The sequence below is a fragment of the Danio rerio genome, chromosome 19 (assembly GCF_049306965.1).
Source record: "Danio rerio strain Tuebingen ecotype United States chromosome 19, GRCz12tu, whole genome shotgun sequence".
NCBI classification, from domain to species: domain Eukaryota; kingdom Metazoa; phylum Chordata; class Actinopteri; order Cypriniformes; family Danionidae; genus Danio; species Danio rerio.
The window spans coordinates 21437213-21509301 of NC_133194.1; the positions used below are offsets into that span (position 1 = coordinate 21437213).

The following is a 72089-nucleotide window of genomic DNA, read 5'->3' on the forward strand; positions in this document are numbered from 1 at the left end:
GTCTATTAGACATCGTTTAAATACAAAAAGACATCTAAATGCAGACAGCTTGGCTGAAACAAGGATAAACTTGGGCTGTAAGTGAAAATTTAATAGACATCTAAGAATAGCTCAAGACTAGTGGTCAGATAGACAGATAAGACATACTTTATATGTGTAATGATTCATTTCTGTTTATTTGATGACTAGTAGTTTTGGCCTATTAGACATCTATTCGATTTTCACTGACAACCCAAATTTAGCCTTGTTTTAGCAAAGAAGACTATGTTTAAACGTCTATTAGACATCTATTAAATACAAAAATACATCTAAACATAGAGAGCTTGATTAAAACAAGGCTAAACTTGGGGTGTCCGAAAAAATCTAATAGACATCTAAGAATAGCCTCAAACTAGATTAGTGGTCAAATAGACAGATTAGACAGACTTTAAATGTGTAGTGATTCTTTTCTGTTTATTTGATGACTTGTCTAGTTTTGGCCTATTCTTAGACGTATATTAGATTTTCACTTACAGCCCAATTTTAGCCTTGTTTTAGCAAATATGACTATGTTTAGACGTCTATTAGACATCTATTAGACATCTTTTAAATACAAAAATGTTTGCTGGGTTTCTGCTCCCATGATTTTATGTGAATGGTTAAGTCAGTTTATCTTGGCCCCATGCACACTTTAAGCCTTCAACACTCTCACTCTGGAGGATAAACACCAATTTTGGTGTGAAAAGGCTTTTATAGTGACTGACTGTTGCTTAGGTTGATGTAGGAATTATGTACAGTATTTGCAATCAGCCAAGATCATTTGTAACATAAAAAAGGGTTTGATTTAGGGGAGTTACTGGTATTGTGATCTCAGCATGAGTAAATTACTTTAACATGACAATTGATACATCCATTTTTTCACACCTTTTAATCTGCCATCCCCTGCCATATGCTGTGTAAATTAAATGAAAGCTGATCACTGAAATATGGAGCTGTAAACAATCTTCCATTAGATTCAGATTAGATTCGATTACAACATTTCACTTTGTAGTGCTGTTTTTTTCTATTATTAATTATTTTTGATGGACCTGCTATATAAGGGCTATAAAAGGTCCAATATAGCATACTATTCCAATATGTAATCGTTTAGGAGACAAGTGATTATCAGTTATTGGCCAGTGCATGACCAATGCTCAGTTAGTAAACACTGTTAGTCCTCTATAATCCAAAGTGCAACAATTTTATTGATTTAATTCACCAGCAAAAAGTTTTGGGTCTGCAAGATAAGTCCCTGCATTATTGTAATTAAAATTATAGGGAGAAATGCAATATTGTCTAACAGAATTACAATTTAAAAGAACTTTGATAACAAAATGTAATCATTTTCAATTTGAATGTATTTAAATATTTCATTTCTTTGATGAGAAAGTTGAATTTTCAGCTTGTCTTGAGTGTCACATAATCTCCAATGAGTTTGTTGAACTAAACATCACCCCAACCTCATCTACGGCCCTTCAGAAAATACTTTACAAAAATCTTACTGACCTTAAACTTTTAAATGGTATTCTCTTTATTTACAAATGTGAGGCCTTGACTATTTAAAAATATTACATACAATTAAATGTTAACTGTATATAACTCTATTAACAAATTCATATTTATTTGAAAGCATGTGGAATGGACTTAATTCTGTCAATAAAGTATACTTACAGTATTTAGCCATTACATTTTGTTCTTTTCTACAGGTTTCTTGACTTGTGTTTTGTTGAATTTCCTAACATAATTAACATAAAGACTTTTGAGATGTTTGAAAATACTAGTTGTGTGTTTATGGTATTGCATTAGACACATTTCTCTTCCTTTTCTATTTTTTCTTCATACTATTCAGAGCGTATGTACTTATGCTTGCTTACTACAGAAACCAGGACTGTATTTTGCATGTTGCCAATAAAAAATGTTTTTCCCACGTTTTGTGTGTTCAGTTTTTTGTTTGTGTGGTAATTCCTGTGTTCACTTAGAGGGCCCTTTCATACACCCGCTACAGTAAGGCTGTTTCCACTACCTGTTGCTATTTTCAGACCAACGCAACATTAATTTTCCCGTCTTTCCCATGTTGTTTAAAAAGCAAATCCATTTTCGCTATTTTGTGGACTCATGGGTGTTTTGGTCTAGAAAAGATGTGTGTTAAGGCGCATTGTTGGCACGTTGCTTTTTTGAGGAACTAAAATAGACTGCTCAATATACCAGCTGAGAGCAGGTTTAAAGTCCAGCGCAGAGCACGTCAGTTGTGCGCCTCACTTAAACATTGCTTAAAACACGCAGGATGTATAGCAATACGCAAATATCTTTACAAATGAAAAAGAATTAAAGGAATAAAATATTCCAAAAATGATTATTTTCTACATAAATATAAAAACCACTACCTCCATGCCTTCTTCATTTCAGGGGGCTTTTTTCAGTTTATTCGCAACAACTAGCTTTTGTACAATGTTACTATTATTATTATTTATTATGTGCATATTTATATTAGTTTTATTTAAAAAAAAAAAAAAAAAGCTTAGATTTTCCCACCTGTCAGGTTTTGGACCATATGGAGCATAGGACGGGTCTTTGGATATATATTTTTGACCAAACTTCGTTATTATTGTTTATTTATTCGTTTGCTGGGAATTAAAACTTTTTTTTTTTTAATTTTCTAGTTTTAAAACAAATCTTTGTGCTTAAGAAACAAAATTAATTTTGTATGGTAAGGAATTTCTTCATTGAGTGCATCAGACACGTTTCCTTATCCACGAAAGAGAGAAAGTAAAAGTAAAGGCCAAATGGAGGAGGCTGGTTCTTTATCCTGGTGCTGGCAATGCTCTGTTTAACTGTTTTCTCCCTAGTGAAGCTTTCAGTCTTTACGCTTACAAAGTTTGCCATGTAAATAACAAATCCTCCATGGCAATAAAGGGAATGAGAGAGGAGACTCTAATTGGTTTATTCACAAAACACACCCAGAACTAAGAATTAAGAGAATAAGCTCAACCATTTAAGACCATGCGCTCCGGCGCAAGGCATATTTTCCTACTTAAAATAGAAAAAGTGTATTCGGACACACCCTTAATGCTTTTGCGCCCTGCCTTCAGACTTTGCGTATAGATTGTTAAATAGGGCCCAGAGTCTAATCTAGTCTAGTGTCACATTACAGACAAACACAGGTCTTTCACACCATCTACTATTGATGAAGATTTTTTCCCCCCACTAATTTACTAATTTAAACCCCTCTAATTTACTAAATGCTAAATTTATTCTTGAAAATGTAAGCTGTTTATCAGGCATCAGAAAGACCTTGAAAAATAATGAGAACAAGTCCTGGAGGGATCATAATCTCTTTATGAGTAAGGAATCATTGAAGTCTAAAATCACAAACATGCACACACTCCTCATCACACACGCATACAGCCGTTAAATTAGCTCCATCGTGTTTAATTAAACACTGATCACCAGGAAAAGTGAATATCGAAAAAAAATCCTATCTATTATCGTACCCAATAGGTCCATGATTCAGCTGAGTGTTTTATTAATTATTTTTGCAGATGCTTTCATGGGTTGTTGCTAGAAGAGATACAGCTGTAGCCAGTTGGCCATTAAATTATTTATCCAACTTATCATATTATCCAATAATTGTATTTTATAAACATTTACTCCAAGTTCTCCAACCCTAAATACATTCATCACACTAATTTAAACACAACAATTATAACAGAGTATTATTCATATAGACCATTTTAATGTGGTAATGTCAATGAACATTTCCTGCTTGTTATCAAACTATTTCATAACTGTAACAAGAGGCAATTCAATCAAAACTTCTTGCTTAAACAGCTATCATAACAATAATTATCAATATGTGGACCTTTTTGGATACTCGGAAACTATAGAAATTAAAAATGTAAAACAGGAAATGCATTGGGACCATTATTATTGTTTACATCCCTCAAAATGGTCTATGACATTTTCCATTAAATTGTATTTTATTAAATTTTAACCCAACAGTAATGTAAAAATCTGAATTATTGTTGTACAGTATCAGAAGAATTATGCTATATTCACTGAAAAAATGCTAAGTTCCACACAATTCTTTGATAGTTTTTTTAGTTTAAAGCCTTATTCAGGACATGGTGGTGCTTCACAGGACAGGAATAACACACTTAAACCAATAAACACTTAACATTAAGTACACAAACAAAAACTAAAAAGAAAAGAAAAAAATTATAAGTGCAAAAATAATAATAATATAATAATAATCCATCGAAATTACATTTATTATGGAACCGAATAGCTTCAGGCACAAAAGTAAATTTGTAACGATGTGTGGAACCTCTTATTGTCCTTAGACATCGCCCAAATGTGTCTCCTAATATTTGATGTGCCATCCTCAACACCTTCTGTTCATAATACACTGATAAAAATAATTAATTAATTTTTTTTTATTTTTAAGGTGGCAAACAATTTATATGGGCTGATTTTAACGAAATTTAATTTAGTAAAGTTTAACTTAATTTGTTTGTTTAAATTTAGCCCACATAAAATGATTTGAACCACTTACATAAAAAAAAAGTAAATCCAATGAATATTTTTTTTTAGTGTAGGATGCAAGACTTTACAGTGAAACTCACACATTAGCACACATTAACAATGCCGTGAAGACGATTCTTGTTTTTCATAAACAGTGAGGAACACCAACAAATAAAGGAAAAAGACAAGAAGCTTTCAATAAATGAAAGGTCTTAAGAATATGTCTCTCAGTAGTTAAATAGTTTCCACAATAAAAACAGTCTCTGATGAGACAAAGACTCTTTGAACAAGGAGGAAATAACTGCCAGACGGCTTGTAGCTGTCCAAGGTAGGTTTACTGTTGAGTTAAATTATATCCTATTTATGCACCGATAAACAAGTCAAATTAATGAATACATAAAATAAATATGGATTCTTAAATGTCGATATTGTTTTTACTCAAACAAATGATAACATGTTTTATAAAAATAAAATGAGCAATTTTGTGCCATGTAACATGTTTTTTTTTCTCTCTCTCTCTGTGGTCTTTAATACATGTAGTTACGCAAAATATTTTCTAAAATGTCAAGCAGGAATTTGTCTATAGCTTTAATTATCAAGACAATAAAATATTAAAATAACAAAAATAAAATGATAAAATTACAAAGATAAAAAGAGCAGAATTTTGCTAAATTATAAAAAAGTATTTGTTTTTATTTCACTTGATGCATTCGTTATTTAATGTTTGAATACTGAAATAACAGCCACCAGAAGGGGGCGGGGTAGTGTGAGATTTGTGCGTACCTTGGAATAAAATCCTGCAGGAGCTCCTGGCAGTAAGTATAGACAGGTAGTGTTATGTTTTAGTCACGCAAAGCTTATGTAGATTTTGTTCTTTTACGAATGGGTTATATGCACAGAAGTGTTGTTCAGCAACGGAAATCTTCTGGAGATCGTTAGATGTGACAATTTTCACTTTCATAAGGGACCTTTTACAGCATTGATAATGTAGATTTTTATTTAACAACAAAACATAAGTAATTAGTGCTATTCCACCTCACCTGCTTTACTGAGCTAAAGTTTTATATTCACATTGGTTCATTTTTGAACAATGACAACCTGTGACACGCTCCCTATATTGTTTACCATGCTACTTTGAATATTCGCTCTGAAAAAGTATGTAAGTATGGATCAGTAATAAGTGTGGTTTCTGCACCCCAACAGCCAAGCATTAAGCAATAGTTGCTTTAGGACAAAGTGTGAGAAAGTGAGACCAGTGTGCATGCATGAACTATTGTACATTATAAGTTTTGTCTGCCACACAACTGAAAACTTGCTAGATATACAGTTTTTCATTCAGAATTGTGGTATTATAAAGTACTGTAAAGTTTTCTAACTTGGGAATGACATGATCTAGTGGGTCCCTGTCATCTTTAATGTGCGTGTTCGTGATTTGGCATGGCTTTGGACGGCAGGGGAGGGATTGTATTTGAAAGATATTATGCTAACCGGTTAGCATTTAGGCAGATCACCTACTCCTGCACCTTTAAACTGCACAACCCAACAAAAATAATGCTCATCAAAAGGATAAAACTTAGCTCACTATAGAACATAAATAGTGGATCTTATTTTATTATTTTAATAAAGTCAGCTGTGAACTGAAGTGGGCCACACTAAGGCTTGAAACTTCAGGGCTAAAAAGGAGTCCCACTCCCTGCTTTAAGGCAAGTCATTTCACTCTGCGCCCATCTTTGAAACGCCTCTCGGACAGTATGCTCGGACATTCTTTGAGAAAACATTAAATTCTCCAAAATTGCTTGCCAAAAAAACTATTAAATTACATATTATGAAACAACAATTACATTAACTAACAACTGTCTCTTTAGTTCCCCTTCGGTTGGGGAACTTCAGTGCCATGAAATGAAATGGGAGGATTCGGATCAGAAGCCGCTTGTCTGGAGAGTATTGAACGGGCCAATGAATGAAATTAATTGGCAGCGTAAGCTTGCGCAGGTGTGCGGCATAGGCAATTAGCCCAGCATATAAGCACACCTGAAGCCAGCAGACGCTATCCTTTTCGCTTCAGATCCTTTCTGAGTGAGTCAATGAGGGTTCCTCTTGCTGTTCAAGCACTTCAGAGCGAACGAGTGTCTCTCCCGGTCCAGAGTGGGTCTTCGCGGTGGCAGACGGTCGAGCTGGGTTTCTCCCTTGCCTGCGGTTCTTTGGGTCCGGTCCTCCAGAGCGGTGCGTATTGTTGCAGCTTTCCTAAAAGAGCAACACAGTCGTGCAGCACGTCCTTTTCAGGATGGCGCTCCGACTGTGCGTTTCTGGATGCGGGGGTTTCCTGGCTCCGGATGATGGACACGATCACTGCATTGCATGTTTGGGGGTCCAGCATGTTAATGCGGTGCTCGCGGGCGGTTCATGTCGTCATTGCGATGCCATGACCGTTGCACAGCTAAGATCGCGGCCAACTTTCGCAAGAGCGAGGAAGCGAGCCACCCCAGTTGCCTCCTGTTCTAAAAAAGCAGCGGGCGCTCGGGCAGATCTGAGGGTTTCAGCGGGAGATAATCCGCCGCCCACGGGCTCGCGGACCTCTCGCTCCTCACGGCGCTCCATCCAAGCTTCGGGTAGTGGGAGTGATCCGTCTAACCAGATGGTAGCTCTCACACTCGCTGACACCGGAGATCAGATGTCCTCCGCGGCATTCGGAGGGTGGGCTTTCATTGTCCGATGATGATCCAGACCCGCTCGCCCCCTTCGGGCTGGTGAGCGCTGTCACTACGGATCCTGAAACGGACATGTTAGCCGTGCTTTCCCGGGCTGCTTCGGCCGTGGGTTGGAGATGGTTTATCCCCCAGCTCCGCGGCCGGACCGACTAGAGGGGCGTTCCCTTCTTCCCGGAGGTGCACAGTAGGCTCACGCGGTCTTGTAAAGCACTTTTTTCTGCTCGTGCTGCGTGTCCCTCCACCCTAACCACTCTTGACGGTGGAACAGCCAGGGGCTATGTGGCGATTCCTCAGGTTGAGTGCGCGATGGCGGTAAATCCGCGCGGCGCCTCTTCTTGGTGGGGTCCGCCTCGTCTCCCATCCAAAGCCTGTAAGTTATCTACCTCCCTCGGAGCTAGAGCTTACATAGCTGCGGGCCAGGCTGCTTCCGCCTTGCATGCGATAGCCACCTACCAGCGCTACCAAGCGCAGGCGCTGGCCGAGCTGCACGAGGGTGGGTCCAACCCAGGCTTACGAGCTTGCACCGCCGCCGACTTAGCTCTTCGGATTACTGAGTCCGCTGCGTGTGCGTTGGGGAGGACGATGTCCACATTAGTGGTCCAGGAGCGCCACCCCTGGCTGATATGCGCAAAGTCGACAAAGTCCGCTTTCTTGACTTCCCCATATCCCCAGCCAGGTTCGGCGACACTGTCTGTAAATTCACCCAGGAATTCAAGGCGGTGAGAGAGCAGTTGGTGGGTGATGTCTTATCGGCGGTCCGTAGCCCGCTCCGCCCGCCGTGCCATTCATACCTGCTCCTCGCCGAAGGCGCCCGCCTACGAGAGCTGCTCCGCCCCCGCACACGCCTCCGGCGAAGCGAGCGCGTCGGGCACCTCGGAAGCAGGCAGCCCCCCTGCCCAGAACACCGCTAAGTCCGGCAACGGACCGCGAAGCGCCCCTGGGACAGGCCATCTGGAGAAGAGGGAACTTGCTCTTTCCCCGCTGGAGGGCGGGGCCCCATTTCCAACGGCACTTTTTACTGCCATGAAAATATCATGAGAGAGCACTTTTCCACTTCCCCGGATGTGACGGCCCGAAATCTGCCAGTCTGGGACGCTATGCTTTCTAGCTTGCAGATTTGGTGCGTTTCGCCAGTGGCTCACGAGCGCTGGGAGGACGGTCTCCTTTCTCCCACCCCTCGAGCCTCCCCTCCGGAGCTCGGGTACGGAGTGAGAGCAAATATCTCACCTCCAGCTCTTCCGCGGGACCCTCGTGCTTCCCGGATCAGCACACCCACTCCGCGCTGCCCCACCGCTGGTACGTCAGCGATTGTAGCGATGACTCCATTAGCGAGGGCTCTGCCTGCCTGGTTAGCGCGGGCCAGCCCCTCGCGGTGGCTCATACGCACAATCAGACTCGGTTACGCGATTCAGTTCGCGAAACGGCCCCCCAAGTTTACGGGCGTGTGTTTCTCCAGGGTCAACCCCCTGTCCGCCCCTGTCTTGCGAGAGGAGATTGCTGCCCTCCTGGCGAAGGGTGCAATCGAGCCGGTTCCTCCAGCCGAGATGGAGAGTGGGTTTTACAGCCCATACTTCATCGTACCCAAAAAGAGCGGTGGGTCACGGCCAATCCTAGATCTGCGCGTTTTGAACCGCTGTCTGCACAGGCTGCCGTTTAGAATGCTCACGCAGAGGCGCATTCTCCAATGCGTTCGTCCTCAGGATTGGTTTGCAGCCATAGACCTGAAGGACGCGTATTTCCATGTCTCAATTCTTCCACGCCACCGCCAATTTCTGCGGTTTGCGTTCGAGGGTCGAGCGTGGCAGTACAAGGTCCTCCCCTTCGGGCTCTCTCTGTCTCCGCGGGTCTTCACCAAACTCGCGGAGGGTGCCCTAGCGCCCCTTCGGCTCGCGGGCATTCGCATACTCAATTATCTCGACGACTGGCTGATTTTAGCCCACTCGCGGGAGCAATTGATTATGCACAGGGACAAGGTGCTTCGTCATCTCCGCCTACTGGGGCTTCAGGTCAACCGAGAAAAGAGCAAACTCGCCCCCGTGCAGAGGATTTCTTTTCTCGGGATGGAGCTGGACTCGATCACCATGGTAGCGCACCTCTCCGAGGAACGCGCTCGCCTGTTGCTGAACTGTCTGAGGGAGCTCGACAGCAAACTAGTGGTCCCACTGAAGTTCTTTCAGAGGCTCCTGGGGCATATGGCATCCGCAGCCGCCGTCACGCCGCTCGGGTTGCTCCATATGAGACCACTTCAGCACTGGCTTCACGATCGGGTCCCCAGACGCGCATGGCACGCGGGCACACACCGGGTCTCGGTTACTGCGCTGTGTTGCCGCGCCCTCAGCCCTTGGAACGACCCCTCGTTCCTACAGGCCGGTGTGCCTCTAGGACAGGCGTCCAGCCATGTTGTTGTTTCAACAGACGCTTCCAACACGGGTTGGGGGGCCGTGTGTCGCGGGCATGCGGCTGCGGGCCTGTGGAAGGGTGCCCAGCTGCATTGGCATATCAATCGCCTAGAGCTGTTGGCAGTGTTCCTCGCTCTCCACCGCTTTTTACCGGTGCTGGAGCGGCAACACGTGCTGGTCAGGACGGACAGTATGGCGGCGGCGGCGTATATCAACCGCATGGGGGGTATGCGCTCTCGCCTCATGTCTGCTCCTCTGGAGCCATCCGCGGCTGAAATCGCTGCGCGCCATTCACGTTCCAGGCACACTCAACCGTGCAGCCGATGCGCTCTCACGGCAGCTGTTAAGCCCTGGAAAATGGAGACTCCAGTCTGTCCAGCTGATATGGGCGCGATTCAGGGAGGCCCAAATCGATCTGTTTGCTTCCCCCGAGAACGCTCATTGCCAGTTGTTTTTTTCCCTGACCGAGGGCTCTCTCGGCACGGATGCACTGGCCCACAGATGGCCTCGGGGCATGCGCAAATATGCGTTTCCCCCAGTGAGCCTGCTCGCGCAGTTTCTGTGCAAGGTCAGGAAGGACGAGGAACAGGTGCTGCTAGTTGCGCCCCTTTGGCCCAACCGGACTTGGATATCAGAGCTCTCACTCCTCGCGACGGCCCTCCCCTGGCGGATCCCTTTGAGAGAGGACCTACTCTCTCAGGGACAGGGCACCATCTGGCACCCTCGCCCCGATCTTTGGAACCTCCACGTGTGGTCCCTAGACGCGAGGAAGACGTAGGTAACCTACCGACTGCGGTGGTTAATACCATCACTCAGGCTAGAGCCCCCTCCACGAGGCGCGCCTACGCCCTGAAGTGGAGTCTATTCACTGAATGGTGCGTCTCTCGCAGAGAAGACCCCCGAAATTGCCAGATTAGTGTTGTGCTCTCTTTCCTTCAAGAGAAGTTGGACAGCAGGCTGTCGCCCTCCACTCGCGGTTTACGTGGCCGCCATCTCCGCTTATCATAGCGCGGTAGCTGGCGGCACCGTGGGAAAGCATAACCTGGTCATCCAGTTCCTTAGGGGTGCTAGGCGAATTAATCCATCTCGCCCCCCTCTCATGCCCTCTTGGGATCTCGCCCTCGTTCTCACGAGTCTGCGATCCGATCCCTTTGAGCCACTCGAATCAGTATCTCTAAGATTTCTGTCCCTGAAGACAGCTCTGCTGGTTGCGTTGGCCTCCATCAAGAGGGTCGGGGACCTGGAGGCATTTTCGGTCAGTGACTCGTGCCTGAAATTCGGGCCGGATTACTCTCACGTCATCCTGAGACCCCGCCCCGGTTATGTGCCCAAGGTTCCTACCACCCCCTTTAGAGATCAGGTAGTGAACCTGCAAGCGCTGCCCCCGGAGGAGGCAGACCCAGCCCTTTCTTTACTTTGTCCAGTTTGCGCTCTGCGCATTTATGTGTACCGTACTCAGAATTTTAGATCATCTGAGCAGCTCTTTGTCTGTTATGGCGGTCGGCAGCAGGGAAGTGCTGTATCGAAACAAAGATTATCCCACTGGATTGTGGATGCCATTTCACTCGCTTATTCGAGTCGAGGTCAGCCGTGTCCCCCGGGAGTACGTGCACACTCCACTCGGAGCGTTGCATTCTCTTGGGCGCGTGCACGTGGCGCCTCTCTAACAGACATCTGTAGAGCTGCGGGCTGGGCGACACCCAACACATTTGCAAGGTTTTACAATCTGCGAGTGGAGCCGGTTTCCTCAAGGGTATTAGGTAACCCCTTGGTGATTGAGGAGACAACTCGGTAGGGTGTTGAAACACGCTTGCTGCGCCATTCTCCCTAACACGGAGGTACGTGCGCCTTTTTATCTGTCAGTAAAGTTCCCCGTCAGGTGAGCCCTGCAGATTCCTCCATGGCCCCCAGCACTGACTCAGCGGAGGAGTCACTTGCTGGCCCACTACGTTGTAGGTCTGCCCGCTGGTCAGCCCGCGTTTTGGGTATAGGTGCCTGCTATGCGTGATCCCCACTAGGCGATCCCATATGCTTATTCCGCCACGGTTAAGTCCCCCCCCTGGGCGGACCCGTGTCTTCCCTCTCCGCTAACCACTCTTCTGCTATGCGTACTCCCCCTTTTTAGGGCTAGTCCATATGTAAATTCTGCCATCTATCCCCCCCTTGGGTAACGGATGGCCTCCGCAGCGTCCTCCCTATCGGGATTGCACGCTTCCCAACGTACTGTCGTATTTCCTAGAATTATCTAGATGCTCACGACTTCCCAAAAAATATATCTAAATCCGTAAAACTTCTGTTGAAGTAGGATAAATTAGGGCCAGGGACACGTTGGAGGACCGCGCCCCCCATGATGTGGGTGCGTCACGCTTGCTTGACTATCTCCTCATCGGGGGTGTTGGTAAGGTGCAGTCATTATGGCGCTTTCCATACTTCTCCCATTTCATGGCACTGAAGTTCCCCAACCGAAGGGGAACGTTCGAGGTTACAGAAGTAACCCTTCGTTCCCCGAGGAGGGGAACGGAAGTGCCATACTCCGTCGCCATAATGACTGTCCCTTAGCTGTTTGAAAGGATCTTCAGCTTAAAAGGATAGCGTCTGCTGGCTTCAGGTGCGCTTATATGCTGGGCTAATTGCCTATGCCGCACACCTGCGCAAGCTTACGCTGCCAGTTAATTTCATTCATTGGCCCGTTCAATACTCTCCAGACAAGCGGCTTCTGATCCGAATCCTCCCATTTCATTTCATGGCACTTCCGTTCCCCTCCTCGGGGAACGAAGGGTTACTTCTGTAACCTCGAACGTTTTACTTCTGAACTTTTGAGTCACACAAAATCTGCTTTAGTCTTTGACTGAAACAAGCATTTTGAAATGAGACAATATTTTAGTGTGGCCCACTTCAGTTCACGACTGACTATATCAAAATAACATAATTTCCAATTCAGTACTTCACAGTGAAGATTTATGTAATGTAATGTTTTACAGCTAAGAATCTATTTTCTGTAATAATTAGTGCTCATAAATATCCAAATCTTGAAAAAAAGAAATATCAAATAAATAAAAATATATATTAAGCTATACGTATAAAAAAGATTCAAATTAAATGTATTGAATTTTCTAATGACACTATATCATGTCTTTTTCAAGGACACAGCTGCTTTATAACTTCAATTTTTTATTAATTTGAGAACATTAAATGGTAAATCTCCAACACTATTATTTAAAGCATCATAATGTCCTTTTCTACAATATCTGAATATAAATTCTGTGCAAAATTGTTCACAGATATCCAGTCCTTAAACACAAATAAAGAATAAAAACAAGTACTGCACTGTTATCTGCCTTAAACCACAGTATTACTTTCTAATGATCGCTTCAGCCAGATTTATTAATTTATTGAATCATCTAATTTTATTAATGGCCTCTGGGAATTTTTCATTGAGGAGGTGTAATATTCATTTGTATTAGTTATTTTAATTCTTATATTCACTTAATGACAATCCTACATGCCCATTCTAGTGTGTTGAGCTGTTTGGTGCTTGGTAACATTATGGGGCCTGGTTCTTTACTGTTAGCAGCAAACTGGACAAGAGGCTGCTGCTGTACAAGAAAAAGTTTGGTACATAAACTGTGGTTTGCAGACATCATTGCTTTGCACAGCTCCTAATTAGCTTAACGTTAACTTACGGATCGTTTCATCATCTTCGTGTGTTGTTGTGCTGCCGCTGGTTTTAACGAAAAACGTACCAGCTTTTTTTAATTCTGGCCTTTCCAGCACCATCTATGCGCTTTTTATGATCTTTTTTTCATCTTTTGCGTAACTCTTAACAAATGATTTAGCTGATGAACAAAGTGCCGCTGTTGGGGAGTCTAATGACATCATCATTAACCAACAGGCTGCATCCTGCTCATGGGGCTGCGTGAAAATAAATGTAAAAAGTGGAGCTGCGGTAAAACAATGAAGAAAAAGAGTGATACTATGGTCAAATAAATAAATTAATAAATAAAAAAGTGTGACTGCTGTGTGCAGGCAGCAAGAGACACTGGCCTTCACAGCCAAAAAATGGACCGGCCCATTGGGAATACTCCCGGTCCTCCCGATCAGCCAATCCGGGCCGCCCTTAAAGGTGCTTTGTTTCAGTCTGTGTGGACTTTGAAGGACTCACCTTGGAAGTCTACATCTTTCAGAGGATGTAGACTAATATGTTGCACATGAGATCATTGATATGCACGGCCCAAAATATTAGCATCATAATGTAATGTTTAACTCGGGATCATGTCAAGGATATTCGTTGATAATAGTTTGCATTTTAAATTTAATTTAAGCTTTAAAGTTGATAATAATAAATGCATGTTTGAATCGCTTTTAGTGTTTAACGCTATAACACTATTGCACCCTGAGACACAGCTTTTGACTTTGCTGTGACTCCTATTTTTAGAAAAAGAATCCCACAAACATGGTTTAATAGAAACTTTGATAAACTTAGAAATAAGGGAAGAAAATGATCATTGTTGTTATCTCAAATCACAGAATGGTCAAATAGTTTTTGGCCATTCATTCATTCATTCATTTTCTTTTGGCTTTCGGGTCGCCACAGCAGAATGAACTGCCAACTTATCCAGCACATGTTTTATGCAGCGGATGCCCTTCTAGCTGCAGCCGATCTCTGGGAAACATCCATACACACTCCTTCACACTCATACACTACAGACAATTTAGCCTACCCAATTCACCTGCAGCATGTCTTTTGACTCTGGGAGGAAACCCACGCGAACGCAGGGAGAACATGCAAAATCCACACGGAAACACCAACTGAACCAGCCGAGGCTCAAACCAGCGACCTTTTTGCTGTGAGGCGACAGCACTACCTACTGTGCCACTGCGTCGGTTTTTGGCAACTATTATTATTATTATTATTATTATTATTATTATTATTATTGTTGTTGTTGTTGTTGTTGTTATTATTATTATTGTCATCTTGCTTGTCTGTCAACAGTCGCATCTTAAAAACTTGGTAGTGTGTTTTATACTCTTTGCAACAAGTCGGACAAGTCGTCAAGACTGAGGTGCTAGCAAACAAGTTTAGGTTTCTGCTGTACAGTTTTATTAAATCCTAAAACTTAATTCAAAACTGTTGCAAAGCTGTAATGATAGATAATTGATGATTGGAACTAGATTAATTCAAAGGAACAATATTTTGAAGCATAGCGATCAGCGAGCGTATTTCCCTGTAACACAGGAAGTGGGAGGAATGACATTCTGCTACAGGACAAACACGAGACTGACATGATCACTACAGTGAAGCGATAGTGCTAAAAGATCAAGCTGTAGTATATTGCATGATAGTAATAAAAAATAAAAATGACCGCGCTGACGTGTAGGTTTATTAGACTTGCTGATGGTCTTTTAAGAGGAAGGCCAGTATTCGTTTTCAGATGTGGAGCAGCGCTGCAGAGGTATTTGACAAGTTATTTACATTGATACAAAATATTAGCATCATAATGTAATGTTTAACTCGGGATCATGTCAAGGATATTCGTTGATATTAGTTTGCATTTTAAATTTAGTTTAAGCTTTAAAGTTGATCGTAATAATGGTAGTAATAAATGCATATTTGAATCGCTGTGTTTAACGCTGTATACATTACATTTTATTTAGCCGTCAGTGGTCATATGTATGTATGTATGTATGTATGTATGTATGTATATATTTATATATAATGTGTGTGTGTATAACGTTGTATACATTACATTTTATTTAGCCGTCAAATGTGTGTTTATGTATGTATATATAATATAATATTTATGTATGTGGGTGTGTATATATATATATATATATATATATATATATATATATATATATATATATATATATATATATATATTGTTTGTGTGTGCATAACAGTTTTTTATCACGTTATTGACAGCGGAGCTCCTGTTATTCAATGTGTGAGGACGCATCGGTCGAACACATGGTGGGATGAGCACCTGACGGAGGATAATGCATCCTTTTTGAAGAAGTTAACTGCAGAGGAATACGATCAAATGACAAAGGACAGACTCAACCCCCTTAAGGATGAGCCCTGGCCCAGACATGAGTGGGTGGAAGGTGGGTCACTCTTCCAGGACGCTTGCTGCTTGTCTTCATAAATGTGTTGCATTTGTGTACTTCATTACATGAAACTTCAGTTTATATCAGTGATCTTAAACTTAATTCCTGAAAGTTTAGCTCTAACCACTTTCAACTCAGACTTGCTTTATAGTCTCTAGTAGTCTTGAACACCTTTATTACTTGGATTGGATCAGTTGTGTTCTAATTAGGGATTGCACAAAACTTAGCAGAGCTGTGGCCCTCCAGGAATCGAGTTTGAGACTCATGGTTTATATGATCCCATTAAATTGTAACCTGCATCTCCTCAGGGAGTCGGAGAGTTGGTCTTGTGGCCATTAAACTTGGAATGATGCCTGTGTGGAGCAAATCTGGAGAGAGACACGTTGTTACAATGCTACAGGTAATAAACACTGCACAAGTAAAAGCTATTGCAATTCAAATCTAATTGTCATATTTGCTGTGCACTTAATCCTTTCATCAAAGTTGTCCTGAAAGTAAATTTTTTTTAAACAATACACATTCTAGTTTTTGGACAGTTTTGATGACCTTTTTTTGAATCACTTTAGATGTTGACCAATGTATATTATTGTGATTAATTATATATCTTTATTCAGTGGGTATTAAAATTGGATAACAATTGATGAATGAAAAAAATGAAAAAGACAAAAAAAGTATTGTTCAAAACTTGTACCTTTTTTTCTGTTAAAAAAAACCCATAAAGGTTTTAAATAAAACAAGGATAATAACTTGGTGAGGAGGAAACTTTTGCTATACCATGCTAATAGACCAGTGTTTTTACTAAATGACTTAAGTCAGTCAAACAAAACTCTTTATTTTGTGGGAAGCACATTGACCAAATTTAGAGAACTGTAATACAATAAAAGATTAAAACTTATGTTTCTGAAGTTTACTGAAGTCAAAAAAGTGTAGGACGTACTCTGTCCCATGCTTTTATAGACTTAAGAAAATCTGCTGACACTGGCCCTGTTCTCTCACACTGCACTGATGTGGTCTTTATTCACTTTTCCAGTCTCTTCCAAAATGACTGTAGTAGGTTTCTTTTCAATAACTTTGTCCCCAAGGATTTTGCTCAGGTTTTCAGTCAGGTTTAGGTCGGGACTCTGGGCTGGCCACTTCATTATTTCAGTGTTTTAATCTTGAAGCAACTGATTGGCCTATTTTGGTATGCTATGGTGGCTCATTGTCCTGCATGAAAATTGCTGGCTGACTGTGCAATGAACAGAGGGAACAAATATTGCCAAAGGATTATCTGATAAACATTTTCTTTCAATCTTCCATATATATAACAGACACAACTCCAGCTGCAGAAAGCATTCCTGACACAACATGTCCTTCTCAACCTTTCACTGATTATTTTTTACACACTGAGTTATTCTTGAGTTCAGTATTTCCTTAATTTGATAAGGAACATAATGTTTCACATTGGGTACAAAACCTGAAATCTGTTTTATCACAAAAGTGAGTTTTGGACTACCATGTTTGTCCACACATCCTGTTCCTGAGCACATTTTAGCCTGCCTTTTTATTATATCATGCAAGAGGTGCACAAATTACATGGGATCACATACAAATGGAAGAAAAAGAAGAAAAAAATGTTTCAATCTTTTTTTTTTCTTTGTTTGCCTTGTTATTGTCTGCTCAAAGACTGTAAAAATAAAAAATAACTTGCTGCAAAGGTTTTTTGAGTTGACCTAACTTTGAACCGGCGATGCAGTGGCGCAGTAGGTAGTGCTGTTTCCTCACAGCAAGAAGGTTGCTGGTTTGAGCCTCGGCTGGGTCAGTTGGCGTGCATGTTTTCCTTGTGTTTGCTTGGGTTTCCTCTGGGTTCCCCTATTTCCGCCACAGTCCAAAGATATGCGGTACAGGTGAATTGAATAAGTTAAATTGTCCATAGTGTGTGAGTGTGAATGAGTGTGTATGGATGTTTCCCAGAGATTGGTTGCAGCTGGAAGGGCATCTGTTGTATAAAAACGTGCTGGATATTTTGGCAGTTCATTCTGCTGTGGCGACCCTGGATTAATAAAGGGACTAAGCCGAAAAGAGAATGAATGAATTAATAACTTTTAACCCAAGTACTAGTCTTGGCTTAATTTAAGTTGCATCAAGTGAACAAGCTCTGCAGCCAGTTGCCTTACAATTTTATTTTTGGTCAACTTTGTTTCACAGCGTAAGAAGTTTGATCACCACAGAGGCTTTCCATCCAAATTCACTTAAGTGTAGAAACGCTGTATGCTGAGATAAAGATACTTAGCTTGTTAAGCACTGAACTGGTATTCCACTGGTTTCCACTATCGTGCCTAAAAAGAGTGAGCCAAGGCCAGTCGCGTTTCCACTATCACTTCCGGGGCCTAATCTGGCCAAAGCGGGGCTTTCTTGGGGCCAGCAGAGGGCCTTTTTCGGCCCGCCGAATACCTTGGGCCAAAGAGGGCCACTGGGGCTTCGGGGCGGAGTGAAAGGAGAGGCGGGCAGTTTTCCAATCGCACATGAGTACATGCGCCAAACAAATAAAGAAATAAGGGAAAGAAAACATCTAGCCTTACAGTCTGGGGGTCTTTTTGCGAATGATCACCCTTATGTTTCTCTTTTAAATGTAAGGGTGTTGCATAAAATAATAAAGTAGTTTTCATTTATAGTGACATTCTTTTCTTTGTTCTCCTTGATGTTTTAATAACACATAATAATATTTACACCATATTAAAGACACAGCAGACAGTAAAGGTTTTCGAGAGTTTTTATTTAGTTTAAAAGGTGTATTTTGTGCTTGTTTAAATGCCTGTATGTGTGTGTGAGACCGAGCAAGAGCGCTCCCTTCACAACTCTGTTGCGGCTTTTAAATTTTTTTTTTTAATTTCATTTATTTTGAAGATAATACACAATATGAACACAACAGAAACGTGCCCACTTTCGTAGACTTTAAATAGTGTCATATCTTGATAAAATAGCCCAAAGTATATTAAAAATATAATTTAAAGAATTACAAATATCGATATAATAAAATCGCATTAAATAAAAAAAACAATATTAAATAAACAAAAGCTAGCTAGAATAATGTAGGTAGCCTACATATAATACATAAACCGTTTTAAAACCACATATAACTTTCATTTTACAAAGACCTGAAAAAAAAAAAGATTTTATATATTTTCTAAAAACAATAAACACCAGAGAAGGTTTGAAATATTATTTATAAAGTTTTTGGATACGATGATATTAATCAATTTATGCAAACAGAGCATTTTTTTTGGGTGAGTGAAAGCAGAAACTAGCCTACTTTTTTTTTTTTTTTTCAGTCATCCAGTCCTGCGCAGCGCTACTTTAAACGCATTGGGGAAAAGTCCAAACACAAAATGTGTTCTGTGTCCTCAAACTAGTGTTTATGTGTTTTATATGAGGTGGTAAAATTAATTTTAACATGATGTCTATTAAAACAAGGATGTTATAAAATACATTTCATACCGAGTTATAACAGAGAATTTCTGTGGCTTTATAATATGGATGTGTGCGCTCACTGTGCTGGGTCCCTCCGTTAGTGGCAAGACCACTCGATGCACGATGCCAACAGTTGGTCAGCGAGTAAACATATGTAATGAATGGAAATACACTGGTCTGTGCGTATCGACATATAATGTACTGCTGTACAGAAACGTGTCATTTGTTTGTTTAGGTTGTCTTCATTTTAATGGATTGGTTTCGAGACAATTCCATGGTGTGCTTTATCTGCCTGATTCCCGCTGAAGTGGGCGGTTTGTGTGACGTTTGATTCGGGGGACGTTCAGGGGGTAGGGTTTGCGTGATGCGCTGTGAGCTGCTAGCCCCACAGTGGAAACACAACAGTATTTTGGCCTCATTACTTAACCTCCTGGGCGATTGGCCCAGCCCGATAAAAGCCCTGGCTTGCACTGGCCCGGCTATTTTCAGCTGCAGTGTTACTGGTTACCCATTGAAGGTGTCTGAACTTGTCACATTTTTGTTACTTTTTTCTTTCGTGGACGTCCAGCCTTTTTGGGGGACTTAAATGAGTTAATGAGATTGTAAAGATTATTTTTACAATTACTATGTTTTAGAATTTACAGATTAGGAATGACCAGCTGCCTGCCTATCTTATTTGGCATTCAAATTATTTTACATATGCAGGCTATGAAACATCTTTATAAGTGCACAAGGGAGGCTCCATAATGAATTTCATTTAATAAAGCATGCAGTATATTTTTATCATACACTTACGTGCAAGAAAGTTTCAAATAACTTGTGTAACATGCTATTCCAAAAACAAAACAACGTGCCTTTGTAAACAAATTTAAATATATATTTTTGTATTACTATTATCACTGTCTTCACAGAGATGGGCTACAGGTTCATGCTGCCTCTCTGTTGTTAAAGGGGTGGTCCACAGTATATTTTAAGGCTTGGTTCTGTTTATAAGATGCAAAGCAATGCTTTGAAAATCACGTTATCTTTTCATATATCTTTGATATTAACGTACTTGGCTAATAATTTTCATTTTCCTAGTTTCTCTAAAAGGCCTGCCCTCAAGTGGTTCTGATTGGCCAGCTAACATAATGTGTTGTGATTCGCGGATTGGCTCCACGTCACCACGTCACGCCCCCACAAGCATGTGCTTTTGCACTGTGTAAACAGCCATATCAGTTTGCCTGAATCAGACAGAAAACGAAGAGCAGACAGCTGATCCTTACGTCTGCTCTCTAAAATTAAATCTGACAAGTGTCTTTCACATATATTTGCAATAAGCATGTGTAAATAATATAAAACATTCACATGTCTTTTGTGAGTTTGTAATTTGAAATTTAAATTGCATGAAAAGCGGCTGCATAGAAAGACACTAAAAGCTTCCACATAGAGAGACTGCAGCACTGGTGAAGATTGCGCTTGTAAATCTGACAGTCATATAGTTACCATGTTTTTTTTCCCATTTTAGGAAGAGTGAAATGTACATATGTGCTTTGAACAACCAGGTGGATGTATAGCTGTGAAGTTTTATCTGTAATGCATCCCAGACCACCTTTTAAACCGGTTTAAGAAATCAGATTTATACTTGTCTCAGATTACAATACATTTCAGATGTAAAAGCCCCTAAAAGTGTTGATGAGTGCTCTTTTTCCAAGCCTCAATTTTTTCACTGCTTCAGAATATGCCTAAAATCGCCTTTTTAAAATCTCAATATTATAATCTCATAACTTTTATTAAACTTAAATTTATCACATTTATTTAATTAACAGTAAAATTGATCAAAACTGTCTCAGTTCATTTATTTACACATCTTTTAAATTGTTGGTGGTTGAATCACATCATGTGTCACATAATAACTTTTTATAAATAAATTAAAGTTAGTAAACTACATCTGTTATCATGGAATTAAATATTATTTAATAAACTCGATTTGACTTCAGCTAACAGTGAACAATTGTGTGTGTGTTTATTTTTGAACATTAACTGTTATGTTGTAAAGTAATTATTAGTGATTTTATAGTTAAGAACAGAAAAGTTCTTCAAGTATATTGAATGGAAGCATTAATAAATACAATTCATTTAGTCTGTATTTTCTACTTTGGAATAAAAATGATTATTAAAGATCTATTATATCTCCAGAATCAGCCCTTTTGGAGTTATGTTTTGTATGTATGCAACTGGGAAACTGTAAATGCAGTTGGAATTTGAATTTAACACACCCAAATCTGTCTTTCAGGTGAAGGACTGTCATGTAGTCAAACATCTGTCCAAGGAAGATTATAATGGGCACACATCAGCTCTGGTCGTTGGTGGAAAGAATGTCTCTCCTTTTCACGTAAGACATGTCTTGAACGTTTTTCAGTAAGACTGCTCTTGTCCACATGCTCCTAACGAACCTCTGTCTCTTCACCTTTCTGCCAATCCTTGACCTCTCTGAGGTGGAACAGGATAATAGACTAGAGCTGTTCTGCTTCTGTGGATGAGAGGGATTATAATAAAACCTGAAAAGAAATTAGAGGGCTCTCAGTAGATGTAGAGGTGACCTTTTTGTGTGTATGTGCATGTTACGGAAAATGATTATGTGAAACCTAGACAACTTGTCTCCTGTACAGCTTTTTTAAGTGCATTCTTCTGGAACTCCTCGATTGACTTTCTGTAATGGTGGAACTGTTGGTGGTAGAAAAGAAAGACTAACAGTGATGGACAGATTCTGACGGATTTTTTAAACCCCTTCAACAGTTCAGTAGAGTTTGCTATAAAAAAATAACTTTTGTCAGTGTCATTTTCCCCCATTTTTGGCAATAAGCTAGTGTGTGTGTCATCTGTCTGTATTTGACAGCTGCCACAAAGTGCTGCTTGAAGTGTAATTGTCAATTGTCCTGACCTTCAGTCCGAGCCTTCAGTCAGTCAATCAACTCCCAAAACACAGCAGAGCAGTTTGGGTTTAATGTATTCTCTTTTTCTTCACCCTTTCTATGCTTTTTAAAGATAAGTTAGAAAATCTCTTGCAGTAACTCGGTCAAGCTATTATTTAATTTTTTTTTTTTTCAGAGGCCGGTGGGATATTTGGAGATTTTCCAGAATGCAGGAATTCCACCCAAGCAGAAACTCACCACCTTTTGTGTTACAGACAATGCTATAATCAAACCAGGTATTCTCACCTGTCAGTGTTTGTGTGTGTGTATTCTAGCCAAAATAAAGCAAACTCCAGAAAAAAAAAAAATATCAAATGAAATACTGTGAAAATTTCCTTGCTCTGTTAAACAAAATTTGAAAAAATAAAAATAAAATAAAAGCTAATAATTTTAACTTAACTATAACAGATATATAATCTGTAACAGATTAAAATCAATTTAGTTTTAATTTTGAATTTCAGTAAACACGCCCTAAGGCTAATTTATACTTCTGCGTGAAGCGCATACGTATGGTCTGGCGCAGCCTTTGCGCAGTCGCATACCCCTTGAACATAAATAATGTTGCACGTTTGCAGGTTCCCGCCTGTGAATTAGCGAGTTTTAGCTTCTTGTACTTTAAGGTAGCCTTCAGAAAAAACAAAACACCAGCAAAGAAAGTCAACATAGAGGAGCATAAAAACCTACTGCCAGCTAGCATATTGGAAGTGTTATTGCAGAGCAACACAAACAGCGTGCAGAAATATAAATGCATGACCTCACGCAAGATGTGCCGTGGGTCACGGTGGTGATCACTTGACGCAGAAGTGTAACTCAGCCTTTACAATGTCTGTTTGATTGTGCATTTTGTTGTTTTGTTTACTTTATTTTTTTTCTTCTTTTTTTTAAGTTTAACATTTAGTAATTTTCTTGTATACTTTTTGTCATTACCATTGTTGGGGGTAACCTGTTATAACTAACTCACGTTACGTAATAATATTACTTTTGCAAAATAACAAGTAATATAACGCATAACTTTTAAAAATAAGTAATATTATTTGAGTTACTTTTACTTTTTTTGTTACATATTTCACCGAAAATGACTTCACAAGTTGACTTATAAAGCAAAAACAACACTCCTGATTAAATTTTTTTAACTTTTACACGTTTTTGATTATTTTTCCCTTGTGTATTTGTTTATTATTATTTGTTGATTTTGTTTCAGATTTTTTTTTTTGGTCAATTTGTTTTTTTTCTGCTTTGACTTAAGTTTTGGTTTTCTTTGTCTAGGCACTCCTCTTTACGCAGCTCACTTCCGTCCAGGACAATATGTGGATGTCACAGCCAAAACGTGAGTCCAATACAAATGCGTCTATGAATCTTTGTATTTCTATTTTGATAGTAGTATCATTGATTTTATAAGCTAATAATTATGGGTGTTTTGCTCTTACAACTGCCTCTTTGAGTTCAGTTAAAAAGTACCAGAGTTCATGCACCTTTTTGATGCAGTTTGTTTGGCCAGGTGGGAAAGTGGAAATCATACTCGGGTGTGCACTAAAAGTAGTCCACAAACAAGTGTACTGAGACCTGCTTAAAGAGGTGCTCTCTGTATGCTTTCAAATGAACTCTGAAGAACTTAGTTACTTGACCACAACTATGGAAGGTCTGCAAATTTCCTCTGCTCTTTGTTTATTTTTGTGTGTTGTGTATGCGAGTTTTCCACCCGTTAATTCTGACCAATTAAAATGCAGTTCAGGAAATAGCCAACGACTCATATGGATGTTGTCTTGTGACTGCTTTTTAATTCATTCCAACTGGTTGTGAACAGTCGGTCTGTTGTGAAATGGAACCAAACTGCTCAAATGTAACATTTTTGACCAGACCAAAGACAACTTACTACAGATGTAAATGGGGGGAGAATCTTAAACTGCCAGCCCGCGGGCCATTTACGACTGCAACTGACATAAAAGATATAAGGAGATTCGACCCGCCAAAACATATATTTTTGAACCCCTATCATTGTTGTTTACTCTAGCCACTTGTGGTTTTGACCGGCCATCTAGTCAACATTTAAAATACTGCATTCAGATTGGTTTTACTTTCTTTTTCTCTGTGAACAGTTGAGAGTAACACACATGTATTTTAATTCTGTGGCTAATTTAAACGTTAAAATATATGTCCATAAGTGCTGTAATTTTACCTAAGCGCTATAGTTGTAAATATTCAAGGGTTGTTTGCGTATTTTGTTGTACAAACAATTCTTCTTTTCTTATGTTATGCTGGTGGTGTAACAAATATGTTAGTATTTGATTCAAATGGTCTCATTTAATAGATTTTCCTCATTTGCTTATTAGGATTTGCATAAAAACTATCGAAGTTTGTAAAATTGTACTGCTAGTTGAATTAAACTTGTTAAAGTAAATGTGAATATGCACATACTTTTCTTCTCTTAGTTGAAGTAAAAAAAAAAAAAGAAAGAAAGAACAATTGCCAGTAAAGTCACTTAAGGTAAATAAACTGCTTTCTGCTATTCTTATGCTATTTGGATAATACAATTGGTTGGGACAGATTTATAATTTTTATGCCTATTATTTGTAGTAATTTTATAGCAATTTAAAGGCATCTATGGTGAAAAAACTATTTTTCGAGCTGTTTGGACTGGCATATACGTAGGTATAGTGAATCGATTGTCATATTGGGGTGATATAAACACACCCAGTCCTTTTTTTTTCGGTGCCTGAACCGATACTTTTTAGCCACAAAATGATGGTGGATGACTCTTCAAAAATATTTTATTTGACAAAATATTTAAAAAAATAATTTTAATAGAATTATATAATTACAGTTTAAAGTAAATATCAATTCATATTGTAATTCATTAATACATTTACTTTGATCATTTGTTGGTTAGCATGAATTTAGGATTTGCAATATGAAATTTCATTAGCTTACTATTAACCTGTGGGGGGCGGGCAGGGGCCAAGTACTTTTTATGGGCACATTTTAACTTGTATACCACAAAATACTTAAAACATTATTCCGAGTCATTTGTTTTCAAGCATCATTCTGCAGTCTTCATAAACAAGATAATTAAAAACCTTAAACTCAAAATAATCTTCCTAGTGATACAACAAGATACTGGTGTAGGAGAACACATTTCTAACATTCAAGTACATCAAGGCACATTGTTGGACCTCTAAACTTTAACAGGCCTACAGTTGAAGTCAATTTATTTTGCCCTCCCATTCATTTAAAATAATTTTTCTGAAAACTTTTACAGTGTTTCCTAAAAAAAAAAAATTCTGGAGTCATAAGTCGTATTTCTTATTATTTATTTTATGAATACAAGCCGTTTTTAATAATAATAAATAAATAAAAATAAGGTCAGTATTATTAGCCTCCTTAAGAAATATTTACTGTATATTTTTGATATACACAACAAATCAGTTACAAAATAATTCGACTAACTATTTCAACTTTCGTAGTTAACTGATTAAGTCTAAATTACACTTTAATCTGAATAAAAGACTATAAAATACTTAAAGGGACTTTGTCTGAATACAACTGTCTTGCAATATAACAAGTAAAATCTTCTGCACTGATTGTCAGCATGGGGAAGATAAAACAGTAGATATTAGAAATGAATGAGTTAAACTGTTATGTTTAAAAATGTGTTGTAAGTAAATCATGTTTTGAAGACGGAAATCAAAAATGAATAAAGGCAAAACTAAACGAGTTGAATATGACTTACATGAGCGTGACTGAAAACTGCATTTCATCAATGTCCTACATCTGTTTTTAAGTAGCTCCCTGACTGTTTGTAAATTCAAGACTGCATTTCCTAACGTTGAACTATGTACACTAGATTTCTGATTAAAAATGGTCTCTGCATAGTCGATGACTTTTTATATTAAGTTTTAAAATCGCTATTGAAAACAGAAGTCTAATTACATCAACAGTGGACATTTTGATAGTGTTTCACAACATGAACATGACTGAAGTTTAATCTTTTTATTACCTGTGTCAATTTGATGAACGTGATCATGCGTGTTGGTCTGAAGAGTGTCGCTCTCGCTCACCGATAACCGCTAGAAAACCAGGCTGAATGCGCTGTACTGCGCACGTTGCATGCGTCTGTTTCCTAGCGACAATAACAATCGCCTGATATCGCCTGTCCGTATTCCTCAAAGTTGTTTAGCATTAAATGTTTAGTGATGCTGTGACACAACGCCTATGTGTGCCTTTTTTCATACACCACTTACGTCCATGCCGCAGCACCGAAATTCGTACACTGATTTAATACCGGTACATACCGGTTCCCAAGGTACCGGTGCTACAATGGCACCGGGTTTTGGTACCCAACTCTACTGTGGACCAATTGGAGCAGTTTTGAGATCGACCACAACTTGATGTAGGAGTGATGTACCCTCCAATATTGATTAACAGGTGCGCATTACTATCCTCAGTTTGTTGTATCATGTTTGCCATTTTCGGCGTTTGAGTCAAAGCAATGTCACCAAAGAAAGACCCTTGCTCTGTTTTTAGATGTAAGGCTCTTGGGCTCAACACAAGATCAACATTCACCACATGATCACTCTTATCGGCGCCATTGTTTGTAACTTTAGGTGGATTTTAAACATGTACTTTTCATTTTGTTTTCCTAAAACTTCATTACACGGTCACAAAAGCTCTCTGTCATCTTAACTAGGTACAGCTGGAAGGTGCGAGCGTATTGCCCCACATGCGCAACCCTCCATTGGAAATAATGAACTTGCCTTAAGCAGGTCGCACACCAGAAGCGCCACTCTGCGACATGCATTTTAGAATTTTAAACATAGGTTTCTATTAGGATACACACAGCGGCGCCGCAAGTCGGCGGCTGTCTATGGTACCCAGCCGCGACTCAGGACACTGTTCATATTTCTGCCACACCACATAGAGCCATTTGACTAGTTTCATTTTAAATAACATGCGAATGTGTGTGTCTGGTGTGCCGTATCGAAGCTCTGAGCGGCGCATCTTGTGTGTGACGCCCGTTAGTTATAGCCTCAGTCAAAGTTAATTCAGAATGTGTGGTTTTTAGTCTGTGGTTTTTAGTCTACAAGCTTGGAACTTTAAACTAGCACATAGTTGGCTGTAAAACTATACAAAGACACAAATGATTTTGTACTCTCTGCTTGGTCTGTGTCCAAGTCTTACATGTATGGCTGACTTCTGGTCCTCTTACTCATGGTGCCTCTCTCTGTCTGCCTGTCTGTTGCCATACACAAAGTGCGGGAGCTCTTGGCTCCGCCCCCTTGTTAAGTTGGGCTGGAATTCGAAACTAATTTTCATGTGAAGCAACACACCCCTAAAACAACGACCTGTGTACACGCTCCCAAAATGCCACTTTTTAATACATTATAATAAAAAATCTGAATTGTGTTTTAAACTGAACCTAAACTGGCACACTCAGAAGAACCATAATATAAATATTAAATCTTTAAAAAAAGGGTAAACTAGGTGCCCTTTAAACTACCCCTTCAATATGTACAACAAGAAATAAAAAGCTAGAGTTTTGACTGCATAATCTTGGCCATACACACAACAACCACAGATATATTTCAACAGCTGATTTGTGACACAATAAACATGCTGATTTGCATTATAACTGGTGACAGGTAATGCTTGAAATAAAAGCATCAAGTCTGCTGTCCTAAGATGCATCAGTTATGTCAGGTTTTTACTTTTTTCTTGTACTTTAAAACTATAAATTGTCAGTCACTAAAATGGCCCCCCACCAATTTGAGATCACTGCACTAAATAGTGATCTTTCCCCCACACATTGATTGTTACACTTTTGACTGTTTGGCATAAATTGGATTAAATAAAGTTTTGACAAAATGACTACTGACAAAATGTTTGATTAACTCAATTTTATTGTCAAGGTAAACATGCATCTTACTGTTTTAAAGTGTCTGACTTTTTTCTCTTTTACCTCCTTCCTGCCTCCATCCATTTTATTTGGAAGGCTTCATCTCCTCATATAATGGGTGTATGAATCTCAGGGATTGAGTTCTACCACTGGCCAAGAGCCACTTCAGCTTCAACAACTTTTTGCAGTAGACCAGTCTGAGGGCTCTATTTTGACGGTCCATGCGCAGAGCGCAAAACGCAGGGCACAAACGCTTTCAGGGCGAGTCAGAATACATTTTTGCTAATTTAAGGACGGGAAAATCTGCTTTGCGCCATTGCGCATGGTCTAAAAGGGTTGAGTTCGCTATTTACAGGACGCAAAGTAAGTCTAAGGGGAAAAAATGAGCATTTCACTTGCAAACAGTTTACAGTTTTTTTTTTTTTTTACAGAAAACTGTTAAACAGAGCATCTACTGCGTGAGAATGAGAGATAATGGATCTACTTTCACATTTGCTCTTGGATAGGGAACCTTTACGCACAGACATCAATTAGTCTATAAATAAATAATTTTGTTTGTTAAGCACAAATATTCGTTTCAAAACTATTTCTAAATTCAGTTCTAATTTCCAGCAAACGAATAAATGAACAATAATAGAGGAGTATGCTCAAAAACCTGAGTTATATCCTAAAACACATGCTATTCCCCATATGGTCTAAAACCTGACAGGTGGGCAAATCTAAGCTTGTTTTTAATAAAACAAATATAAATATGGATATAATAAATAATACTGCCAATAACAATAACATTATACAAAAGCAAATTGTTATGAAGGAACTGAAAAAGCCTCCCGAGATGAAGAAGACATAAAAGCAGTGATTTTTCATATTTATGTAGGCTTTAATCCTTTATATTTATATCCTATATCTATTCTTATTATATCCTATATATATCCTTAATATTTAATTTTTTTCATATGTAAAGATATTTGCTTATTGCTCTCTTGTGCGTATTAAGCAGTGCGTAAGCGAGGCGCAACTCTGCGCCAGAGTTTAGACCGGGTTTCTTTTGGTCTTATGAAAAATCTATTAAAGTTTCTCAAAATAGCAACGTGCCAGCAGTGCACGCCTCAGAACGCCTTCCTTTTTAGACCAGTACACCTATGGGCGCACATATGAGCGCTAATGCATTTGCTATTTAAACAGCGTAGCGCAACGACTCTTGCGCCAAGCTGAAACTAGCAAAAGACTATTGCTCCACGCCTTGCGCCACATTGCGTCTGGTGTATGATAGGGCCCTGAGAGTTCCACACAGATTTATGCTTGAGCCTTAGAGAGATCTGTCTGTAAATTTACTGATAAAGCAGCTGTAACCATACATGTTGTGTGTGACACATACATTTGTGTTTGAGACATACATTTGTGTTTGTGTGCGTGTGTGTCCATGTAAATATTATACACAGGGCTTGTTAGCAACATTACTAGCACCTCGCCATTGTCACTAGCCACACTTTTCTTGTTGGGAAAAAATATTTTGCTTAAATATGACTTTGACATGCTAATTTAATTGATTTAGATATTGTGTTATGTCCACATGCCTTTTCATTCATTTAACGTCTTGTGTGTATTAGCTTGCTCAGTGTGCATGAGCAAATGGGCTGTGTCAGAATCACAATTTTATACAGTCATTGGTCACAATGCAATCAGTTTTTATTTCACGACTTTTCAGGGCTCAAAATTAAGGATTTTCCAAATTTATCTCTGACCACACCAAATAAGTATTTCTTCATTATATAAGTATTTTCTATTAATAACAGTGACGGCAGCTCCCCACGAGACTGCCATCTAAACCAAAACAAACGGACGGCAGCTCCTCACGGAGACTGCCGTCAAACTGAAAGCAAAAGTAAAATATGTCCAGGCCCGGTCCTCTCTCGGCTTCCTCTGCCATCGTTCCTCCTTTTATTGTCCAGAGCTCCTTCCGTGGGATCCGCGGCAGGTGCGGACCGCAGGTGTATTCACTTACACGGTGGCCTCACTCCGTTCCCACGGCTCTCGGCCACACACCCTCGCCACATACCCCCATCTCCCATCACAGGCCGGGGGCACCCTGTGGCTGTGCATACTCCGGGGGTGGGTTTGGCGCCACAGCACCTGCGAGACCTATATGAGACGGGCCGAGAGAAAAGGAGATGGAAAAAAAGGAGGAAAGACAGAGTAGACCAAGAAAGGGGAGAGAGGAAAAAAATAAATAAATTGGGGTTCGGTTCTTCAGACACGCTGCCACTCGGTCCTCCACCAGCTGAGAGATGCGACGACGTGCTGGGAGCCCTGTGGAGGAATCTATCCACCCGTCCGTCTTCTGGTGTCCGGCGGGGGTTCTCCTGGCTGGCTGGCAGCATCTCTGGTCTCCTGCTCCGCTCCCGCTTTGGTGGACGGATGCAGGCTACGGCATCATGGCGGATCGCAGCGACTCCCCCGGGTTCTGTGGGATGGTTCCCTTCAGCACTTTCCCTTCCGGTGGTGAGCCCCGCGTCCCCTGCTCCTCCCCATGCTGGGAGACGGCAGCAGGCAGATCCTTTCCTCGCTACTCTCAGGCCGCCCGGCACTCTGGGCAGACGAGCGGGTTTCTCCCCCACTCGGGTTAACTCCCGAACACTCGCCCCCACTCACGGAGACTGCCGTCTAAACCAAAACAAACGGACGGCAGCTCCTCACGGAGACTGCCGTCAAACTGAAAGCAAAAGTAAAATATGTCCAGGCCCGGTCCTCTCTCGGCTTCCTCTGCCTTCGTTCCTACTTTTATTGTCCAGAGCTCCTTCCGTGGGATCCGCGGCAGGTGTGCACCGCAGGTGTATTCACTTACGCGTTGGCCTCACTCCGTTCCCACGGCTCTCGGCCACACCCCCTCGCCACAGTCATGTATCTAAAATATGCACAGTAAGCTGTCCTGGCTAAAAGTCCCAGATCACCAGTTAACTACACATAAATGGGGAGTTAATCTCCCATGAAAGCAATGTTATTGTAAAAAATGATAATTAAACCATATTAACAAAAATAACTGTAAGCAAAAGAAAGCAGGTGAAACACACCGTGCACATGGTTAATGTTAGGCCTGTTAATAATCTTTTCTAAGAAGAATTAAAATGAAAGCAGTGACCATTGCTGCTTACAAAAGAATGTGTATTTTTATTTTTATTTTTTTTTGATCTTGAGCTCTTGAAAGCAGCAGGACTGTGGGTGCTCGATCATCGCTCTTTGCCCAGTCTATTTCAAAGGGAACCAATCGCACCCATTGTGCTTCATCTAGTTACGGTTACTTTGCGCAAGTAAACAGGAGCACGTGCGCACTTTTTAACAGTCGCGCGCATCACATCAGCTGTTAGCGCGGGTGATCATGCTCTCATTCTGTATTCAGTATTTTGCTTTTGCGAACACAGTTACTTTGTCAGTCCTGTAGCTTCTCGATTCTAATATCACATTTGCACGAGTATTGGCCATGCTTATTGTCGAACCCTGCTTCTAAGAAAACTACAATTAAAAAATTATTTCCAACCAGCCAAAGTGGCTAGTAGAGGTGTCTGTTTTACCCACCAGAGCTGAAATCTACCCGCATTTGATGGGTTGGCGGGTGTTAATGTAAAGCCCTGACTGTACATATAATATATAATTGTCAGTTTTATAGTTGAATAACATTTTTACATAATAATATAGTTCTATTTTTTTACGTTATATATTTTAATATAGAACACTTTGCCCCTTGATATTAGAATCCATTACTATCTATTTTTAAATCACTCCTAAAAACAGACCTATTTAGCTTGGCTTTTAATATTTTTTTTAATAGTCCTTTCTACTGCTTCATTTTTTAATTATTGGCTTATGTACAGCACTTTAGTCATTCTTATTTTTTAATGTGCTTTATAAATAAATGAACTTAATATTTATGCTCTTAGCAGATGCATTCCAAAGCAACTTAAAATATTTGCATATGTCCATGTTGTGAACTGTGTGTTAATTTACAATCTGATAAATATACATACCCACATCAAACTCAAAGTCATTTGTTGATCTAGTGTCTAAACAGTTGATCGCCCTGAGGAAGAGACATAATCTGATGTTTCATTGTCTCTGCATATTAATCTGTTAAAGGATAACATTTTTACATTGGAGAAAAAATGAGCCCTGTCATCGGTAATGAGAGCTTTGCATCAAATAACTCTTGATTAATCAAGTCATTTTAGTCCTTTTTCATGTCTTGAGCACCTGCTCCATCAACAAGTAGGCCTGTCACAATAATCAATATATCGACTTATTATGCAATACTTTAAGATGACGTCAATAATTTTTGCTGCAATATATATATTTACAAATTCAGAAATAACGTTAAAGCCATTTTACAGTTACATGTATGCTCTACCTCACCGGTGTCTGTTTATATTTAGACTATAGGTGGGCATAGATACATTTTTTTTTTTACTAGATTAATCTCACTGTAATCTTGGAATAAATCTAGATTAAAATGGCTCAGTTGAATTCTGCCTCAGGCATTCAGATTATGTAATATATAAAACCCAATGTAATATATGTAATATATATTATATAATATATGTAATATAATTAATATAATACCCAAGTAATGACTAAAATTAAGTCTTTGAGAACAGGTTTCTCGAGCCAGGTGGCGCATTTGACCAGGGGCTCATTTCCTGTTTCCAAAATGCATCACAAACAGTTAGAGAAACTGTTCTACTATGATAATTGGTGATGAAAATAAATTGTTCAAAAAAATGTACTTGTGTTTCCTCACAGTTAAACATGAATTTTGAACTGTAGGCCTACATAAGCTCGAAATTAGCTAATTTTTGATTACCATAATCAAGACTAAAGTCATTACTGAACTAAACAAAAATGGAATTAAGATGTGGAGTGTACATATATTCGTGGCATTATTAAAGTAAAGACAGTAATTAAACTATTATCGTCATGTAGGACTTTTCACCATATTTTTCAACAAGATCCACTAACGCGGCTGTCAGTAAAGGACCACACACACACACACACACACACACACAAAAACACACACACACATATCGTGAAATGTGGACATTTTTTTTCTTTCTATTTGGCAAGCATTATTAAATTCCATAACACTTTTACCAGTCCTTACCCCTCATTTGTGTCTTAATACCCCCGTTTGTCACGGGGACATGAATGAAATGTTCATGAGTGAATGTGAAACTACCGAACTGCAGTTAGTTGCCTAAAACTTTACATGACAGCATTTCACGTATACACCTTAATTATATTATTGTCTATTAAGGCAAACAAGATTATGTCATGTCCTTGGGAGATCACAACTGTTGTAAGTGTTTATATGTGAAGAACAGGGGGTAGAGTTGTTACATACAGACAAGACTAATTAAATATCACGTTTAACAACTATAGTGAGACACGATCAAGCAGCACATCTGCGTACACTGCTCTCTGGGGTTTTGTGCTCAAAAGCACCCGCTGACTGCTGGAGCTCAGATGCACACATACACTGCAGCGCATGAGAGTATGCGTGTGGTCATGTGATGTGCGTTTTCAGCGGTATAGTGTGGAAGAAGGGCTTTTCAGAAATGCTAGATGAAACGCCAGTGTGGATGTGGATCGTTTACATTCTAAAATGCCATTTTAAAGTAAGACATATTAGTGTAATTGGGGCATAAGTGTGTATTTTTCACGAGCGAGTTGCTGCAATGGTGGTGAGGCGGAGGGTCGCAATGCCAGCTCAGCATCATGATGTCTATCGGCCATCAGCGATGGACGATTGCATCGTCTATCAACCCAACCATAATAATCAGTCGCATATAATGTTTTCAAAATGACAATAATATCACTTATCGCAACAGTTTCTGTGAAAATATTGCACAACAAAAATTCTTTATCGTGACATGCCTATCCACAAGATAATGTAATTTATGATGTTTTATGACATCTTTACTGCATTTAAAAAGTGGATTATTATTTTATTTTATTTTTTCTAGAATTGGCAAGGGTTTTCAGGGAGTGATGAAACGTTGGGGGTTCAAAGGTCAGCCTGCTTCCCATGGACAAACTAAAACACACAGAAGGCCAGGTGCTCTGGGCCCGGGAGGGGTAAGTGGATTTGTTTATGTACCAATGTATTGTCGCTTCATTTTCTCCATTCGCTATGTACTTTCCATTGTGATTTATTTATTTATTTTTGTGATTTGTGATAACTTAGTGGTCACATAGATATCACCCTATAATTGTTTTTTTTTGTATATGTGTGTATATCTACAGGTATGACTACTAATATAATGGTAATTATAATTAATAATTGTATAAAAATGTGAAAATGTGATTTTTGGTGTTTTTGGAAACCAAAAAACAAAAACAAAAAAAACAAGCCATTTAACAATCCAATTATTTAATTATCCAGTATGTATCATTCTTTGTATTGCTTTCATTATATGTCAATATCATTAATAGGTATGGGTCAAAGTTTTAATAACTGTGCTAAATGTGTACAGTGGGCTGCCTTTCAGTTTACATTAAAAATGATCAGAGGTACTTGGAACTGATTGCATTTCTTTTCAGGGACACAGTATGTCCATCACACTGTTTATTTTCAGTTATTAAAGTGCTTTCCTCTCTGAGAGATTTCACGTCAGTCATTTCAGATAGTCATAACTGTCTGTTGAGTCTCTCAGGAGAGTTGGCCATGACCTCACTATGCCCTTTTGGTAATGGATGAGTTAAGTAACTTGTCTCTTTGCCATCAGGATCCAGCAAAAGTTTTTAAAGGAACGAAGATGCCAGGGAGGATGGGAAACGTTTACAACACCAATTTTGGCTTGAAGGTACACTTATTATGATACATAAAATACATGTTTAAATCTTTAATAGACTGGTTGTATTGTGATAATCTGCTCGGGGTGATTATTCGTCCATGAAGCCAAATCCATGTTCTGCTTATGCTGTACATTGCAGTTCACATGCTGCATTGCAGATTTTGAGTGGCGTAATCATATTTTTTGTGTTTTATGCACTGTATCAAGAAAACATTAATTAATTACACATGAAAGTACACTGTATGCATTTCATAGCTCAGCTGTAGCATTATATTTCGTGCTTGGAAAGCACCTACCATAAGGTCACCCTGTGTCACAATGAGAAAACTGTGTGTGAGGATGTCCAGTTTAACCAAGGTCTTTTCTCTGGCAGATATGGAGGGTGAACACAAAGTATAACATTCTTTATGTCAACGGTTCTGTACCTGGGCATCGCAACTGTCTTGTCAAGGTAAACACTTTAAGGCCCTTTCAGATCACACAAATTTGTCAAGATTTCCTTAACGTAGGGTGTCTAGCATGTTTAATTTTTTCTGTGTGACACTTGCCCAGTGACACTGGGCAATAGGAGCACATAATGTCTTGATTATATCCACGCAGGTCAGGGAACTGAAAAATAAGCCACATATTTACTTATGGGTAGGCCCACACAGAATCTGCGCACGCAGAATTCCACAGATTTTAAGCCCATCGTTATTTTTGTTTATTTACTTTAATTCAGCACTATTATTGACTAATATGAAAATATTCATAAGATTTATTTATATCACAGGTTGTCAAGGCATATGTTCTGTCTTTTAGTAGAGATATTATATGAGAGACTTGCTTTGTTTACCAAAGAAAGTGGTTGTAATTGGATTTGCATTGTAAACATAAAAAATAAAAGTTAAAAAGGTATTGTTCATATATTAAGTTTTTAGTTATAATACTCCCAAAATCATTTCACATAATTCCACAGATTTTTAACAATATTCTGTGCAGAAATAGCAGAAAATGTCCACAGATTCTGTCTGGCCCTATATGGGTGGATTGCTGGTGGATAAGATTAATCACTGGTTATACAAACTTAAATAAGTTTTTCAAAAATATTGAGATGTTTTAAGCAATTGTATGTGACAAACTGGCACAAATATGCAGACATCTCCATTCTCACAAGTTTCTAAGTTCTCCTATTTTTTCAACCAAGTTTGTTCTTCAGTGCTACGAATACATTGTAAAAGCATGTCCTGCTCAATTAAATTACTTTAATTAAACTAGTTAAATTGAAACTGACCTGCACAATGGAAGATTTTGTCATTAACAATGAAAATATCAAATATTTTATACCATATAAAATGGTTTTAAACTAAATATTTCACTTTAATTTTATTTAGGCGAGATTATTATTTCATTCAAAACCAAACCAGTTTTGGTACTGATAGTGGACTGGTGTTGAAGCACTTCACCTCAAATGTTATTAATTATTTTTGTTCATCTAGTACAGAGATGCCCAAAGTAGGGCTCGCAGGCCAAAGTTGGCCCATTGTAACCTTTCATTTGGCCCACCATCCCATCTGACATAAACCTTTTTTTTTGTTTTTTTTGTTTGTTTATTGCTGACCTACAAAAAAGCAGACCTAATTAAATGTTTCAATTTAAAGTTGTAAATGAATCTGATTTTTTAAAATGTAATTACTGTCACTTGACTGCAGAAGACAGGCAAAATTAGTGTAATTCCATTCTGCTGTGTATTTGATTGTTTTTGTTTTTACTGTAAGAACTTCAATATAAAATGTAAAACAAATTAGAATGTATTAGTTTCTAGTTATTTTTAAAAACTATTAAATAAATTAGGAAAGTACCCATGGCAACTCTTTTCACCTTCGGCCCACTAGCCTCATTCAAATTTGGTTTTTGTGCCTTCATAAGAAAAAGTTTGGGCACCCCTGCTCTTCTAGATAACTGACCAACAATTTTTTTTGAATCAATATACAAATTATAACAAAAGAAATTTGTAAAAAAAGTTTTTTTTCCAAGAAATATTTTAGAATTATATTTTTCTTTTTTTTATCCATTATTCAATTATGTGGTGATGATTTATTTTGCTCTATGGAAAAAAAGATTTAATTAATGCTTAGCTGTAATTATTGTAATTGCTATTTTTTATATGTGGTTATTTTAAAGATTATGTCTTGAGCATCTGATTTTTCCTCTGTGCTGATGTGCTTTCATTTCATTTTCTCTGTCTCATGGCAAGTTTAGGTGAGGAAGTGTTTTATAACCTTGGCAGAAAAATATACGTTTAGATTTCAAAGAAAATATCTTACGGTAGTATTAAAAAGAAAGCATGAGATTGATCCTGTCAATGTCGTAATGAATGCCCTTAAATCATGTAGTCTAGTTGTCACCAAGCATCAGTGTTTATTGAGGTAAGAAATATTGTTATAGCAACACTTGTGACTGGTTTGGGAATTAACGCTCATCGTAGCATGACTGATTGGAAAGCAATGAGTAGTCTGGCACATTTGTTACCCGCGACGAGTCAAAATTTTGTCAAGACAAAGCTGCATAATCTGACATAGTGACTTTTGTAACCAACAATAAAATTCATGACCGGGGCTTTAGATGAACTCAAACTCAAGTATGCAAAGTCTCGAACACTTCTTTGATAGAAACTTCTTTAGAAAGTGAAGAATGTTTTTCCTCTCCATCCTTGATGCTTTTCTGTCTTCATTTTGAGCAGCATTTAGCTAAATAAAAAAAGTTGTGTATTGTACTGTCCATGCCAGCCCAAGCACTGACCTTGGTAAGCTAGTGCACATTTGTGTTGAGTGATTCATCAATATCACTGCGCAGAGGCGTTTTTGTTCACAAAGTCCTTTAGTAAATTAAAAGTATGTGGTTAACATTTCATCTCAGAGTTTATTTACATATTAAACATATAACTAAAGTTGAACTACCTCAAAGTTTACTTCATTTAGCAACAAAGTAGTAAAAACATCTTGATAAACTGGCACTGTTTTACCCTTATTGTCTAAACACTGTACTTACATTTCTTCAATCAGGTCAGGGACACAGTTCTGCCAACTCGGTTGGAGAAGAACAAGAACCTGCCGTTCCCCACATTCTTCGCTGATGGAAACGAAGAGCTCCCTGAAGACCTCTACGATGAGGACATGTTCCAGTTTGGGGAGCCTGAATCTTAATGAGGTTCTGATCCCTCAAGTTTTCTTGCTTACGCTGGTTAAAAGATGCAGGGCATGAAGGGATTGGGCTCTTTCATCTGAAGGAATCAACACTGCTAGGCTGACTTAAGACTGTTAAGCAAGTGATTTTGTCACAAAAATATGTACACACAAATATGTGAGATCATGTTAAAGTGTCAACTGTGTATTTAAACAATAAAACTGGTTTGATATTATCTCTTTTCTTTTTTTTGAGGGTTATAGCAATAAAACACTGCATGCAAATATTCACTTTACTAACAGAATGATAGCAAGTTTGTCTGTATAAGTGTGAAAATCAGTGGACGAAATCACAAAATATCTTAAAGGAGAGCTATTAAACTAAAAAAAATCACTTTTATAAAGGCTTTTAACATGGTTGTTTTAAACAACACTGTGTGAAAATAAAATTATAAAAATTAATTCAATCTTTTAAAATCACACTTCATAAAAACAGTCTGCAGAAACACTTTGGTTGAAATTCTCCATTTTTACATGTCATCAGAGGGGGAAAGTCCTGCCCATTAGATCACACGATTTTTATTGACTGTTACGAAAGTTGTAGATTTTGTCTTGATAAAATCTTGACTTATCGTGGGAAACAAATGTGTCAGATTACGCGTTCCTTTAGGATCAGTCATCCAGCGACATCTGCGAGGTGTGTTAATAATAATAATAATAATTAATAATTCCTTACATTTATATAGCGCTTTTCTGGGCACTCAAAGCGCTTTACACACAATGGGGGGAATCTCCTCATCCACCACCAGTGTGCAGCATCCACCTGGATGACGCGACGGCAGCCATTTTGCGCCAGACCGCACACCACACACCAGCTGATTGGTGGAGAGGAGACAGCGATGAAGCCAATTGGAATATGGGGATGGTTAGGAGGCCATGATGGACAAAGGCCAGTGGGCAGATTTGGCCTGGATGCCGGGGTTAAACCCCTACTCTTTTCGAAGGACATCCTGGGATTTTTAACGACCACAGAGAGTCGGGACCTCGGTTTAACGTCTTACGTGTTACTTGCCAAAGCAGTCACAAGTGTTGTTTTTTTATTTCAATCGCTATAAATACTGATGCGTGCTGACAACTAGGCTACATTATTTAAGGTCATTTATTATGACATTGATAGGATCAAACGCATTTCCTTTTTAATATTAAGATATATTTTTTTATCTTAATGTAAATTTTCAGCATTAGATTTCATTTAAACACAGCAAACTTGACATTGCAGGCAGATCATCTTTAAAACCAAAATGCACAAAGGTTTGCATTATATGAATTAAAAAAATGAAAGCAAACTTCGTACCGCAGCACTATTTTTATCAGCCTAGAAGGCACGTCATCGCGAAATTCAAACGCAAAAGCGTAAAACTTGTGAACATGTATTTAAAGCTAAAACTAATTTGTTTTGTATTTTGAGTTGAAACTTTGCATACGCTCTAGGGACATCAGAGAGTTATTTGACATCTTGTAAAAATGGGTCCCCTTTTAAGCTAATTGTTGCTCCTAACTTTGATTTTGCAGAAATTTTGAAAAATAACCAGCGTCCATTCATTTTGGAATGGCCATTCATTTTGGATTTAAGAGTATTACAAAAAAAGCAGTTAACACTATCTCCTAAAACAGTGGAATGTAAGTAGGGAATCTCAAATGATTTTAGCTTGTTAATCATTCATTCATTCATTTTCTTGTCGGCTTAGTCCCTTTATTAATCTAGGGTCGCCACAGCGGAATATACCGCCAACTTATCCAGCAAGTTTTTACACAGCGGATACCCTTCCAGCCGCAACCCATCTCTGGGAAAAGCTTGTTAATCAGCACAAATATTATTCACATATCACACTGTAAGACAATGGTCTCAAACTCAGTTCCTGGAGGGCTGCAGCTCTGCAGATTTTAGCGTCAGCCAACTCCAACTCACAGCTGCTTAATAGTCTCTAGTAGTCTTAAATACCTTGATTAGTTGCATCAGCTGGGTTTAATTAGGATTGGAGCAAAACTTTGCAGAGCTGCGGCCCTCCAGAAATCCAGTTTGGGACCTATGCTATAAGAGCTTCGCTGCCATAACATCAGACTACACGACAATCAATATGGACCAAACAGACATGCAAGAAAGTGGAATTTGATGTCGTTCATCTGTGACACATTCATTCTGAAATGTCACAGCCAACATGCATCACTTTAAGCACAATTTTCTTTCATAATATATAAAAGAAGAAAATTGTTTTGATGAAAGTTGTCATGCCGATTGTGTCATCATGTTCTGTGCCCTTATTGGTTCTTGGTTTGATGGTCATGGTGGCTGAAGTCACACTGCAGAAAAGTGACATTGCCAGTACTTATTCAGAGGGATAATTTGATTGCAAGGGCCATTAAGCTGCCTGCTGTCATTGAACATCTGAAACCACCATGGCAGAGCACGCATTTTAACCCAGAATTACAGAAATCTTTTGGGATGTTCCAGATTTTTCTCTGATGACCAAATTGTGGCTGGAATCACAAAGACCAAATCAACTAATCTGGCTGTAAGGAACATTTCAACAACATTTTAACACAACAAGCTTTTTGTACGTTTTCTTGATAATTGCTGTGGTATTCGCATATTTTTTTTTTGCACGAAAGTTTCTTTGATAAGAATATAATTTTACAAGATTGTTTAAATAACTGTGTTGGGGAACTGTGTTAATCATTTAACATCAATTAGGATAGCATCTGTATAAAATATAATAAATGAAAAACATAAATTATTGAACAAAGACAAAAACGACATATAAATTGCAAATGAAATAAAGTGCTTCAAGATTTTCTGGAGAATCTAACAGTATCAAACAACAGAAATTAAATAATTAAATGCAAAATAACAGTCCTTATAGTAGTCGATATTTGATGGACCAAAAACTTTCATCATCATTAAGAATATTGAACCACACTCGTTCTTGTCTTAGGACAATTTTTATCCATACAGAAATAATTAAATAAAATGAACCTTTGTTTAAGCATATATATATATATATATATATATATATATATATATATATATATATATATATATATATATATATATATATGCCCTAATGGTTTAAATTAGATTGAAATCATACAAAGTCACAGGTCTTAAAAAAAAAAACGTCACTTTTTAAGGGTTTAAGTTTCCAACCTAATTGTGTTCTGAACTTTGCTTTCTGCTTAATTATAAACCTAATTCAGCATTGCAGATCCTGCAATGTGTGTATTTCAGATTTGCACATTACTGTATCAACTCTAAACTGATCCATTCCACCTATAGCTGTTTTGTTTGCACTGGCAAACGCTGTCCTGTGGCTGCCAACGCATCATCCAAGTGGATGCTGCACACTGATGGTGGTGTGGAGAGACCCTTCCCCCCTCTTGATTATGAAGCGCTGTGGGTGTGTGGCCACACGATAAATGCGCTATATAAATACACATTAAATTACATCCTTTAACCATAACATCTATTTTTAAATATATATTTTTATAAAAAAATATATGTTTTATTTCGACAATTTGGGCCATTTTAGTTTAAATATATATTAAAGCTTTTAAAAATAGATTTGCTTAATTGTTCTAAAGTAAAGAAAACTCTTTACTCAAGGGTTTTGTGAATATGGGTTGAACTTATATGGGTATATGTTGGAATCAGAATGAAGATTTTTAAGGGATTTGAAGTGTTAATTCACCCCAAAATGAGAATAATGTCATGAATTTCTTAACCTTTGGCTGATTCCAGACTTCTGAGACCTTTGATTGTGTTTGAAAGGATTTTAGTTAAAGCCTGAGAGCTCGCTCATCCTTGCTCATAACTTGCTAGTCTCTGTTTAAGTGTGTGTGTTTGTGTGTGTTTGTGTGTGTTTGTGTGTGTGTGTGTGTGTGTGTGTGTCTGTGTATATTCAGTAAATTATTACTTGACATTTAATCAGTTGTAAATTTTAAAGGCGTGGTCCACTCTGATAGCATATTTTAAACTTTAGTTGATGTGTACTGTAGCTGTGTGAACATAAACAGCATCTCTAAATGTAATTCGCTCAAAGTTCAATGCACATTAAAACATTGGCTTTTACAGAGTTAGCTTAGCAAAGCTTACAGCAAAAGAAGTTTGGGGACTACAAAAAATACATTCGGGTTAGTAAGATCACAAATGCTTCAGGTTATGCATGTTCACCACACGCATACACCCTGCGCAGCAAAAGGGCGTGGCCAGAGGCCGTGTAATCTTGAAGCAGAGAAAACTAAAATGGCCTCCAAACGCTGCTATTTACAAATAGCTTCATCTGTTTTTCTATTTAGGCTTTCAAAGGACACGACACAAAGAGAGAAGTGCTTACAGTTTAATTTTAATTATCTTCCAGAGAATTGTGAACATGTATAGCTAACATTTGACAAAGGACAGCTTCCAGTATCTCTCCCAGTTCGATGCTGGATTCGGCTAAAAACTCCTTAAAGAAAGGAAAAGCTACAACCATAATAGACGAAGCTGTGGATTGTGAGCCACAACCTGTAACTATTTTTATTTGTTCAAATTAATCAATTACATGCACAGTTTCTTGCATTAACAATATACTTTAGTAAGGACGTAATCAAGGATGTAAACAATGGGAAATGCTGTTTGGCACTGTTAACAATTTAGCTACAAATTCATATTTATCTGTCAAACTCCTGTAAACAATCACAATCTTCAACAACGCGTGCAGTGTCTCTCTATGCAGCCACTTTTTGTACTTTATATATCTCAATTAACAAACTCTCAGAAGATACGTGAATATTTCATAGTACTTACACATGCTTATAACCCGGATTTATGTGTGCATCCTCATCATTTTCTTTTGGATTTAGGCTTAAACTGATACAGCTAACATTGACAACGGAATGTATTTAGACAGTGCAAAGCGTGTGCTATTAGATGTATGATGCTTTTCCTGGTGATGTGGAGCCGATCTGCAAATCACAGCACGTTATGTTAGCTAACCAATCAGAGCCTCTTGAGGGCGGGCCTTTCAGAGTAAAAAAAAACTTTATATATATATATATATATATATATATATATATATATATATATATATATATACACACACATATATACATATATACATACAACTAAGCCTTAAAAATACATTCTGGACCACCCTAAATATTTAAGCATTGTATTAATGTAAACATAATCCATATCTTAACACAAGTCATCTCAAAACTATTAAACCATTTATAAAAAGCGTTATTTATATAAATATCATTATTTATTGTTCTAAGATTGTGAAAGTAATGCTGCAGATTCACACATATTAAACAGTTTGGATGCAAAGTTGCATATACATCCAGCTGACAGCTAAACCCTGTATGGATACCCTGATGGGACACACTGTGCTGACCTCTGTGCATCAGAGAGGAGAGCGAGAGGAGGAGGTGGAGACTGAAGGATGAATAGATGCTGACAATGGTTGACATTTCTTCTTCTCTCTCTAAGTGAGAGGAATGAATCAAGGCATTAATGTTGCATGAGTTAAAGCTCACTGACTGATGAAGAGAGCAAGAGTGTGTGGATGGAGTGGCTATATTAGAGGCAAAAGCCCTCAAACCCTGTTTCTTACAAACAAAACACAACCTTTCTGCATCATAGAAAGGTTTTGGAAAGACTTTTCTTCTCTCCTCTTTGTCTTTTTCTAAAGAAACACAGCATATTAATGGATACAGGATACATTCCATTTTCTAGAACAACAATAACATAAGATGGTAACAAAAATCATGATTTTGTCATCATTTACACAGTTTACATCTTTTCTTCTAAGAAAAGGTCATTTAAGTTCAGTGTCATGTTTAATTCATTGTCATGTTCAAGAAACACTTCTGAAATTATTTGCACTTTATGACATGGCGCATTATCTTGCTGAAAGTATCCATCAGAAGATGGCTACACTGTGGTCATAAAAGGATCGATATGGTCAGCAACAAATACTCAGCTGTGATGTTGACACGATGCTCAATTGGTACTAACAGGCCAAAAGTGTGCCAAGAAAATGGATGGATCCATGCTTTCATGCTGTCGCAGCAGAAATCTAGACTTATCAGACCAGGCAAATTTTTCCACTCTTCTAGTGTCCAATTTTAGTAAGCCTATGCAAATTGTACACTTGTTTTCTGTTCTGTAAAATGTCTTTACGAAAAATTTTACTTCCCTTTTACCAAAATGTAATCTTTCTGTTTTTTTTTTTTTTTATTTCTTGTCAAATGAAAATCAAATGCAGTTACCAGGCAGAACCTGTTAAAATACTATATGTGGTGTTTTATATTTTTGTCCTCAATCAGTTCCTCCATCATTTTGTGTAAAACAAATCTGATTTTCTACTCAAAAATTACTGGCATTACTAGAGTTGCTTTGCTGTGAAAGTATACATTAATTAGCACATTTTAATTCTTCATTACCTTTTGACCTCAAGAATCATTAACCTTTCTAATTTGTAAATTAAAGACAAAGAGCAAGAGAGAGAGAGCAGAATCACAAAATTCCAGAGGGATTGCTCAGCACAGCAGCTGCATGTTTTTTATTCATTATAGTTCATCCAAATCCAGCTTTTAGGCAGTGAAAGTCAGAGAATTTGACATTTGGCTTAGAGCTGGAACCCAAATCAGCCAAAAAAAAAAAAAAACCAAAAAAAAAACCTTACAATTATATATTAATAAAATATGTAGTACTTATTTTAACAAAGTATGGATTACCTCATGATTTACAGTTTACACTGGGGTGAATTTAAATAATTCCCCCTTACATTGTACACTCACTGCCATTTTATTAAGTTCACCATACAAGTACCATCTTGGACCCGCTTTTGCCTTCTGAATTGCCTTAGTCCATCATGGCATAGATCACAGGTGTCAAACTCGGTTCCAAAAGGGCCGCAGCTCTGCACAGTTTAGTTCCAACCCTAATTAAACACACCTGATCAAACTAATTGAGTCCTTCAGGCTTGTTTGAAACCTACAGGTAAGTGTGTTGGAGCAGGGTTGGAACTAAACTGTGCAGGGCTTCGGCCCTCCATGAATTGAGTTTGACACCCCTGGCATAGATTCAACAATATACTGGATACTTTTTTAATATTCCTCAGGGATTTTGGTCCACATTGACATGATAACACCACGCAGTTGTTGCAGATTTGTCAGCTGCACGTTAATGATGCGATTCTCCCATTCCACCACATCCTAAAAGTGCTTTATTGGATTGAGATCTGGTGACTATGGAGACCATTCGAGTATAGTGAACTCATTGTCATGTTTAGAAACCAGTCTGAGATGATTCGCGCTTTATGACATGGCGTGATATCCTGCTGGATGTAGCCATCAGAAGATAGCTACACTGTGGTCATAAAGGGATAGACATGATTAACAACAAATAGTCAGGTAGGCTGTGGCATTAACACAAGGCTCAGTTGGTACTTATAGGCCCAAAGTGTGCCAAGAAAATATCCCCCACACCATTCCATCACCACCACCAGCCTGATCTATTGCTACAAGGCAGATTAAATCCATGCTTTCATGTTGTTAATGCAAAATTCTGACCCTACCATCGGAAAATTGCAGTAAAAATCGAGATTCATCAGACCAGGCAACATTTATCCAATGTTCTATTGTCGGATTTTGTTGAGCCTGTGTGAATTGTAGCCTCAGTTTCCTGCCAACTGGAGTGGCACCCGGTGTGGTCTTCTGCTGTTATAGCCCATCCGCCTCAAGGTCCCATGTGTTATGCGTTCAGAAATGCTCTTCTGCATACCTCAGTTGTAACAAGGGGTATTTCAGTTACTATTGCCTTTGTATCGGCTTGAACCAGTCTGGCCATTCTCCTCTGACCTCTGGCATCAACGAGGCATTTGCACCCACAGAACTGCCACTCACTGGATATTTTCTCTTTTTCTACCCATTCTCTGTAAACCATAAAGATGGTTAAGTCAATTAACAGAAGTCAATTAAATCACTTTTCATCTCTATTCTGATGCTCGACTTGAACTGCAGCAGATTGTCTTGACCAAGGCTGCGTCCGAAACCGCGTACTGCTCAGTAGGTACTGCATTTGAATTTAAACGTGCTACTCGGCCGTTAGAAAAGTACGTTCTCATAGATATATACACTAGATAAAGCATAGGGACCCTGAGTATGCATCAATAGAGCCGCCACATTTGTACAGTGCTCCCAGGACAAATGTCATTCAACCGCACTAGTCAAGACAGTGTTACTACGTGAAGATGCTGGACTTTAATGCTGTCTACGGGTGTAGTAACAAGCAACAAAGAAAACAAAGCACACAGGCAGAAAGCGTTGCCGAACATTTTATAGGTAAGATTTAGTTTTTTACGTTTTTGTATGTTACGAACTTTTGTGCGAAACAGGTAACGTTATTGATGATAATACAGTCACATTCACAAAAGGCAAAGCAGCACCAACTCACTAATACAAGGCTTATGCTAGTATTGTTGAATAAAATCAGCAAACAATGAAAAAGAAATATGACGAGATGCTGCATTAAGAGAACTTTTATTATTGTCTGCTAGTGAAAGAGTTGTTCATAACGGGGATTAATTCACGAATCGATCCCTCCGCAAGAGAGGAGGTGTGTTTCAGGACACGGATTAGATCAAATTTAACTGGGAGGGTGGATAGTACATTTCCAGACACACAAACACAAGCTTTTTGTCAGGAATGCCTATGCGATCACTTATCCACCAATGTAGAAAAGTGATGTAAAATTTTAATTAAAAAAAAATAATTGCATACTGACCTCTGGGAAAACTCCCGATCATAGATATATGTGTATATGTGTATATCTCTGGCTTTGGATGGCCACAGTCCTCCACTGCAGCTTGGCCCCTCATTCATTTCAAAGGAGCGCAACCCTGTACTAAACGTGGCTCTATTGACACATTCTTTCCAATAGACAACAACAGGGTAGGCGACATCTAATGTATATATCTATGGTACGTTCTATACAATATGCCTATGAATGAGAAAAGTATTAATTGAATGCGGACGTACTACATCTGCCATTTTGTCATGTTCACGTGACCTACCTGCGTTAGTTGCGTTGCTTTACTCAATTTATGAATTCTCTCGCGGGGCATCATGGGATAGCGCAGTGTGCATGGAATGCGCACTCCAGAATCTCGCCGGAAGTAGTAAGTTATCTGAGTATTACTTGCATACTGATTTTTGAATTCTAGGAAATCGGACATACTACTCGGCTCGCATTCTGATTTTAGCGTACTATATAGTATGAAAGTATGCAGTTTCGAGTTGCTGCCATATGATTAGCTGATTAGAAATTTGCATTAACAAGCATTTGGACAGGTGTACCTTATGAAATGGCTTGTGATTGTACATTTGCATTTAAAATATAAGCTAGTTTAGAGTGGAAGGGTATTATTATTACCTTTATATATAGACCTACGAACAAATAAACTACAATATAGTCACATAAATACTTTTTGTAAGTCATAAAACATGGCTTCTCTATTCTTCATGGTAAATAAAAAAATGGTGGAAACCTCAGCTGCAAGTTCACAGTAATTTCGATAACATTTCAACCGTTTCAAAGTCATTAGCCACGGCTGAGGGCAACAGTTGTACTTTCTTAAAGTTGACAAGCTCTGCGAGCCTCATGCATTATAGCAGAGCTGTCACATATTGTGTTCATGTATAATTCAGTCAGAAAACTGTCCTCCTCTGCCTGTTTGCACTACAGTTAAAGACACCACCTTTGCCAAGTGTGCTGCGTATATCATTTTACAACCAAAATCCAGTTTCTGTATAACCTCCCTTTTCGCTCTGTTTTTGGTTTCCCTCTAGCATTATTATAATCGTTCAGCATCTATTTCTTATAAGATGTAAATATTTGGTTATATGTATCATATATGTATGTTTTATGAAATGTGACATGATAACAATGGTTTGTTCAAGACAAAATGCCTTTCTGAAATTTAGAAGATCAAGCATTTTATAATCGACAGCAAATGGTTTAGTTCAGCTTGAATTATATTAATATTATATTATTACCTGTGAGACTCGCATTCATCTACCGAAAACAAATTAAAAGATTTAATGTCAAATAAATGTCAGAGTGAATTCAGTAGTTGAATAAAATTGTTCTGAAGAGGCACACTTGCTTCATATAATGGACAGTTTTCATTTTCAAACATTCCTGCCTGATGCACAAGAATGACCTCATTGTTTCTCGGACGTTGGGCATTGAATGCTTTACACAATGCCTGTTGATTATTGTCTATAATCAAATTTGATTATCGCTTATTAAGTAATCAAGTCTCTGTAGAAGACTTGGTTCAAATCGTGGAATCCTCAAAATGTTAGATTATGTGTATGAAGAATAGAAAGTCAAATAACATTTATAAGGTTTCATGTTTGAGTATTATCTTTTGTACACTTCCAGATAATGCCCATTAGCTGCAATCATGACTAATTAAAATTAAATTGTATAAAAATGGGACTAATTGGGACTAAAGTGTTAAATGTGTGTATAGGTGTATTTTGCCAAACCTGCCACTGAACAGACTTAATGGAGGAACAAAAATATCATATACTTCATTTATCCTCTGAAAGTGAATCCTTTTTTAATTGAGGTGTAAAAAGTTTTTATATTTGGGGTATTAAGAAGTAGAATAAGAATAAAGTATTTTAGTGGAAGCTACACAATATACATACACTCACTGGCCACTTAATTAGGTACACCCTGCTAGAATCACGGCCTCAAGGTTGGACGTGTTGTGCATTTAGAGATGCTCTTCTGCATAACTCAGTTGTAACGAGTAGTTATTTGAGTTACTGGCTACGTTTAGATGGCGATCAGTAATCAAAATATTTGCCTTAATCTGAATAAGACAATAATATGATTAAGGTGTTTACATGAGTTGCTTTAAGAATGTTCCTTACATGATCCCATTTTAATATATATTCTCACACACTCACAATATATATATATATATATATATATATATATATATATATATATATATATATATATATATATATATATATATATATATATATATAGATTTTTTTTTTTTTTTTTTTTTTTTTTTTTTTTTTGAGTTTGTGAGAATGCTGAATTTGAAAGATGCCATCTTTTGAATCCTGCCTTTCTTGGAAAGTATAAAACATTCTTTTAAAGAAAGAAGTTAATTGGTTGGATGAGGGCTGATTGTAAAAGTAACTTGTAACAAGTGTAAAGCTTGTTGCTGCATGAAAGGTGATTGATAAAATGTTCGCTGTGCAAGCGTTACATCAATGAATGTCTGCAAAGAGAAAAGAAGCCTATAAATGAACTAATGCAACCACCATAAGCCAGTGTCTCCCAAAAGATCTTCAGCTTCAGTAAAATCTTTTCAAAGGATTTGTGTGTCCCAGATGTTTCAAAAGATTTCAAAACTGTTCAATGATTTTCATGGTCTGTCACCTCTAGAAATCTGCAGTCCAAGCATCAAGACCTGCAGGAAGATCCAGCTTCTCTCTACCACTGCATCATCAACAGCAGAAGTGTAAATATACTCCTTTCTAAACTTCTGTTAGAAACCTTGGCATAGTGTGTCGCAATTTGTCATATTTTAATTCTAACTAGATGTTTGTAACAGTACGATTCTGTATCTGGTGCCCCGTTCAAGGAGGTTTTTATCTGACACACACACACTATGGGCCCTATAATACACTCGGCGCAATAAGGTACCAATGCAACCCTAATTTGCCACGTTGTTTAAATAGCAAATCCATTTGGCCTTTTTTATCATGGTCCTTGGTGTTAAACAGTAAGTTCACCCTCGAAAAAAATCAGCCCATAATTTGTTAAACCTTCATAAAAGCACTTTCTTCTTTCAGTCAAAATCAGTCAGTTTTTAAAAGATTTTCCTGGGCTTTTTCAGCTCTACAATGGCAACATACAGTAGAATCCAAAATAAGTCCAATAAATTGTTTAGTGTGATTTTTTTTGTCCTCATGTGAGGCACCAAATACTGATAGTTACTTTGTGTTTTCTGAAATATTATCCTTAATATTAGTATTAATATTGAGATTTGGGTCATTCCTCACTTTAAGGGCTCTATTTTACTGATCTAAGTGCAAAGTCTAAAGCCCATGGCGCAAAAGCTTTAGGGTGTGTCTGAATTAACTTTTGCTATTATAAGGATGGAAAAATATGGTTTTAAAAGAAAGAGTAAAAGTAAACCAAAGAGACTGGAGGAGGCTCATTCTTTATCCTCACACTGCAGATGGTTTGTTTAACTGTTTTCTCGCTAGTGAAACATTCAGTTTTTACTTTTACAAAGTCTGCCATGTAAATAGCAAATGCACCATGGCGTGATGCAACTGACTTAAAGGGAATGGGAGATGAGACTCTGATTGGTTTAATGCGCATTATGCTCAAAGCACACCCATAACTCAACACCAATGACCATGATAAAAAAGGCCAGTTTACACAAAGGACAGTAACTTCAAGGTAACAATAAATTTATTGTCCCAAAAACATTTCTAGTAGGTTTATACTACAACTAAAATAATTTAAGTGCTGTAGATCCACATCATTTAATCAGTTTCAGAGCATTTGTTCCAGGTGAAGAATAAAAACATTTACAGCAAATTTTATTTTATTCTGCTTTAAATAACTTGAGCATGTAAACTTCAGATGACAAAACTGCAGAGTACTTAAAATAAACTAAGTGTGCCTAGAATAAACAGGTTGTTACTGTCATGAATGCTAATTTAGTTATCTTTACAGATATCACTCTTGGTGTGAAAGGACTTTAACCCATATAAATCCTTACAGACCCACATACTGTATGCATGTGTCAGATGTCTGACCCAGTATGTTTTTGGGCTCTCCGTACACATACATAATTGAAAGAGTTTTTTTAATCGGAGTACCATCATCGCATGAGTGAACTCCCTGATGTCAGCACTGCACTAAAAACTGTCTTACCAAGCTTGAACACCGCTCATTTGTACTCAATTTAAAGCCATAAATGCGCACACACGTGAGTTGCAACCAAACACATTGTATAACCCATTCACACAGTGGGGTTTTGATTTTCTGGCTCTGCACCCAGCCATGGCACATCTGCGCCCTCACAGAGTATGTTTAGTGTGTGTGTGTGCGAGTACCCCAGTGAGAATGTAATGCCAAATGCCTTGCCAATCTCCCGATCTAATCTTCTAAACACACACACATCCTGTCCCTCTAGATTTCCGCCCCAAATCACCTTTGATCTCTCCACCAAATCTCACAGTGGTCACACCTCCCCCTGTAACCACACCTGCTCAGCACAGCACCCCTCTTCCACATACACACGCGCACACATCTCTGTCAGATGTGGCTAGAAAAAGATGCTGTATAAAAGCCAAACAGTCAGAGGGGAAATCATTTAAGATATACATTTAATTGATAGCTGTGAAAAGAATTCAATTCATGTTTATTTCTATAGCGCTTTTACAATGTAGATTATGTCAAAGCAGCTTAACATTGATGTTCTAGTATACTGAAAATGTGTCAGTCCTGTGTTCAGAGTTGAAGTTCAGTTAAGTGTGGTTTAATTTTCACAACTAAAAGCTCTTAAGAGAAAATCCATTGATGTGCAGCTCCACCAGTCCCAACCGAGCAAACTTCACTAATTGATGAAACCCCGAGAGAAACCAGGCTCTGCTGGGCACGACCATTTTTAATCTGGCCAAACGTCCTGTGTGGAGTTGTAGTCAAGAGGCTAGAGAACACCAGGTGTCCAATATGGAGAACTGCAGGTGTGAGTAGGTCATCAGCTGGCCCACATCAGCTCAGGGTACGGCCTGGTCCTGGATAATGGTTACCTTGGCATCATTTCTTCACAGGTCTTAGATCGCATCAATGGTGCTGAATAATCACTAGGGGCCTCGGGATCAGTATCCCCAGGTGGAAATAGAGAATAAAGAAAATAATTAGCGTAGCTGCTGTTCATAGTGTACTTAAACGTGATTGTTCTGTAGCGGAAGCACCGCATTATACACATAAAGATAAGGATGACAGTGTATTAAAAGAGGTCACCTGGAGTTCCCTTATCTGCTCCCCAAGCACACACACAGGCCAAGTTGTCAAAAGGGGGTAACAGATTTATTAAACAAATATTTCCAATATCAAAACCAAGGTGGTGAGGGAACAAAAGACCAAAACAACAAACAGAACAAAGTATGCTACCTAATATTAAGCATCTCTTACCTAAACCAAAAATAAAGTTCTGTAAATAAAACAACAGTTCACAGAGTAATCTCACCAAATGACTTTGGAAAACGGTTGTGGACAGGAAATAAATGCTCAGCCACCGCTAATGCAAGTTACCGTCTTATTATCGTATTTAACAGAGTATCTCACCAGATGACTTTAGAAAAGAGTTGGGGACAGGAAATAAACGCTCAGCCATCGCTAATGCAAGTTGCCATCCTATTACCGCATTTAACAGAGTATCTTACCAGATGACTTTAGAAAAGGGTTACAGACAGAAAATAAATGCGGTCCTATTACCGTATAACAGCATATCTCACTAGATGACTTGGGCGATCTGCTCACACACACAACAGCGAGGGGAAACAGGAAGAGAACTCATCGAACAGCGACAACAGTGTGCTTTTATAATTGGCGCCGCCCCTCTCACAGCTGCACCTGATCTTCACTTATGTGGATAGAGAGAAAAGCTGCGTCCCAAATGGCACACTATACACTATGCACTCATGCACTATGTACTTATGCACTTACACACTCAACAGGATAGTATATGTATGTAGTTGTGTCCCAAATGGCACACTAATGTTTTTTTACCAAGCAGAAATTCAAACCGTTTCCCTGATGACGTTTGACGGTTGCCAAATCAGTGAAATAAACAACAGAATTATCAAATAATACCTGCCGTGAGTATTGCCACATTCACCATCGGGAGGCGCTATAATCACTCTCGTAGGAGAATTTTGCTTTCACCATCCAAAATAATAAAGTTATTCAACATGTGCGTCCGATAGCTCCGCCCCTTCCGCTACGTAAGCAAACCTGCGTTCGTTGAGTGCGTGAAGTGTCCATCATTCCACACTTCATTTTAGCGGCTGAATGAGTGCATCATCCGGGTAATTAAAGTGCACTTATTATTTTTAGAGTTTTCAGTGTGAACACACTACTTACACTATTTATACTACAAAATGGCGTAGAATAGTGCATAAGTATGCGATTTGGGACGCAGCTAAAGAGACAGATAAGGGAGGATACAACACACAGGAACAATACACACCAGCATTGTCAAAAAAAAGTTACTCAATGCGTAACAGTGATGAGTTAATGAAGTGTTATAAATGAAAATAGTAGTTGTACAAACAAACACATAAAGCATAAGAGTATTTCTAACAAAATGTCTGGGGCAATAAGACAGCAGTAGTGTGTTCTACAGGTGGCTGTCAAGCTCACTCACCTGCATAGAGCACACTCACGCATCCTACCATTATGTGATGCATTGTGTGTATGCCTTATTAAAATGATAGATCTTTAATCTTGTTTTAAACTGAGAGAGTGTGTCTGAGCCTCGGAAATTATCAGGAAGGTTATTCCAGAGTTTAGGAGCCATAAAGGAGAAGGCCCGTCCTCCTTTACTTGACTTGAAGCTCAATGCCAAAGTACTAACAGAAGCCCTGAGTTTTAGATCTTAAAGAGAGGTTGGATTGTAGCGAGACAGAAGTTTGGTTAGATAAACAGGAGCTAGATTATTTAAAGCTTTATAGGTAAGAAGCGATGCTTTATAATCAATACAGAACTTAACAGGCAGCCAGTGTAAGGAGGATAAACTTGGGGTGATATGATCATATTTTATAAATCTGGTAAGAATTCTGGTTGCTACATTTTGAACTAGGTGAAGTTTATTAATAGAAGATGCAGGGCAGCCGGCATTCATCGCACTACAGTAATCCAGCCTAGAAGTCATAAATACATGAACTAGCTTTTCTGCATCTGGGATGAACAGCATTCATCGTAACCAAGCGATATTTCTCAGTTGAAAGAAGAATTTGAGAATTTTGTGACATGGGAGATATGATATCATAGACAGTTCAGACTTCTCATCAGGTTGTGTTGAAATATATAATCAAGTATTTTCTGCAAATAAGAATGTTCTCATCATATTTTCCTGTCACATTTTCTTGTGTTCTTTTAAAAGCTGTATGATTTCTTTAATCTGTAAAATACACAATATTTTTTATTGTAAAAACAGATCTTGTAATGGCTTAAGGTTAAATGACTGATAACAGAATATGAATTGGAAATTAAATTCTTTTGAATCAATAAATATCTTGGTTACTATTGTAACCCTTGTTTTTTAATGGAGTCAACAGAATTATTGTGTGAAAACTAATGCAATGGGTTGTTCTTGGGAGTCTTTTCTTTAGAAAAGGCCCATGACAATTAGCATGTGAAATCTGCATGCCAGGCCACTGCTCAAACATCTGGGTATAAAAAAAGGCCAGCATGCTTCACTCATTTCAGCTCGTGCTGAGGATATGAGACTCAACCCATTCAACAGCAGTTCATAGATGTGGCCAGGGGGACTTTCGATGGGACTTTGATGTTTTGTCAACAAAAGACACTTGCGGTCATTGTACTATATGCCTCAGCTGCTGAACAGTGTTATGAGCTATGGATTTGCAAATGCCAGCAACAGTAACCATGCTAAGAAGCTCGTTTACATTTCCCTCTTGCAACCATCTAAATCCTACAGACTAATTTTAACTCAACACAAAATGGAAACAGTCACTTGAGTTAGAGTCAGCCTTTTTTGATAATCAGTTTATCTGGATATGTAAACCTTAACTAATCTCACCTGAAGTTGTTAATGTTGGGCAATGTTCCCTTTATTATACTTCTGTGTCGAGTGTTTGCATTGCATTGTGTGTAGTCGTGCATTTGTACTTCTGCATTCTCTGCTTTGCAATTACACTCCCGAAACGCTAGCTGGCAGTGAGGTTACTATGTTTCTGTGTTTCTCTGTGGAGAGTTTCTTCACAGATGTTTTGTTTACACCAAAAATACCTGTAACTCTATCTTACTGTACAAGTAGCTCAAACTCATCATTCAGAGGTGAGAACCAGCGGACATGCAACAACACAGCTCACAGCAGATCTCACAACTTGATCTGCAATTAGCTCTACTGTAAAATATCTGGCTGTTATAATATATTATATATTACACATCCACCACCAGTGTGCAGCATCCACCTAGATGACGTGACGGCAGACATTTTGCTCCAGACCACTCACCACACACCAGTGGATTGGTGGAAAGTAGACAGAGTGATGAAGCCAATTATGATATGGGGAGGGTTAGGAGGCCATGATGGACAGAGGCCTGTGGGCAGAATTGGCCAGGCTGCCGGGGTTAAACCCCTACTCTTTTCGAAGGACATCCTGGGATTTTTAACGACCACAGAGAGTTGGGACCTCCGTTTAATGTCTCATCCGAAAAACAGCGCTCACTGAGCAGAATAGAATCCCCGTCACTATACTGGGGCATCACTACCCACACAGACCGCAAGTTTGGCACCCCCTGCTGGCCTTACTAACACCACGTCCTGTAGCAACCTAGCTTGTGGTCTTCCATCCAGTTACTGACCGGGCGCAGCTCTGCTTAGCTTCAGTGGGCGACCATGTGAGAGTTGCAGAGAGCTAGCTGCCGGCAAAGTTTACTAAAGGAGGTTGAGCCTTCTCATATATGGCTCCTTAACTCTAGAATAGCCTTCCTAAAATTGTCTGAGGCTCAGACACACTCTCTCAGTTGAAAACAGGATTAAAGATTTTTAAAGATTAAAGATTGTTTTATTAAAGCATACACGCAATGCATCACATAACTGTAGGATGTGCTCCATGAGGGTGAGTGCTCTTAAAAAATCACCTGTAGAACACACTCTTTCGGTCTTAATGCACTAGGCATTTTGTTAAAAATATTTCTATGTTTAATATGTTTGTTTCTATGTTTGTTTATATAACCCATAATTTTATTTATAGCACTTCATTTTTGCATTGGCATTTATTATCTCTTGTTCAAATACATTATTAATGACATCTATGCTAATTATTTTCTTTGTTCTCTATTTCCACATGGGGATGCCCATTCTAGAGATTGATGGGATCCAAGACCTGTGAAGAGATGATGCCAACCATTATGGACTTGCACATAACACATACACTTAATAGACAAATACACTTCATTAAACATATACACATCACCTGTTTACTATAAAACTGCAGGTTACCCTTAATGTTTTTATTCATTCATTCATTCATTTTCTTGTCGGCTTAGTCCATTTATTAATCTGGGGTCGCCACAGTGGAATGAACCGCCAACTTACCCAGCAAGTTTTTACGCAGTGGATGCCCTTACAGCCACAACCCATCTTTGGGAAACATGCACACACACATTCACACACACACTCATACACTACGGACAATTTAGCCTGCCCAATTCCCCTGTACCACATGTCTTAGGACTGTGGGGGAAACCGGAGCACCCGGAGGAAACCCACGCGAAGGCAGGGAGAACATGCAAACTCCACACAGAAACGCCAACTGAGCCGAGGTTCGAACCAGCGACCTTCTTGCTGCACTACCTACTGCACCACTGCTTTAATGTTTTTATATAATAACTTACATTTGATTGATTAATTCATTCATTCATTTTCTTTTCGGCTTAGTACCTTTATTATTCCGGGGTCGCCACAGCAGAATGAACCACCAACTTATCCAGCATGGTTTTACGCAGGGAAAAAATCCACATCCACACACACATTCACAGGCAAACTCATACAATACGGACAATTTAGCTCACCCAATTCATCTGTACCGCATGTCTTCGGACTGACGGGGAAACCGGAGCACCCGAAGGAAACCCACGTGAACACAGGGAGAACATGCAAACAGTGTTTACCAACCATGTTCCTGGAGGCACACAAACACTACACATTTTCAAACTCTTTCTAATCAAACACATCTGATTCAACTCATCAGATCATTAGATCATCATTGGAGAGACTCCAAAATTTTCTGAAATTAATGGGTCAAATAAGGGAGACATTATCTGACTCCAGGGTATGAGCCTAGAAATTCCAACAGGAAATATGCGGTACAAAACCTGTGTTCCACACCACTTTTAGACACACACTTACAAACTTCCCTTCCCTTGGGAGAATCCCTATATACGGCCATTTTAAAGTGAGAGATTTACATTGTCATACTCTCAATGCCTCCATTTTGACCAAGGAAGCAAGTTGGCTTTATAAATCCACTCAAGCACCTGTTTGTTCCAGTATGCATAGTGATTGTGACATCCCAACAATGTAGCAATAGCTCAAGGGTTTAGGGCATTCTATTTAAACCCAAAATCAATAAGATCCTGTTCATTTTTGTTTGAGCAAACATTTTAATTTATCTCTAAGTGAATATGAGAACTGTGATGGGCCGACTCAAAATTTTAAAACCATGATTGGTTTGAATGAAGCAAGGACTACACTTTTTTTTTTTTTAATCTCAGCTGGAGGTTGTGTTTCAGCTTTTGCTAACAGGACCTCAACTGAAAGCCCAGCTAACTCACTGGCCTCTGAAGGGTTTAGCCTAAAGATTTCTGTAGTACCACCAATGCTAAACACAACCGATTCATGTCATCATATCATTAGTAGACAGAAATTATCCAAGGTAATCGAACTGTTCCACTCCACTTTTCAACACGTTCTCTCTTGCAAAATCTCCTGCCCTAGTTATTTTGGGGAAATTAGAGATATTTACATTGGATGTTGCCTACACAGTTGTTGTCTATTGGAAGTAATGCATCAATCGAGTTACTATTTTGGTACAGGCTAACGCTTCTTTAAAATTAATGTGAGACCAAAGTCAAGTGGTAGACTATAAATACGTAAACATATATACATGTATCTATGATCGGAAGTTTTCCCGGTGGTCAGTATGTGAATGTTTTTTAAAATTATGAAAATTATAATTTTACATCACTTTTCGGTCCGTGTATCATCCGTTCATTTGATTATTCCTTTTATTACGGAAAACGAAACATCAGAAAAACGATGAATATTTCGTTTTTCTATAAAAGGAATAATCAAATGAACAGATGATACACGGACCCTTTTCTATATCGATGGATGAGTGACCTCATAGGCATTGCTGACAAAGAGCATGTGTTTGTGTCCATGGAAATGCATTATCCACCCTCCCTGTTAAATCGGAACTAATAAATATCCTGAAACACACCCCCTCTCCTGCCTTCACTTCTAATTTTAACGGAGGGAGCGATTCGTTTGTGAATGAATCCCTGTTATGAACGATTTATTTGAATTATCGTTATCTCTGAGACTCAAGGCACTGTTATGTCATCAGGCACCCTTGTAACTTCAAAAACTAGCCATTACTTCACTTAGCTGACAATAAAACAAGTTTCTGGCACCGCAGCGTCTTTACATATTTCATTTACATTGTTTGCTGATTTTATTCAACAAAACCAGCATAAGCCTAGAATTAAGAGCATGTTGGTGCTACTTTGCCTTATAGCCACTGCATTGACTGTATTATAACGTTAAACTAAATCTTACCTATAAAATCTTATGCCTTTATGCTTTGTTTTCTTTGGTCATTACTACACTAGTACGCAGCACTAAAGTCCAGCATCTTAAGATTAATTGGCTTTGGTCTTGACTTGAATGACTTTCGTCCTAGGAGCACTGTACAAATGTGGAGGTGGTATTGACGCATGCTCAGGATCCATATATAATATCTAGTATATATATCTATGCGAGGGAATCCCCGCCGGATTTAAAGTGCATTCCACTTCATTAAGTGAATGAGGAAAGCTTACATCAACATACCCTCAATTCCTCTTTTGATTTAATTCTTTTTAATTTACCCATGGGTAGTCTAATTGAGTTGAATTGTTCATAATATCTTTAAAATATCTGTTTTACTTTATTAATATTGTCTGAAATCTTTTTTGCTTGTCTCATTGTCTCATCTCATGCATCTTCGTGATTAGGAAAGGGACTTTTAAAAGCTTTTCTGGAGCTGACCTTGTCACAGGTGGTTGTGAATCAGACCATTGTATACTCCACAGTAACCCATCATTCACTCCACATAAGACACATATGAGTTTAGGCTATTTGCAAGGTATACGAAAATAATTAAATAACAGACTTTGAGAAAGAAAGGTCTAGAAAGAAAAGTAAGGATGCCCAACACTGCCTGCCACCAGCCAGAAGTCCTGGCACCTGTGCTTTGTTTTACCCAGCATGCATTGCACTCTCCTTAGGCACATTAGCATCAATTATTGTTAATGAATTTGTTTTCCCTGACAAACCAACACATATTAAATACAGTATACATGTGCATTCATTTAGTCATCACGAGTCCACACCACCATTCCTTTGATATTCTACCACATCTTGTCATGACAACACTTGCTTTTTCCATTATCCTCATATAGCCATCACAAACATATACTCAAACTTTCTTGCATTGTTAACCTATTGAAATCTTCTCCTCTGTCCTCCTCTTTTTTTAAATGTATAATCTATTCAAGCCACTCTAATTCTACAAAGTCTGATTCAGTTCAGTAAACTCCAATTAAAGTCTCCAAGACTTGAGACCACCAGAGACCAGGTGTCACCATGGTTACAGCAGGGAGACTGCTGGCTGTCAGTCATTGGTTAGTCAGAGGCAGGACCCAGCTGGGCTTACGAGTGATGAGATATAAAATATTAACATCTTATTAATTATTGGCAAATGATTTCAACTCATTAAAATAGATACACTTTTTTGGATGCACCACAGAGAATCCACTAAGCATCTGAATACTTTACATAAGATGTCCCTTGATTTTTCTGTTTAAGAAGAAATGTTTTTGTCATTTGTATTGAAAAAGAGGATTTATTCATGTTAACTTTGCCTAAATTTGAAAATGCAAGTCAATTATTTACTAACGCTAATTAAAAATATAACACAAGACCTGCAAACAAGCTAAGTCAAAATAAAATAACTGTCATCATAAACGAAGAATACAATGAACATGATAATGGACTAGTCATGTTTCATACACAGGAGATGTAAATTCCTTATCAATATTTCACAACTAATTACACTACAGTACATGTGAAAACATCTTTGTCTAGCTTCGACTGTTCCTTGCTATTTCCTTTTACTCACACTCAGATGCATCTCTCTCCACTTCACTGATATTGTAGCAGAAGTCGTTGGCTCTTTGATTAAGAGTTTATTATGTACCCATAATTCCTTGGTAAATGTCATGGCCGCCCCATGCAGGCAGATTAGCACCCCACCCCGCAGAAGAGAGAGGAAGGAGGCCTTGCATTCAGGAAAGACTGTGGGATGTTAAATAATCAATAGAGTGCCAGTGCTAGAAACAACTGGAAAACAAAGACTTGAAGTGAGATGTTCTCCTTCCAAACAAATCTTCGACATAATTCATTTTCCTGGGAAGCCTCAGTGAAAAACTTTTTAACTTGTTCAACAATTATTGTTTGTTATATTACTACATAATTAGATGTTATAACCGTCTGTCAATCCTAAATTCAATACACTCAAACAGACACATACAGTAGGTGACAATTTCTGCTTTAGTCTAAGTCTGCTCTAAGGGATTTTTAACAGGCTTTCTCTAACTGAAAATGATGTTTATAGAGCTTGATGTATATTTCATCACCATGAGTAGGCTATCTGCTTTCTGACTGTTTAAAACGCCAATTAATTAATCTTCTACCGTCTTCATATCTTACTGTACTCTTTCTAAAGAATAAGGTATTGTTTCTGGGCTAAGTTTATTTTTTTCAGCCTCCAACCTAAATGTCACACAAATATTAAAAATATTTTAATCGCGAGATTGTTACCAACTTCATAAATCGCTGTTATGACTTTTTAATTCGTCATAATCGAAACCCTGACAAAAACTAATACACTGCTGCCACCTAGAGCACATTATCATAGTGCATGTGTGTTTGAACATGAGAAAAGCGGGAAAAAAAAACATTAAGGAAGAGCAACATTTCTGCCAAATTAAGCATTTAACAGCGTTCATTTGGTGTTCAATAACTATAAATCAACATTAATGAAAATAAATATAACATTTGCTTTAATATATTTGTTTCCTTAAAATGGTGCATGCTGAAAATGTGACATTTAAAACTGCATTTAAAAGGCAAAATTTTATAAGTTATTTGTAACTTAAATTTACTTAATGAGTGAAAAAGTATCATGTTGTTATAGCATATATTATAGTATAGTATATATAGTATATATCACATAGTATATATAGTATCATAAATATTAAATAAATAATTATTATTATAATTTGTTTATTTTTAAATTAAGTAAAACAAGATTTAGGTTTCAGCTTCACTTGTACAAAAAAAGTTTTATGACATATATTCGAAGGCAGAATAATAACGTAAATAGATTTTTTCTTTCTTTTCTTTTTTCTTTTAAGAATTGCATTGGGTTTTAACAATACAATCATAATAACCATAACAATAGATGGCATCAAGTAAAATCATGAACAAGTAAAATGAATAATAATAATAATAATAATAACAAATAATAACATAAGATGATAAAAAACTATCAGGTAAACTATCAAATTAAATAATATTTACAAAATCCTTATAAATTTTCACAGTTTTAACACTTTTTTTGCTGTAAACATTTTAGACAATTAAAGTCAAATACAATTCTGCAACTTAGGTAATGATGAAGAAAACCTAAATTTATGAATAGAATTTTTACCCAATAAAATAAATAAATTGCCTCTAAATTCTGTTATTTTTGTCATAAGAAAAGTAGCAAATTAATTACGCATGGAAAAATCATTGTTAAACTCACATTTTGACGTAAAAAAGACGGATAAATCAGACCAAAATACCATAATATGTGGGCATTTAACATAAAAAGATCAATCGATTCGATACTTGAGTGACAGAAGACACAATTTGAATTAGGATTACCAAATTTAGAAACAATCTCGTTAGTGGGGTAGATATTGCGTAACACTACCTTTGTTTGGAATTTGTAAGGGAAGAGCTAGCTTTTTTCCAATTAATTTTATCTATTAGAGAATTCCAAAGAAATGCTTCCCTCTGAGTAATTATTTTCTTTGACAGAAACACATTTCTAATATTTTTATAATAACGTAAATAGCTCATTTAAGTTGTAAACGTTTGTTGACGTACTTCCGGTGACGTATTTGTTTTGAAGAAGAGTCAAAGGTGGGAGCGTCAGGCGGATCCGGGCGACAAGTTTTTTGATCAGATCGAAGCATAATTAGCTTCGTCTTTTGAGATTAAAAAAGTAGTTATACGAAACAGCTGAAAAGCGCTCTCTAGTTGGAAGAGTACTTTCGCAGAGGTATAATGGAGGCCGTTCCCAGGATGCCAATGATATGGCTGGAGCTTAAGGAAGCGGGGGACTTTGAGTTTAGTCCCACTGTCAGACAGGTGAGCCCATTTTTCAGGCTGTCGTACAACAGTGATCAGCTTTTTATGATTGTTACTGTTTCTGACTGACAGAAGTATGTCTAAAAGTGTTTTTGCGAAAGATTAATATGATGTAAGGTGACACTTTTAATTGATCACCAGTTAGAACTTTATTATGAAAGATTGTTGTCGCTTTTTATTCCATTTTCTTCATGTATGCCAAGCTTCCTTAGCACAATTTACATTTTAAAAAGCACTAAGTAATTAAAGATAACCTGGCTTTTTGAAACATATAGGAGTCTTTTTCAGTGCAAGTATTGCAAAACAGTTATTGCGCAGTTCTTTATACCGTTTTTTCTTTTTGGCAAGGAGCTGTATTTTTCTTTCAAGTGCAGAATTACTTTTAAATCTATTTAGCAGCAGTCATAAAGTGTAAATGGACATTGTCGTCATTAAACCAGCAAGCATATAGCATGTAACATGGCCATTTGAAAACCAAATGATCTTCTTCACATTTGCATTGACACCACACTACAAACTTTTAAAGACGTGTTCATGGACCCACGCATTTAACATATATTAAAATCAACATTTAACCATTTGATTGTTGTTAAAGTTTAGATTGTTATAAAATGTTTGTTTTCAGTGCATTGTTTCAAAATGTTATTATGTACAGAAGGTCAAATAATGAAAAATTAAACACGTCACCATTTTTCTCAGAAAATATAAAGCTGCTGTTGACTTGCAGTTTTCACCAGATGTCATTAACAAGTAAAATAATTGATACATACAAGAAAATAAACTAATAATTAGTATAGAAAATTAAGTTATTTCTAAACAAGTGCAGTGACACCAGAAAAAAGCAGTGAAACACATGAAGAAAGGGAGGTGTAAAAAGACATAGAAAGCGCAGACAGCAGCTGCAATTTCTCAGTAGCTAAAAAAGCAACCCTGCCTCTCGTCAGTGAAAATTAATTAATTAATTAGTTGCTTCAGTCCCAATACTAGGCATGTCATGATAAATGGTTTCAAGGTTTATTGTGCTTTAGAAACGTCAAGATTTAAAACCTCAAAATCTTTCTGTTATACTGTTCCTTGGATATATGTAATTTCATATATATATATATATATATATATATATATATATATATATATATATATATATATATATATATATATATATATACATAGATTTATTTATTTATTGTTTTTTTTTATTTTTACATGTTTTTACTAATATTTTAATTAGTTTTTTTTTTTTTTTTTTTTAAGAAAAGACCTTAAAGGACTATCCACATCATAAGCTACTGGTTAACCCATGATTCTGAAAAAGTCAGAACATCGTATAGGCCAACTATATATCTGAACAGTGCAGTGGCTTACTTTATATCCAAAGACAAGAAAGAAATTCAAATATGTCTTTTTTTAAAGTTGTAAAGAAATCTGTCTGTTTCAAACTAATGAATATAGCGGAGATCAATAATTTGTTTAAATTATTTAGACATGTTTACGGTTCCAAAATATTTAAAATGTTTCTTTATATAGAAATATACTGTTCACTTAACAAAAGTTGTTGCAATTTGAAAGTTAAAAAGCAGAAATTTAAAAAGAACATATTTTAAAGCAGTAATCACAATGTCGTGATATTTTTATCCAAGGTTATACCGTCAGAATCTCACACCGGCCCATGCCTACTAAATACCTACATTAGCAGGAAGGCATATCAGCTAGATGATGAAAAATCCCAAATACAGCCAAGGAAACTCCAGATTGGTTTCAGAAAAAGCTGCTAGAATGACCCAACCTTTGAAAACTATATTGAAGTAATATGGGGGAAAAGGTCATATACTGTATGATCAATGTATGTGACTCCATTTTCCATACAATCAGTGCCTTAAAGCTGTCATTAACAAAAAAAGGATTTTATACAAAGTATTAAATATGTTTCAGTTGTTCATTAATTTTCTCATTGGGTCATCCAATTGTTGAATTGTCACTTTTTTCCTTGATATTTTTAATTTGTTTTAAATGTATGTTTGGTTTGTTTGGATTTTTACCTAAATCTGGTACAATTTCATGTGAACAGCTCCTTTAGAAATGTATTTACCAGGAAAACTTATCATGTGTTTTCAGTACTTCTTTTACCTAATGTATCCACAGTACCATCTATTCAGTTCAATAGACAATGAAGCTATTATAACAATAAATTATTTATTGTTAAATTACTTGAAATAAAATGATATAAAATACTGTTAGTACTACTAGCATCTTGCTTGACTTTGCCATTATTTGACTGTATGTCAGAAATACTGGTTTCAGAAAAATATGACAGTGTCTTTTCTTCCTCGTATGTCCTAGTACATTGAAATAAACTATGGTGAGAACCCGGAGAACTACAGCGAGGCACTGAAAAGACTGGAGCAGCTTAGACAAGTGGGTATATCAGTGGAATTATAGGAAATATAGTTACACACTTGCATATGGCTGCAGTTAATGAGTAATAGATAAAGGTTGATGATGATGAAGATGATGATGATAATAACTGCTTTGAAATCTCTCTCATTCTCAGAGTGTAGTAAACATCCCAAGGGATTTTGAGGGCTGCAACACTCTTAGAAAGTACTGTGGTCAGCTGCACTTTCTGCAGAGTCGTGTTCCCATGGCAACTGGGCAGGAGGCTGCTCTGCCTGTGACATGGTAAAGATCATACTTGTTACAGTCAATGTGCATCATTTAAGTTTTTTTTTTTTTTTTTTTATATTTTCTGCATTTCATCTTCTTTCAGGACAGATATCTTCACAGGGAGGAATATCACACATGAGGATATTAACTATGAGCATGCTTGTGTCCTTTATAACCTGGGTAATATAAATACAATCAAAGCATCAGCATAAAAAATCTAATCAAAACTTTGTCTCTGTTTTGCATAACAAACTGCAATTAAATTTGCTCTAATCTCTAATCTGTTTTAGGTGCTTTGCACTCGCTGCTGGGAGCTGTGGATAACCGCCTATCTGAAGAGGTGAACATGGGATTTATTCTAACTTATACTTAAAATACAACAAACAGTAACTGAAATAAAGTAAAATGTTCAATGTACAGAAGGTCAAATAATGAAAAATTAAACACGTCACCATTTTTCTCAGAAAATATAACATAAGATAACATAAATCAGGTATTAGAAATTAGTTATTAAAATTATTATGTTTAGAAATGTCAAAAATCTCTCAGTTAAACAGAAATTGTGGAGAGAGAAAAAAACATGGTGGCCAATAATTCTGACCAGTATATGTTTGCATATATATATATATATATATATATATATATATATATATATATATATATATATATATATATATATATATATATATATATATATATATAATGAAAAATTATTAGTCCTCCTGAATAATTTTTCCTCAAGTTTCTGTTTAACAGAAAAAAATATTTTTTTGACACATTTATAAAAATAATAGTTTATAATCTAATTTCTAATAAATGATTTTTTAAAACCTTGTCATAATGATAGTACATAATATTTTAATGGATGTCTTTCAGGATGCTAGTATTCAGCTAAAAGTGCAATTTTAAAGCTTAACTAGAGTAATTAGGCAAGTAAATGTTTAACAGTGGTTTGTTCCGTAGACCGTCGACAAAAAATATTGCTTAAGGGGGCTAATATTATTTACCTTAAAATTGTTTTATAAAATTCTTAACTGCATTTATTTTAGATGAAATAAAACAAATAAGATTTTTTCCTTAAAAATTGAGAAAATACTGTGAAAAATTCCTTGCTCTTTTAAACATCATTTGGAAAATATTTTAAAAAGAAAAACAAATAATAACACGGGAGGTTTTATAATGTTGACATCAACTGTATATAGAAGTTAACATTTGAAGGAGATCAAAAAAGTTGATCAAAATTGTCCCAAAAAAGGATGTTGTTCAAAATGGTGTTGTTCAATAGTTGTAGTACAATTTTGATGAAAGGTTTTGACCAACTTCAAATATATAAATACATCAACTGCAATCTGCAGCATTTTATTATTATTATTATTATTATTATAATTATTATTAATATTTAATCAGTTATCAATGCTTTCTTGCATCTAACTTGTAGGCATTATCATGTGCATTCTTCAATTACCATGTTTCCTCGTGTTATCTCAGATGAAATGACTGAATCACAGTGCACATATCAAAGTTTCAAGCACAACCACACAATATGCTTTGAAAATATACACCAGCATAGCATCAGTATATTTGAATAAAGTGTTAAGATATAAATATTTCTCTAACCGAATGCCTCTTGTTTTTGTTTTGGTCTGTTGGTGTGTTAAGGGGATGAAAGTGTCCTGTACTCATTTCCAGTGTTCTGCTGGGGCTTTTGCTTACCTTAGAGACCACTACAGTCACAGCTACAGCTCTGACATGAGCAGCCAGGCACTGTCCATCAACATCAGCCTCATGCTGGTAAACAAACTCTACCAAACAAATGCTGCATTTCAGTTTCCAGCTACTTTGTGGAGTTCACTTGAATCAGGTGGCTACTATTTTAAGCCCTCATCCCTTTTTTATTTTTATTTTTTTTAAACAAGGCCCAAGCTCAAGAGTGTCTCTTGGAAAAAACTCTTCTTGACAACCGGAAGAGTCATTTAATAGCAAAGATTTGTGCTCAGGTAAGCGGTTCCGTTCATGTACTCGCCTCTAAAAATGAACTTGAGCACTTGCTACTCCAATATTAATGTCAAGTCTCGTTTCAGGTGTGTGACTATTATAAGGATTGTCTCAGGGTGTTGGAGAATTCTGAATGTGTGCCAGGGAGGATTCAGAAAGAGTGGAGGAAACTCATTAACATGAAGATCAGCTACTTCAGTGCCATCACACATGTAAGACCATAACATTAACCATGCAGTGCTGTATACATTATACATTTCCTAAGACACATTATTTTAATAAATGTATTGTTTTATTTCCATTAGTTGCACATGGGAAAGCAGTCAGAGGAACAGCAGAAATACGGAGAAGCAGTAAGTGTATGCTTGTGTGCGTTTAGTGCACTTTTTGACTTGGCAGTTTGGTTCGCCAACTATGAAGTGAAAACATTATTAGGTGTACATTTTAAAACGTCCAACAGCTCTGTGGAATGTGAGCCCTCTGATGATAGTGTTGTTTGTCTGCAGGTTGCATATTTTCAGTTCTCTCTTGACAAACTTAATGAGGCAATTAAACAGAGCAAGGTAACTGTTCCTAATCATCCACACACACAGCCCAGCCATTTCAACTTTTTACAGACACCTTGATGATAAAATTGCCTTTGCTTGTATAGTGTTTTATTTAATCTCAACCAGTCAAATGCATGCATGTAAATACAGTATATAGATACATACATATATATAGTCAGTTATGTTATGATTAGAAATGTGTTGAAAAAAAACTTCTCTCCATTAAACAGAAATTGGGCAAAAAAGATAAACGGGGGCTAATAATTCTGACTTCAACTGTATGTGGTCTTGAATATTGGTTTTGAATATTAATCACCTTGTCTCAATCACAATATTCCCAATTGCTACCAAAGAAACTGGTGGTGTGGTGTATATTAAGCATATTTACATGTGCTTCACAGGGCCAACCAGAAACTATACAGGAAGCATTGAAATTCACAATGGATGTAATTGGTGGAAAGTAAGCCACTTCAATTGTGCATTTACATTTGTGGGGTCTAATATTTAAATCACATTTGAGTTGTAAAAAATCCCAAAAATGAACATTGTTATTAATTACTCACATTTATGTCATTCCAATTCCCTGAGACTTCATTTGTCAACGGAATACAAATATATTTTGGATGAAATCCAAGAGCTCCACATAGATGGCAACAGTGCATAAAAGTCTGCAGAAACATCATCAAAACAGATCATATTCATTCAAAGGTTCAGTCGGAATATTATCAAGGTTTGAGAATACTTTTTTTATGCACATACAACAAAAATAACTACTGTTCAACAGTTTTTTTTCTCATCAGTGTCGGTGTAAAGCACATGTTCCGAAGAGTGCTATGCTCTTTATGTGTGTCACTGCTGATACCTCGGATGCACCTGTGCTTTGTTTCAAACAGAGGAGGTCAAACACAAGGGCATTTGAGGTGTACATCAGTGTACAATGCTTGTGAAAGCACACCTATACTGGCACTGAGAAGAAACTACTACAAGTTATTTATCTTTCACACACTGAAGACACATAGACCATTTTGATGATGTTTTGGTACCTTTATGCACTTTGAATAAGTCGGTAACATTTGGAGTCTATGGGGCATCAGGGAGCTCTGGGGTTTCATCCAAAATATCTTCATTTGTATTCAGAAGAAGGTCTTGGGATGGGAACGGCATGAAGTTGAGTAGTTAATAACATAATTAACAGTTCTTTGTGAACTAACCCCTTAAAAAGCGTTCAACATTCATGACATGTAATGTTTGAACTATAAGAAAAGAAGGTTTGTTACTGAATTCTTTAATACTTTTTGTCTGTCCAAGATATAACTCAGCTAAAAAGGACAATGACTTCATTTACCATGAGTCTGTGCCTAGTCTGGACACATTGGGTGCAGTAAAAGGTATAATGTCTGTTATGTTAATGTTATGTTAATCTGTTTTAAAACGATCATAGGTTTTTTGTTATCGCTTACTCCTTTGGCATCTGCTCTGCAGGTGCATCATTGGTGAAACCCCTGCCTGTGAGCCTTACTGATCAAAGTGTCACTGGTCCTGACCTCTTTTCTAAGCTTGTTCCCATGGCAACTCATGAGGCCTCATCCCTTTACAGGTCAGCTAGTGCATTGGGAACATGCTTCAGTGATGTATTATGTGCTATGCATAATGTAAAAAGCTTCTATATGTGTTCATCATCTCTTTCCTCCTCCTTTTCCCCTCTCTCTAAGCGAGGAGAAGGCAAAGTTACTTAGGGACATTGTGTCGAAAATAGAGGACAAAAACCAAATTCTTGAGTAAGTCATTCTTACGAACAATTACTAACCTAAAATGCATATTCTGTCATGATTACTCTAGAACAGGGGTCACCAAACTTGTTCCTGGAGGGCCGGTGTCCTGCAGATATTAGCTCCAACCCTAATCAAAAACACCTGAACAAGCTAATTAAGGTTTTACAAGGTATACTTGAAACACCCAGGCAGGTTTGTTGAGGCAAGTTGGAGCTAAAACCTGCATGGACACCGGCCCTCCAGGACCGAGATTGGTGACCCCTGCTCTAGAAAATGGATTCAGATTTACAGGACCGGTGAACAAACGATGATTTTTGTGAATACCCTTGAATATACAGTATATGTTGAAATATTTTCTTTTTTTCCTGTGTAGAAAATTCATGGAGTCTTTAAGCAGTGACTCTTTGTATAAGATAGACATGTTTAAGTCTCTCCCTGATGCTCTGTTGGAAAAATGTGCATTTCTCAGTGTAAGACCAGACACTGTCAAGAATCTTGTTCAAGCCATGCAAGGTGAGAGTGGACACACACAAACTGAAAATATGAGTTAAAACACAAATTTAGAAAACAAATTGCAGTGTTAGTATTTTTATCAAACATTTCAACATCAAAACATAGGTTTCATGTCCCATGTAGTTTGTGAATGGTTGTCTAATAGTTTTAAATAAAAAAAAAAAACAATTCAGTTTTAAAATGGAATTCATAATTTTCATTGTTATTTGATTTTATTAAGATGTATTTAATGACGTTCAGTAATGTATGTGTTTCAGCACTGTCTAATGTTTACACTGATGTGGGTTCATCTCTGGATGAGGTCCGTAGTGCCCTGGAAGAAGATGAGGCTGGGGAAAAGGGTTTGATAGAGCTGGTGGGACAGAAGGGATTGCCAGCAAAGCCTTCTGTCTTTCAAGATATTCAAAAAGATTTGAAGAAATATGAGGCTGCTCATCAGACAGCCAGCAACAGCAACACTGAGCTCCACAGAGCCATGAACCAGCACATCCCAAACCTGCGTCTATTACAGGGATCTGTTGAGGAACTCCGAAAGAGCCTACCACAGCCGGAACTTAGTCAAGGTAACAGTGTTTCTTACCTGAAATATGTACACTCAGGGCTTGACATTAACTTTTTGATCACCAGCCACTGTAGCTAGTAGTTTTCCAACGTTACTAGCCACTCACCATTTTCCCTAGCTGCAATTGTATTGTTGGGAAAATATGTTTTATATGCATAAATTTGACTTTGGCATGTTAAAATTACTTAATTTGAATTATGTGTTATGTCCACATGCCTCCTTGTTCATTATGGTGGCTTGAAAAGCCAACATACTGTTATCTCACGTAAACTTATTATTATGGTGGCTTGAAAAGCCAACATACTGTTATCTCACGTAAACTTATTATTAGGCTGGCTTGTGTAGCAAGCCAGACTACTGTTATCCTATTAAACTTATTATTATTATTATTATTATTTATATTATTATTCTTCTTCTGAGACTAAAAATTAAACTCTATCTCCACCTAGACCTTTCAAGCTATGACCATCAAACTCGGGTCAGACCTCCGAACTATTCTGACTCGAGTTGCTATATCCTTTCCGACTGATCCGACTTTCGGTTTCCCGAAAAACGTCCCGGGACCGTCGGAAAAATCCCATAGACGTAACATTGGATCAAACTTTGTGACCTCATAACTCCGCATCAGAATGTCACACAGACTTCTAACTGGGCTCATTTAACTCAGACTATCAAACTGCCAATGACTGATCATCTTTAAACTTTCTGGCCACGCCCTAGCAACCACTTTTGGACCCTAGAAACCGTCCCATAGACTTCCATTGCAAAAGACTCTCATTGACTTTACATTGGATCAAACTTTGTGAGCTCATAACTTTGCATCTGACTGTCCTACAGACTAATGGCTGAGCTCATTTAACTCAGTCTAGCCAGCAGCCAATCACTGATGGCCTTTTAACTTTCTAGCCACGCCCTAACAACCAGATATTGCACCCTAGCAACTGTCTCATAGACTGCCATTAAAGAGGTTCAGACTGATATTGTCATGCTGCAGTGTGATAGAGACATGGGGGTTGTTTTTAACTGTTCATACTGGCAAGAAGCTTTGATACATTATCAGTCTAAGCTGTCAATCAACTCCATAGCAACAAAACAGACTAACCTAGTAACGATATAACACTAGCTATATCTCAGCATCAAAACATCGTAGAGAAGCGGGGGTTGGCTTGTTTGACTCATGCTTACACCATCTATCTATCTATCTATCTATCTATCTATCTATCTATCTATCTATCTATCTATCTATCTATCTATCTACCTATCTGTCTATCTGTCTATCTGTCTATCTATCTATCTATCTATCTATCTATCTATCTAGGCTAGTTAGTATCTATCTATCTATCTATCTATCTATCTATCTATCTATCTATCTATCTATCTATCTATCTATC

The 72089-nt window shown here is 37.7% G+C and overlaps 2 protein-coding genes and 1 long non-coding RNA gene across 6 annotated transcripts in view; all 3 read left to right on the top strand.

Annotated features, from left to right (window-relative positions):
- The first annotated feature begins 14892 nt into the window (after nucleotides 1–14892).
- On the top strand, nucleotides 14893–38290 carry mrpl3 (mitochondrial ribosomal protein L3). Of its 2 annotated transcripts, NM_200007.1 has the most exon segments (11): nucleotides 14894–15099; nucleotides 15570–15639; nucleotides 15718–15751; nucleotides 16063–16154; nucleotides 21480–21578; nucleotides 22295–22394; nucleotides 23425–23485; nucleotides 34060–34171; nucleotides 34822–34899; nucleotides 35264–35341; nucleotides 37935–38290. In NM_200007.1, coding segments are annotated over 11 exon segments (960 nt in total). In that variant the 5' UTR covers nucleotides 14894–15004; the 3' UTR covers nucleotides 38076–38290.
- Nucleotides 38291–49572: 11282 nt separating this feature from the next.
- On the top strand, nucleotides 49573–58765 carry LOC137488503 (uncharacterized). The gene is made up of 2 exons (XR_011007565.2): nucleotides 49573–49648; nucleotides 56269–58765. It is a non-coding gene; the product is annotated as an uncharacterized lncRNA (long non-coding RNA).
- Nucleotides 58766–62387: 3622 nt separating this feature from the next.
- Nucleotides 62388–72089, top strand: part of ptpn23b (protein tyrosine phosphatase, non-receptor type 23, b) — a 47684-nt gene continuing 37982 nt past the window's right edge. The window contains exons 1-16 of one of the 3 annotated variants that reach the window (NM_001044928.1): nucleotides 62388–62647; nucleotides 64985–65059; nucleotides 65196–65323; nucleotides 65412–65488; nucleotides 65599–65648; nucleotides 66968–67099; nucleotides 67225–67305; nucleotides 67390–67515; nucleotides 67609–67698; nucleotides 67810–67866; nucleotides 68253–68311; nucleotides 69160–69239; nucleotides 69334–69448; nucleotides 69564–69629; nucleotides 69997–70136; nucleotides 70394–70699. In NM_001044928.1, the coding sequence (NP_001038393.1) occupies nucleotides 62564–62647; nucleotides 64985–65059; nucleotides 65196–65323; nucleotides 65412–65488; nucleotides 65599–65648; nucleotides 66968–67099; nucleotides 67225–67305; nucleotides 67390–67515; nucleotides 67609–67698; nucleotides 67810–67866; nucleotides 68253–68311; nucleotides 69160–69239; nucleotides 69334–69448; nucleotides 69564–69629; nucleotides 69997–70136; nucleotides 70394–70699 (1666 nt within the window). In that variant the 5' untranslated portion in view covers nucleotides 62388–62563. Of the gene's footprint in view, nucleotides 62648–64984; nucleotides 65060–65195; nucleotides 65324–65411; nucleotides 65489–65598; nucleotides 65649–66967; nucleotides 67100–67224; nucleotides 67306–67389; nucleotides 67516–67608; nucleotides 67699–67809; nucleotides 67867–68252; nucleotides 68312–69159; nucleotides 69240–69333; nucleotides 69449–69563; nucleotides 69630–69996; nucleotides 70137–70393; nucleotides 70964–72089 lie in introns of all 3 variants that reach the window. The other 2 variants (XR_012394632.1, XM_005159517.5) reach the window with 2 other exon arrangements.

Coding starts and splice junctions, on each gene's coding strand:
- mrpl3 (XM_005159511.4), top strand. CDS start 15,005: ATGACCGCGCTGACGTGTAGGTTTATTAGACTTGCTGATGGTCTTTTA. Junction 15,752..16,062: donor CAGACATGAGTGGGTGGAAG/GTGGGTCACTCT, acceptor GCATCTCCTCAG/GGAGTCGGAGAGTTGGTCTT. Junction 35,342..37,934: donor ATCGCAACTGTCTTGTCAAG/GTAAACACTTTA, acceptor TTCTTCAATCAG/GTCAGGGACACAGTTCTGCC.